Raw genomic sequence first — 72089 nt, 5'->3', positions numbered from 1 at the left:
TGACAAAGAATGTGACGCCATTCTTCTTGTTTGTTTGTTTTTTTATATTTTGTTTAGTACACCACATGGCTTTTCAATTCAAAATAACCAATACCGGTCCATTTCATCTTGCTAAGACCTAGGATATAAATCTTGATGCAGCCCATTTCTTTTTGGAGCATCTCCAATTTTCCTAGCTTTCTGTTTGTATATTTTGCCATCTTATTATCCGTTTGCAAATGTTTCTTCTTGTGTCCTGTCAGAAAACGAATGTCCCCAAAGCTTTACTTCATCCTTGTCTTTAAAGTCAAATCTACATTTAAGAACCAACTTGACCCTAGTCGTATTTTGAGTTATTTTCAGCCTGAGTGATTCATCTCCTGGTGCTATATCTGACAATATGCCAAGGTTATACATAAAGTTTCCTGGGGCTCATCCCTAAGAAGTAGGCCACCTTTACTTTCTCCCTACTCTGTTCTTAGTCTGGGAGCTCCACTGAAATCTGTTCACCATGGGCGACTCTGCTGTTTTATAAATACACGCGGCATAGATTTCCGTATCACAGCAGGCAAGTCACCAGTTTGACCAACTGACAGACAAAAGCCAGGTGGGTAATTATAACTTCTACTGAAAGTTCGTAAATGATATTAGCTTATATTTTAATTGGATATGTTTCCCCAAACCATAAATAAATTCTTAGTTAGGCAAACATGTTAATAAATTGGAACCAGTGGTGGTATTCAGCCTGTTCACACTGGTTCGGCAGAACAGATACCTAAGTTTTGGTAGAGTTTGGTGAGTCATTAAAATGGCATGTGCAATCAGGAAACTATTGTTACACACTCATCTCATAAAACATTTTATGCTTTTGCTTTTGATCCAATCCTACCGTTTCTTTAAAAAATATTTTTTGGGGGGCTCATACAGCTCTTATCACAATCCATCCATCCATCCATTGTGTCAAGCACATTTGTACATTTGTTGCCATCATCATTTTCAAAACATTTTCTTCCTACTCAAGCCCTTGGTATCAAACTGGTCATTTTTCCCCTTCCCTCCCTCCCAAACCCCTGATAATTTATAAATTATTATTATTTTTTTCATGTCTTACACTGACTGATGTCTCCCTTCACCCACTTTTCTGTTGTCCCACCCCTAGGGAGGTGACCAGTTCCCCCTTGCTCCCCCCACCTTCCCTCCACCCTCCTGGTATCGCTATTCTCATTGGTCCTGAGGAGTTTATCAGTCCTGGAGTCCCTGTGTTTCCAGCTCTTATCTGTACCAGTGTACATGCTCTGGTCTAGATGGATTTGTAAGGTAGAATTGGGGTCATGATAGTGGGTGGGGAGGAAGCATTAAAGAACTAGAGGAAAGTTGTATGTTTCATTGGTGCTACACTGCACCCTGACTGGCTCGACTCCTCCATGTGACCCTTCTGTAAGGGGATGTCTAATTGTCTACACATGGGCATTGGGTCTCCACTCCATACGCCCCCTCATTCACATCAATATGATTTTTTGTTCTGGGTCTTTGATACCTGATACCTGATTCCATCGACACCCCATGATCACACAGGTTGGTGTGCTTCTCCCATGTGGGCTTTATTGCTTCTGAGCTAGATGGTCACTTGGTTATCTTCAAGCCTTTAAGACACCAGATGCTGTATCTTTTGATAGCCAGGGACTATCAGCTTTCTTCACCATATTTGCTTATGCACCCATTTTTGTCTTCAGCGATCATGTCAGGAAGCTGAATATCACAGAATGTCAGGTTATTAGAACAATGTGTTCTTATGTTGAGGGAGTACTTGAGTAGAGCCCCAATGTCCATCTGCTACCTTGATACTTAACATATAAATATATGTACATAGATATATTTCCCTATCATTATATATATAAATATATTTCAATATGTACATGCCTGTATGTGAACCTCTATAAATGCCCTTTGCCTCCTAGTTCTTTCCTCTTTTTCCTTTTACTTTCCTCTTGCCCCACTATCATGCTCAGTCTTCATTTGATTTTCAGTAGTTACATTGCCCTTGATCAAGCCCTACCAGGCATCCTATGCCATCAATTTTAGATCACTTGTTGTTCCCTTGTCCCTCGGTTTAACACCCATGTCCTTTTTCCCTTGCCTCCCCCTCTCCAGTTCCATTCCACCCCCAGCCCCTCTCCCCGGAACCATCGACCCTGTTGTTTTCTCCTCTGTATTGTTTGTCCACCTGTCTGTATTGTTTGTCCACCTGTCTTATCCATGTGGACATGCAGACACGACAATAAGCACAAACATAAGACAGATCAAAACGAACCAACAAGAGCAAACAAACAAACAAAAAAACTCCAAAGAACAACAAAACCCCAACAACAAATAAAGAACAAGTAAAGCCTATAAATAGTTCCAGGGCTGTTTGTTGACCTTTAGGAATGTTTTCCAGTTGAGACTGATCAGGTGGCATACACTGGCCCCCACGCCTATTTGGTATTTGGTATTGCCTGGGGACATCATTGTTTTGCTCCCCTTGCTGCTCTGTTGTGTTTCACCCGAGTGTGGTGGGGTCAGATTGAACACAACTCCCACACTACGCCTCCAGTGTTGTCCCTATTAGTTCTCTGGGTCAGTGAGGGATGCCATGTCTCATGGTGGGGCCAGCCCTATGGTCCTCTCTGTGCATTGACTGTCCTGAGCAGGAATATCATCTGGGGGCTTGGTGAGTCAGGATGTGCTCCACTCTCCCTCCTCCTTCATTTGCTCCCGTGCGCTCTGACTAGACGTGCCCCTCTTTCTGAGCTGGAGCTTCAGTGCTGTCCTCTGAAGTGAATTTCTTCTGGGGAGGGGAGGGGGCATCAACATAGTTGGGATTGGGGCCAGCCGCACAGGCCTCTCTATTGGTTCCCTGCTTCATGCCAGTATGTTGCATTCACATCTTGGTGCAGTGGGTTGAAGTCATTTTTATTTCCTTGCATTTGTTACTTCAGTAAGCATACATACAACTCAAAGTGAAGAAGTGCCACTGAGTTTTGGCCACTGGGATTGTAAAGAGGAAAACACGGGTTTCATACTTAGACATAGGTACATAGACATAGTAATAAGTACTTAGACATAGACATACGTGTCTTCACCTAGCTATCCCATCACCTTGTGTGGATGGGAGCTGAGCAGGTAAGACGACAGGCACTTAGAACCAGGTCTCACCGTTCCTGCTTCTGTCTAGTCCTCAGTCGCCACCCTTCGCCCCTTGTGCCCCAAAGTGGACTTGAGGCTGCGGGAACACAGAGTTAAGCAGCACAGACATTAGCAAGCACAGCGTCTGCAAACAGAGAGAACTGTTCTATCCATCATATATTCACCCAACGAGGACGCACCAGGAGCACAGCGAGCAATCCGGGGTTCTGAAGGCAGGGGCATCAATCTTACTTAACCTACACCACAATGTCTCTGGTGCTCCTCAAAGCTAAGGATCTTAAGGTTGCAGGAACTTGGGTGAATTATCCCTTGTTTTTTATTTTGTTTCCTCAGCAGAACGAAGCGCCATCCATTAAAAATTGGGAGCTGAGGACAGCAGCGCCACGGGCACACCCTGGTGGCTTTGCAGACGGCACCCTGAGCTACCGCCGGGCCCTGGGCAGAGGCCTGCTAGCTCCAGGATATTCATTTCTTCTTCCACAGGGAGCTCACATCACCATGGGAACGGAGTGTTTGCTTTTTCGCTAAGTTTGATGCTTTTATTTGATATCACTCACCATATATATATAATTTTATTGGGGGCTCTTAACAGCTCTTGTAACAATCCATCCATCCATCGTGTCCAGCACATTTGTACTTATACTGATATTACTTACTCACCTCAACTGCTCAGCTGATCGTGGAATGCTCCATTGAATCCCAGAAACCACACCTGTGTTTTTGTTTGTTTTCTTTTCTCCTTTGGGGGGTGGTGGTGATGCTGTGGGAATCATTGACACACTATTGAGATATTGATAGAAAAGAGGAGAAACTGACTCTTTCCTCCCTCCCTCCCTGCTCCCTGCCTCCCTTCCTATTGTCCCTCCTCCTTTCCCTCACGATCCTCCTCCTCCTCCTCCCCCTCTTCCTCCTGTTCCTCCTCCTCCCTTAATACAATATCTATTTCTCATGCCAGAAACTAAGTGAAACCACTGAGTTAATCATGGCTGTAATAGAATGGGTCCCTTTTACCTCTAGGAAATATAAAAGGAGCCTCTCTCCTTCCACTGAGCGGACCCCCATGGAGGGACCTTGCTGCTATTCACAGGAAGGCAGGAAATGACATTATCACTTCAGGACTGTCATTTCCAGAGGGTTTCCCTGTGACCTGTAACACTGGGGAGAGAGGGACGGGGATCAGTATATATATATATATATATATATATTATATAGATATAATATATATATATATATATATATATATATATATATATATATATATATAGATACATATAGTGTAGAGGCTGTCCATAGTAGTGGTGAGGTGAAGATTTTAAACACAAACAGGTAAATTCAAACAAGTGAGATCCTCACGAGATCAGTCCTTGTGCATTTTTGTTTTGTCTTACTTTGCAGTTTACAGAGGGAACTTATTGTAAGCCCTGTCTCCCTCAGTACACTTTCAAAAGCTTCATTTAAAAATAGACCACGTATCGAATCTCCTAAATTATAACCCCAAAGTAGCCCACGAAGTAAGAATGTTTTAGACTTTGTAACTCGGTTCCTGACATCATTGCCGAGGGCAATAGCTAAACTGGGGCATCACCATCTTGGAACATGAGCGTTAGCTGTAGGCGATGGAGTAAAGTTCGGACTTCTCAGCTTAGTTTCTTTCATCCCTGAGAGCTCCCATGGGATTCATAGACCCCACGCTTAGCTGCGAGACGTGAGGAACATTTTTATTGGATGCTTTGGTCTGCGATCTGGCTGGACTCGGTTGTGCCGTGCCTCAGATAGGCAGACCCCCTACTGAGTTCTCAGTCAGCGAGTTTGTGCCCCGATGTTCAGCACACCCTTGTTAACAGGTTTCTTTACACCATGCGACTCGTTCTTTCGCTTCTGCGCTTCACCCAGTCTGCAGGAAGGTCCCTAATTTTATTGCAGGAAGGTCCCCTCAAACAGCAGAGCGATCCTCCGTGTTCTGCTTTAAAACTAGCAATAGGTCAAGAGTGAGGTGTTATTACAAACCCAAACCCACTGCCATTGAGGCAGTTGTGACTCATAGCAATCCTAAATGGTGTTTCCCAAGCTATAAATCTTTATAGGAGCAGACAGCCCCATCTTCCTCTCAAAGAGGGATTTCTGGATTTGAACTACGGACCTTGTCCTTAGCAGGCCAATTCTAACCCACAACACCACAGGGGCCCCGTAGGGTGATGCAGACCAGCCCAATAATGTGGAGTCCCTATTTTGCCATTTCTTATACGATCATCCCTCCCCCTGTGCTTTCCCACCGTAAACTATGGAGTGCTTCCCCAAGTTTTATCTCAGGGGGTTTAAGCGATCATTCGGATCATCAGACTTGATGACTGTGAAATTTCATCAAACTGTACTCAATCCTTGAACTCATATCTGGGTCCATTTTGCCAATCAGATAAAAACTTCCCAGGTTGTGTCCTAGAGGCACGAGTGGTTAACTTGATCTTATTGCGCCGCAAAAGATTTTGTGCTACAAATCATTTTTCATAAAAGCTATTTGTTACGTTAGGGCAACTCCAGGCAGACTCCTTGTTCAAACAGATTCAGGTGTGGATGAGGAGGCTCGCTCTGCTCTGCTGCTTTGGATGAAAGGGAAAATTCTTACCAGTCAGCCTTACAAGAATTGAAGAAGCGGAAAACGACCCAGAGGAAATTGGCATCTTGGTAGGCAAAGATGTTATATGTCTAATGAGCAGACCAACCGTGAAAAAGAAAAGGAAACAAAAGGAAGGAAAAATGAAACCGCTGGAAGAAATCCCTGATTGGGAGGCACGGGATTAATTTGTCTTCGATTACCACTCATCTTTTCTGGTTTGGGCTGTGTCCGCTTGGAGCCAAGAGCTTCCTTCCTGTTTCCTCTGTAGAGGTCAGCCACGCCACGCATGCCCACTCATGTCCACAGGAGCACAAACAGCCTTTGCATGGAAAGAGCACTAGGTGGTGCCCATTTTCTTCGCGGTGCAGGGCTGGCTTCCCCCAGTGAGTCTCTTCCAGGGAGGTTCATTAGACCCCAGCCCCTGGCAATCTGGTCCCACTCCTAACAGATGACCAGGTGCTCCGCGTCCCCTTTTGTGCTTGCCTGGAAGCATCCCGGGGCTCACTCGTTTTAGGGCAGAGCGTGGGTTTTGAGAGATGGGGTTTTCAAATGAGTGGGTATGCGTGGGGAGATGGTGACTAAAAGCTTCCAATGCCCCCGTTGAATATGGACCCTTGAGGAATCCAGGCGACAACCTGCCTGTCCGTGGGACGGGAGGTTCATCAAGGAAATAGCTGTGCCCAGTCCCGGATCATGCAGCTCACGGGCTAGTGTTCCCCCTCCACTTTCTCCGTGAATCAAGCGTTGGGACTAGGACAGGAACTAAAGGCAAATCCTTTATTTCCAAATTCCTTCTCCCCAGAAAGAATTCTGTGATAAATAGAAGGTTCCACGGAAGATTTTGCATGCCACCTCTGCCCCCGTCCCCTTACACGCACTGTTTGAAGAGGTGGCTTTGTAACACTTCGTTTATTCTTTAGAAAACGGAAAAACAAAATCTTGTTAGGCATGCTTAACAGATTGTTGCTTTGGGTGCAAGGAGTGCAGATAAGTGGTTCAGAAAATGCTCCCCCCACCCCACTCCGGGGAGGATAATTTTATTCGGAAACTCTTTCCATCAGATTGGTTTTAAAATATAGATGCTTTAAAAAGTTTTCGTCCCCCTGAAAGCCTGTGGCAGCAGTTGGGTATGATGGTGTTATTGCCACATGGAAGCTGTGTAGCGAGCTAGTAGAAACAGGGGGACAGCTTTTCTGTCCTTCGCCTTTTTCTGTGAAATTGGGCCAAATGGGGTGAATGTGCTAAGTATGCTTGTTTGACTCAAAAGAAGGCCAAGAGGTAGTTTTGGGAAAAGTCATGAAGTAGCCTCTTTTAGAAAAATCTCAACCCTGTTTGCTAGCCGGTGAACCATTCTCTAAAATAAAGGGAAAAGAAAAACTACTCGTAGTACAGGAGAAGTTAAATTCAGAAAAAAAAAAAGTGGGGTGGGGGGAACTTTATTATGAAACTGCCGTAGCTGCCCTGTCATATGTCATGACATGTGGCAGGTTGACTGCTCATTAATTCTATTTATATCAGTATGATAATCCACCCCACTGAGTACACATGTGTTAAAATATTCATAAATTATGTTTATTGTGAACAAATATACATTAAATGCCAAAAGAAGACCGTTATTTAAAGACAAAACTAGTCAACAATCAAACAAGCGTAGCCTTTTTACTGTCAGTCCAGTATTTTACATTTTATCAAATTCACATTAATTGCCTCTCCCTCCCATTGCCTCAGAGGGAATGTTCATTTCTCTTTTGTTTTTAAACTGTACGAAAGAAATAGCTTTCCCGGAAGGGAGTCGATTTGGAAAACAAAAGCTATTCTGCCTCTCCACGCCACTAACAACATGGACTGCAGCAGACCGTGTGTAGGGAAACGTATCTGACCTGGAAAATTGTTAAAGATATCATTTGAAACCCTAATACTGGCTTGAATTGAATTTGATGGCAGTTCGTGAAATGATAGACCAAGTTAAAGAAGTCAGACAATTTCTTGATAAAGTAGGCTGCCGATAACAATTTTGAGTTCATGCACGTTAAAAAAAGAACATGAATATAAAGGATGGTGAAACTAATACGCAATGTCGAGAACTGAAAACGATCATCAAAATATAGTGCCGCGGACTGCGTGTTAGGACTCGTTACTTCCCGATGAAGCAATCCTGACGCCTCTCCTCGGAAGGACTTCAGGAAGTTGAGAACGTCGGGAGTGATTATTCTTTTCACAAACGGTTACAGAACAAAGGTGAAAAGTTTGAAGTCCTTGTCCGAATCCAAACATGTCTCTAGTTACACTATATTGTTTAACTTACCCAATTCATCATATTCTGAATAAACGCCATGCAAGCACCTAGGAGTATTCATTATTAGGACCGCACTTCAGAGTTAACGACAAGAAAGGCCATAACAATGTGGACAATGTGTGGAAAAATCCTCCATTTGTAACCCTCTCTAGGAAACTGCTACCAATTTTCAAAATGTTAACTTACACCAACATGGACATTTTTTAAAAATCTGAGTCAAAATGACAAATGATAAGTAAGAGAAAATAGGGAATTCTGAATTTATTTCATTATTAAGAGAAAATAAGGAATTCTGTGTTTATTTCATTATTAATGTATGCTTATGTTAAAAAGAAGCAGGGCAGGATATAGTAATAACCATGAAATCATTTTTTTCACTTGCTTTTTTAAAGTAATCTGTAGGTTTGGTTATCAATACTAAGTAAATTATTCAAAATTTGGAAAGCTCCAAATTGACTCTATAGTATCACTTAGAATAGTAGACATTGGAAGGTATTATGATGCCTTTCAATGGGGACATGGTTAGAAAAACAGAAAGGATACAGCCATTGATGAAATATTATGTAGACAATGAAAATTAAATATAAGTAGCCACATGGAAAATGTGTGATAAAATAGTAAGTGATTGCTTAAGGGATACTGGGTTGTTAAGGGGGATGAAAAATTTGGAGACGGATTGTAGTGATAGTCACACCACATGACAAATGCAAATAATATCGCTGAATTGTATGTGTAAATGGGAATGTTTTTATATGAAGTACACAAACACACATATATATAACAAAATATATACACACAGTATTTTACTTATAATGTGCATAATGTACACAGGAAACCAATACATAAAGGGGCTGAATGATTTGCAAAAATTAAAAAGTATAATGTGCATGACATTTGCATAAAATACAGTATGTATATATACACATATATACACGTGTATGTGTATATGTATATTTGCCACAATGAAATCATTATGTGAAGAAATCAGGATAGAACAGTATAGTATGATTATAATAATGTTAACGCACAAGGAGATGTAAGAAAAAATGCTTATCATCATGCTAGGTATCAAAATGATTATTTTTTACTCTCTTTTCTAATGTTTACTATGCTGTCTTTATTAATATAATTTTTATTCATTTTAAAAATTGAAGCACATTATTTGAAAGAAACCAGTAGTCATTTTGTATTTTTCTTTTCATTTTATAAATGATGACCACAGATTTTGGGAGAGAACAATGAGACGATCCCATTTCTAAAAATTACTAATTTTGCCATTTCCCCCCCCCCCCCATGTGTAGATTTAGTAGTCAAACCCAGTTTGTCTTCCTGGAACCCTGGCACAGATACATTTATGAGTTAAAGTTCATTTTGGGGGGAAATGTGATTTTCCTGCTTATTCTTTCCAACTCCAAGTCATATTTTCACCTATCAGCTCTCAAACACCCTGAGCCGCCATTTCAGAAGAGAGAGAGACACAGAGACAGAGACGAAACCAAATCAAAACAAAACCGCCTATCAACCCCCCACAAAACCTTCTTATTAAGCTCTCTGCAAAGTCTGAGATCCACTTTCATGTGAATCTTGGCCCCTGTGCCGCCCGCTGTACAATCATTCTCATCTGAGATTTGAACATATTGGAGGGACCGAGCCTTCCTTTCTTTTATCCTGTCATCCTTCCCAACCCCAGAAGTGACGGGCATATGGCAGGCGCCCTCCCTGGATTCTCAAACAACAGGAGGGACCTGATTTCAATTCCTACATCCTGTCATCAGTGACTCCCGGGATAGTTTGTTCTTGCAAGGCTAAAGATGTGAGTCGAGTTCGCCATACGGACAGAGCTTAATGCGATGCCATTTTTTACCACTGGCGCCCTCAATCAGTTAATTAAACATGATATAAATCATGGCGTGTATTTGTAAAGTAAGATTAATATGGCCAAGTCAAAGTACACGAGAATCCTCCCGTCCTAGAAGTGTGAACCGCGGGAAGGAAGATTACACTCTGGAAACTCAATCCTTTTGAGCAGGCTTTGTTGATTTAATCCCTCAGACGGCTTTGTGCAACTGGAAACCTGGAGCTGTCATCTTTAGCCAAAATTTCAGCCATAACTTCCTCAGCTTTCACCCCATTATTGAAATCAGCATTCACAATACTCAACAGATCAAGCCTTTCAGCAGACCACAGGGCAGCCTTTTACCACCTGGGACCCCAGAAAAATAAAACATGTTTAATAAATATTGCATTTTGTTTTAACAGGAAGACTTTCCCCAGTCTCTCTCTCTCTCTCTCTCTCTCTCTCTCTCTCTCTCTCTCTCTCTCTCTCTCTCTCTCTCTCTCTCTTTCTCTTTCTCCCTCCCTCCTTTCCTGAGTAGCTAAGGGATACCCCCAGGCTGCACATTCCATCACTCTGGTCAGTTAGCTTTCTAGCCTTAATAAAAGAATTTCCCCCTTCATGTGCTAGGGAGCCTTGTTAAACGGGAGCAATTATAGAAACACAAGATAGGTGCTCCGAGAAGATCAAAGCTCACCTACAGACAGCTCTGTAGGAATTTGGAACGCTCTTTGAAAAGTGCTCAGTTTACAAAGTATAGAGGTATTAAACCTCAGGAATTAAAAAAAAAGAATCCTGGTTTCATAGAATGTTGAACGTCTGACAGTAGTTAATATGGGATCTCCCTCAGTCACTCTTTGTGTATTATTCCTAATATCTATTCACCACATACCTATAACAGCTCCAAAGGAGCCATTATGCTCAAAAAGCATGCGCACATGATGGATCCTTAATACCAAATACATTACCGACTCAGTAGGTACATTTTAACCTCAATATCCTAACTCGGGGGGGAAGGGTGGGAAAATGGCCTGTGCATTTCTCTAAGAAGAAAACACATGCAGTATGCCTGGGTCTTAAGTTTAGTGGCTCACTCCTGAGGTCCCTAGAGGCTTCCTTTTCCCACCTTGGAGAGAGAGGTGATGGCCTCACTCGTGTCTATCAGGTGTGTATCAGCACTTGGTCCCTGGGGATCCGAACAGTCCACCCAACTGCCATTTCCCATCGTAGCACCCAGTCTCGGGCATGGCAATGTTGCTTCAACCTCGATAGGTTGGATTGGTTTTATTCTTGAAACACACACACACACACACACACACACACACACACACACTTATAGACTCTATTTCAGAATAACCTTGGATTTCAGAATATCCTTGGCAATTGTGTGGACATGGGAACTTTGGGGTGACAAAAGGTATTAGGATTCATCTCTTTATTCCACTCTGCCAGCCAAATCCTTTCTTTTATGTGCGGTATCTTAATGGAGCCGAGCAGAGTTAGTGGGTTCAGCCTGGGAGCTTGAGTCCCATGCTTCAGCAGAGGAAAAGGAGTTATCGAAAAGGTTGCTCTTGCCAGGGACCTTTCAACGCCGATTTAGAGAAAACAAGTTAGAATTTGTGTCATTTAGGGTCTTTAGCGTAAAAAAAAAAAATGCAGCAATAAACACAAAACCCTCATTTTATCTGAGTCTATCTGTTTCTAATGGAACATTTCAGGAATGATAAAAGTCAGAGCTGATACTTTTCTGTTTATTAAAAAATCATTTTAGCAGGGACTCTTACACCTCTTACAACAATCCATACATCAATTGTATCAAGCTTATTGGTACATATGTTGCCATCATCATTTTCTAGATATTTACTTTCTATTGGGCCCTTGGCATCAGCTCCTCTTTTTCCCCACCCCCACCTCGTGACCCCTTGATAAATTATAAATTATTATTAGTTTCATATCTTCCACCAACTGCTCTCTCCCTTCCCCCACAGTTTCTGTTGTTCCAGCCCTGGAGGTGGGGTGGGGGTGTGTGATTATGTGTCGCTCATTGGAATCAGTGCCCCCTCCTCCCATCATCTCCCCACTTTCCCCCTACGCTTCTGGTATCACTATTCTCATTACTGTTCCTGGATTCCATGTGCCATGAGCTCCTATTTCTTATCTGTACCTGTGCACATGCTCTGGTCTAGCCCACAGTGAAAGGCAGGACTAGGGTCATGATAGTGGGGGGTGAGGAAGCTTCAAGGAACCAGAGGAATATTGTGTGTTTCATGGGTGCTTTGCTGCGCCCTGGCTGACTCATCCCTCCCCTGTGAACCCTCTGTGGGGGGATGTCCCATTGTCTACAGATGTTCTTTGAGTCTCTGCTCAGACCCCCCTCATTCTCAACAGTGTTTTTGTTTCTTTGGTTGGTTTGGGTTTTCTGATACCTGTTAACTAGTCTTGAGGACACCTCATGATTACACAGGCTGGTGTGCTTCTTCCATGTGGGCGTGTTGCTTTTCTGCTAGATGACCATTTGTTTAATTTCAAGTTTTTAAGATCCCAGATGCTATACCTTTTGAGAGCCAGGCACCATCAGCTATCTTCACCATATTTGCTTATGTACCCATTTTGTCTCCAGTGATTGTGCCGTGAGGGTGAGCATCACAGAATTCTAGTCTGTTATTTATTTTTTTAATTCTAATTTGTTATTAAAAAAGTGTCGAGGGAGAGTATGAGCGGAAGCCTGAAGTCTGTGTACTTCCTCAGAGTTTAAGCATATAGGTGTGCACATATGTATATACACTTATTCATAAAAATAGAGATATTGGCCTCAGTACATATATTTATATGGCAATACACTGAGCTGATACTTTTTAACTGGCTATTATGTCCCATATTCTATATCAAATATGTCACATGGAGTATCACTTAACCTTCATGATACAGTTAAGGTAGATATTATTGTTATTATTATTTTACAGACAAGGACACAATGACTGAGGGACACAATGACTGAGGGGTTAAGTAATTACCAAAGGTCACACAGTCAGAAAGAAGTGTAGAAGTAACACGAACCTGGGCTACCAGACTCCAGTAGTCTAGCTCTTGTAGCCCTGAGATGATTGGCTTTACTATTTCCTTTGTGTGGCGATCTAACGCTTCTCTTTTATGACTTCTTTTTATTTAGCAGTAGACTTGGGAGGATCCTAATCTTTAAAGGTAAAACTTACAGAAATTTCCCCCATGTTTAACATACTGTGTTTACTTTGGGTGGTAAATGGGTCACATCCCTGGTAATTTTTCTGTTCCCCATAATATGCTTTGGAAGTGGACAACACCAAAAGTTACCTGAAATAGTTTTATGACAGTGTTTTCTTTTTGCCTCTGAGCCACAACTTTATAATTTACTTAAGAAAACCAATGTCATTGTTGAAAATGAAAACATTCCATTATCTTGTTTTCCTTTCCTTTATCTAAAGCGTTTCCTTTGATCAGCTCAAGATGGTGACGTCTTACCCAGGTTGGGAGGTCATCGTTCCACATTTGAAAGTAAGAGGTGGCACGTTAAATAGTCCTGGTGGCACAGTGATTCCACATTAGACTTCTAACTGCAATGTCAGCAGTTTGAGACCACCAGCTGCTCCTTGAGAGAAAGACCAGGGTCTCTTCTACCTTAAAGAGTTACAGTCTCAGAAACTCACCGCGAGACATTCTTTCTTCTTGGTCCTACAGAGTCAGCAGCACACACACAGCAGTGAGGGTGGTTTTGCCGCCCCCTCCTTTTTTTTTTTGGTATGGGCCAAGTTGAGTCAGATGGGCCTGAATCTGTATTTTGGAGCCAGCAATGTTTAGCTCTGAAGTCTTGGGTAACTGATGTCAACTCCTGTGGTTTCAGACAAGCCTAATGCAAATGAGAGGAGTAATGCCCATCACGCAGCGTTATTCTGAGCACCCAGTGAATGACGTGTATATTACACCTGACAGAATTCCTACCCATGGTGGTTCAATAAACACCACTTCCTCTCTCCTCCCCTTGACCTTATTTATGATCTATCTGGCTTAAAAGAGTCTCCATTTCTCCATTGGAAGCACACAAGAACTGCTCTCAGAGTCTGGGTCGTTATTGGACAAGAATTCTGAGGCCTTAAGCGAGGGTAACGCACATCACTCTGAAGCCACTTCTCTCAGGCTTATGGTTTGAGTTCAGGGACCCTCACTTTCCTTCTTTTCAGATGGATGCTTGGGTGTTGACTATCAAGGGGGCCCTTTACGTGGGAGGGCATAGCACATTTCCAGCTTTCTGATGATGAACTCGGTGGGGGTTAAGAAGTGCCTGTAGATCTTTTGTGGGTTGTCAGACTCATTTGAACAAATGTCTCCACACACTGCTTGGCAAAGACATCTGCTGTCATTGTCCTTTGGGAGTTCTACCGGGGTCTCTAAAACAGGCTACGTCCTCTTCAGGCCATGAAGACCTGGCCTGCAAGTCCAACTAATTTCCACTTTCTCACTGTATGAAATACATATTAATAATCATTCAATCAATCCATGTGCCACCTTTGATAATCAGCAAGTTTCTTTCACGGTATGGAGACACAGTTGACATTTGACCGAAATTCAAGACTTTTTGAGGAGCCATTTTTCTTTGATCTAGCTGAGCATATGTCTATAGAAACATATATGCATACCAACAGCCTCTTAAAAGAGAGACTGCTAATGCCAGAGAATGTTGATTTTGTCCCTTGACATTTTTCCTGTCTTTGCTTTCTTCACTTTTCGTAATCTTTCGTTGTCTGCATGTAATACTCTCATTGTCTTTAGAAGCATTCAGCATGTGGAATAGCTGCATGGTAAGGCTCTTTAAAGATATTATTTCAGTGAACTATGAAAACTCAGCTGTCACAGAATAATGCATAGAGATAAGTCTGCTTTTACCCTCTTACCCAAAGATTCACCTACCTTTCCAGAGTCCACATGTGTGGAAACACCTGGCACGTGGTCAGAACGTTTGCTTTTCTCCTAAAGTTTCTAGATTTAGCAAAGAAACATGCACAAAAATATAAGATGCCTAGTTAAAATAGAACTTTGGGTAAATGATCGCTTTTTTTTCAGTCTCAATATGTCTCATACAGCATTTGAGACATAGATGTACTTAAAATAAGGATTCTTTATTTATCTGAAATTCAGTGCCACGGAGCAGCCTGTATTTGATCTAGCAACTCTAGTTCCTCGACCTCTTTGGTGAACAAAGCAACAACTTCAGTGTTGTCCCCATCACTTTGGGGATGCACTAGCATGCCCATGGAGGGAAGAATCCAGAGTGGTGATCTTGCTTTTTCATCCACTCTTGGGAGACTTTGACTAGAGGTTGAGGACTAAATCAGGAGAGATGGCATGGATGCTCTGGCAGGAATGTGAATGCCAAAGGGTCATTGAGTCACCGATTGCAATTACATTTTTCAAAATATGTTTTCTTGGTTATCCTTTAAGGCAAACCTGAAAATAAACTACACATATGGATGTCCGCTCCTAATATATTCACTGGCCATCAGCAAATATTTAATTAGTTCCTACTATGTGTGGAATAAGTGCGGAAGGTGAGGCTACCTGCTCTCGTAAAGCTATGAAGTCCTGGGACCCCTGCTGGGGTCACGATGAGTCAGAATCGATTCGACGGCAGTGTGGGGCAAGAAGCCCTGGTGGTACAGCGGCTACAGTGCTCAGCTGTTAACCAAAAGGTGGGCGATGTAAACCCAGCAGGGGGAAAGACATGGAAATCTACTTCTGTCAAGATTTACAGCCTGGGAAACATTCTGGGGAAATCCTTCGCTGTCCTTGAGAAATCAGTAGCCATTGGAATTGACTTGACCACCATGGGAACAGGACCTGTGAGGCACTGGGGGGCAGTGATATTCATATTTTGATATTTATGATACACTTATGCTCAGGCCCTGAGGGTATGTTTGTGTGTGGATATTAATGGTGATCACTTTGAATAGCAATAGTTGCAGATACCTAATTGTACTTTTTTGCCTTCCAATCAAACAGCATAATGGACATCCTCTGTACTCCTGAGAATTAATGGGGTATATTTTATTGGAAGTCCTTTGCCTCTTAAAGCATAGCTATATACTTTGGAGATAATATTATATCAATACCTGCATTTTTATATCCATAGCTGCTTTTTGAAAGGCCTGTATCTCCCCATAGCACTAAGTTAAATCTTCATCCATTCTATAATTTTATCAACCAGAAGGTCAAAATATTGTTTGAGCACGTCACTTTTTCTGCCAGGCATCAAAATGACTCCTAGCAATTGCCTATCTTAATTTTTAAGTCATTTTTTTCCGTTTTGAGGTTATGGAGACTTACACGTGTTTGATTGGATTCAGTCTAGTAGGCTGTGCAACATTTACTACGCCTTGTATTTTTTTTCATTATAATAAAAAGCCTCGTAAATCACTACTACTTAGAATTATATTGAAAATACTTGTGATACTTTTATATACAGTGAGTTTAATGCCAGGATGTGAAAGCAAATTGATTGTCGGCAATTCTGTGCTTGAGCACCCCGGAGTAAAAAGAATTACACCAGTGACCGTGGGGACCTCACGGTCTCGGGAAGGCTGGTTTGGAGCTCAGACATTCACCGGCAATGGAAGGAGGAAGTGCTTGCTCCTTCTGCTCTGAATTGGCATGAACATGTTTGAATTCAGAGACATGCTTTTTGAAGGGGTGGGAGAGAAAGCTCAAGGGGAGCTTATGTTTATTGCTCTTTCACTTAGTAAAATGAACAGCAAGAAAATATGTGATTGGGTTTGTTTTTTTTTTTTTGGTTTGATTTTGTTTTGTTTTGCAACAGGCATTGTGAGAGTCGCTTATGCAGAAAACGCACCATCTCAAAGAGGTGTTGGTGTGGAAGTGCTGGTGAGATCAGCAGCTAAAACCCTGACAAACGGTTTACCTCTTGCTTTGAGTGAGATGCACAGGGGGCTTCTGGAAGAGCTCTTTGAGGAAACAGACCTAGGTGAGCTGCAAGCAGCTGCTGCGTTTAGGCATGAACTTAGCTAGTCATGTGAGCTGTAGGGAGAGTGAGTTGATAATTTGGGAAAGTGTGTTAGTCTGGGTAATTTAGAGAAACAAATCCAAAGAAACTCAAGGATAAGAGAGAGTTTTATATAAAGGTTAAGTGCGCATCAAGAAAACATCCCAACCCAGTGCTGCCCAAGCCCAAAAGTCCAACATTAACCCATTAACCCATATACCCAACACCAATCCACAAAGTCCCCCTCCATCTCACAAAACAGAGGCAATGATACCAACTTCAGGAGGAAAGCCGAATCAGTGAATGTGTAAGCATCTCAGCACTGGCATGGGTCTCCACACGGCTGTTCCAGCACCCAGGGCTGCATCAGGGTAGGTCCATGTGGCTTCTCCTTGGGGATGTCTTACATGAAGTCAGCCTTGCAAGCTGAAACAGGGAACTGCTAAGGCAGCTGCACCCTGGTCCCACCATCACAAAGCAAGAGACCCAAGAACTCGAAAGGTAAGGCTCACTGAGCCATTTATCCCACATGTGTTTATCGGCCGGGTTGGCACAATAAACTAACTCAGGAAGAGTCCTAGGTCCAGTTTAAAACAGTCAAAGAGTTACTCTGGATTCTTCTTACCTGGTTCTGCAAGATGGCATGTTCAAGAAATCGAAAGTGTCTTGGCTTTTCAATGAGAGGAAAAATCAAAAGTGCCGAATTTGATTTTAGAAGGCAGCCTAGTTGCTGGCTAGTTGCTTTCTCTCATCCCTGAGCTAGCTTTGGTTGGGAAAAATATGAGAGCATAGAGATGATGATGAGAAATAAAGGAATCGAGTAAGTGTGTTGACATGAGTCATTAGTAGCTGGGGAGGCCAAAAGGTCTATTGTTCCAAGTGGAAATCAGGCTTCCAATATGCACTTCTGATGCAATTTCTATGAAGGCTGTGCCTTCAACCAGCTACAGAGGAAACAGCATAACACAGCAGCTACAGACCTTCCTGGACCCAAGGAGTCTTACAACCTATGCCTTTGAAGAAGGTCCTTCTGAGACCTTACCTCTGTGTTCTCCTACACTTGCTGGCACAACTGTCATGTCACTTGTGTTAGGCTGGATTGGCTGGAGAAACAAATTCATTGACACTCATATATGTGTAAGAAAGAGCTGTATATCAGGAGTAATTGGATTCCAGAAAACATCCTAGCCCGGTGCATATCAGGTCCGTAAGTCCAATGCTAGTCCATAAATCCATCTTTAGACTCATGCAGTCAGCCACAAACAATGATGCAAATGCTGGAAGATCACAGGCTGGTGGGTGAAAATCCTTGTGGATACGATGGCAGTGGACACATCCCCAGCACTCCCCCCGGTATCCAGCAGGTATCTGAGTGGCTTGCCAGCAGGAAGGTGGTACAGAGAGACAGGAAGTTCCAGGATCCTCCTTATGCGAAGACCACTACCCACCAGGTGGTATCGTCAGTTTGTGATCTAATTGACAGGCTAGAAAGACTTAACCCATATCTTCTTATGGGAGCCATGTTGGCACACAAAAAACCTAACTATGACATTACTAGACACCTCAGGCTGCAATGATCAACTTCTGTTCAATGAAGCAGTCCCTCAGAGAGGCGTAGAGTACCTGCTTGCTAAGCTCAGTTTTGTCACTTAATAGCCATGCCACTTCAAGCCAGTTATAAAGCCTCACTGTGCCTCAGTTGCTTCAGCTGTAGAATGGTGAAGGGAAGTTCATACCTACAGAGTCCTTGGCTACCAAGGACATAGGCTCTGAAACTTGCATAAATAAGGTTGTGCATGGTTCTTGCAGACATACGTTCTCAGACAATCAAAGAGTGTGGACATGGATAGGTGACAAGAACGCTTCTCAGCTGTGTTTAGTTGTACCTGACAACAGTGAGGTGCAGGCCTTCAACCAAGGCACAGAATCATCGGTGGCCTTGTGTAGGGGTCTTACGCAGATATTGTTCACAGGTGGACCCTCAGAGATCATGAGCCTCAGAGAAGTGAACACTGTTGCCAATTACTGAAAGGGGCAGGGTTAACTTCCACATCACTTTCATGTCTCGTTTAGTGGCTGGTTCCATGCTTCCATGCTAATATTGAGTCTATGTTACAAGCAGGCTGAAGTCTATCTTTATGGCCAACGGAAAACTATCCTTTCTAGGACATTTCCAGATTGAATCTCTATGCTTATCATCCATGAGCCATGAAAGCTGCTTGGCAAAAAGAGTCCATTAACAATCGGCATTGTTTAGTCTCCTCCAAAGAAAAAGAGTAGAAAAAGCAAGGGCCTTCTTCCACAAGATGGATAACCACAGTGTTTGCAACAGTGGCCTCAAACATACTAACAATGTCATGATGGCAGAGGACCAGCCGGGGTTTCCTGGTGCTGCACATAGGGTAGCTTTGACTTGGAACCGAATCAACAACCAACAAACCCAAACCAAACTCACTGCCATCAAGTCAATTCCAACTCATAGAGAGATGGTGCACCTGACAAGTTCTCTCTAGATGATGATGCCAACCATCACACTGCTGGTGGGTTACTAGCCATGCTAGACTTTTACAAAGAGAATTATTCAGATGTTTAACGCAATGCCGAAACTTGCCATCGATTCTTTTATTCAGGGGACAGGAGTGGTGACTTTGTCTCAAGCACACCTGGTGAATTCCCCGAGGGTTCTGCCTCTTCTGTGGCCTTTCTGCCTCTCACTGTATTTCAGGGAAGGTCCTGAACAATTTGACTTGTCCCCAATCACTTAAGCTTTTCTTACATGATGCAGTCGAACCACAGAAGGGTTAATGGCATGCTCCATTTTGATAAACTGGAGCTAGTAAATATCCAGGGTCTCTTGCTCCCCTTTTATGAATATTGCTCAACCTGGACCTCTGCTCTTTTAGGCCAGAGCTGAGTACGCTTCCACATGCTGGCTTGCCATCTGCACTGTAGACTAATGCAACATCTTGTTGTCTGGTCTTCCCAAGAATGCATTGTATAGATTGCAGTTCATTTAGAATGCAGCTGCCAGGGTCGTGACTCACACAGAGATTAATCATTACGCCTGGGTTAGCTTCATTACTTTGACTACCCATTACATCTTGCCGAGATTATAAAATGTTGCTTTTAACTTACAAGGCCCACACCAGCACCCATTTACCTCCAAGACATGCATTTATACTGTTTTCTTTGGAATTATCAAGTCACTGCAAATTGCTCGTATTCCCGAAAGCTTTGACTTCAAAAAGCAAGCCATGCAGAAGCTCTCTCGCCGCTTTCTGCAAGCTGATTGAGCAGTGTGTCTTGGAAAGGAAAGATAGCATGCATTATATTGTAGACCGCATGCGATTTTGCAGGACATGCGTTAGATGACTGCTGCAGACATTTTAACCAAGTGGCTTTTTTAAAACAATAAAGCCATTGCTTTTAAAAAAAAGCATCCTGCAATTGTAGAGTTCCTGAGTAAAGTGTGGCCACATTGGTAGTATTTTCTGTGGGATTATTTTGTCTCATTCGCTGTGGTGATTCCTGGTGATCTTCCAACAGCTAGTCAGTCCATTCTGGTTCATAATGACCTTATAGGACAGGATAGAACTCATCCTTTGGGCTTCCAAGGCTGGGAATCCCTATGGGGACTGAATGTCACCTTTTGCCATAAAGCAGGTGGCGGATTCCAACTTCTCACCTTGTTAGGCAGCCCTACCTGTGACCCATTACTCTGTCAGATGACTGTATATGTCGCCCACCAAGGTCTTCCTCTTAAGAAGGTTTTTTTTTTTAATCATGATGTATCCTTAATGACAATTTCTTTGGAAGATCTTGAATCTCCAAGATAAAACTCCAGTTCACTGCTGTAGAGTCAATTCTGATCCTGTAGGACTGGGTGGAACTACTTCTGTGGCTTTCCAAAACGATAACTCTTTACAGGAGTAGAAAGCCCCATCTTTCTCCCAAGCACTAGCTCAAACAAGAGCAAAATGCAAAACACCTCACTTCTATGGACTCAATTCCCACGCAGAGTGCCCTTGTAGGGAAAGGTCTGCCACGGTGGGTTTCCAAGACTCTGACCCCTAATGGGAGTAGAAAGTCTCATCTTTTGCCCCGAAAAGGAGCTGGCGCTTTCAAACTACTGGCCTTGCTGTTTGCAGTCCATTTGTAACCACTACACCATCAGGGCTCCCAGTGAGGAGTGGCTGGTGTTACTTACACATGTCTAATGGGAATGTTGATAACACTGCCCATGACCTTGATGAAAACCATGATGCTGGATAACAATTACAATCCCAAAGCCCACCCATTGCCATCAAGCTGAATCTGACTCATGATGAACCTATGTGTCATACAGTAGAGCTGAGCTCCACAGGCTTTCCTTCCATGTTATCTCTCCAGGCCTTTCTTCTGCAGCGCTGAGTGGGTTTGGCTAGCCAACCTATGGCTTAGTAGTCCAGTGCCAACTGTTTAAGCCAACACCCTCTAAAAACTACAAGTCTGTAAGTGAGGAAATGAAAATACCAAGGGGTTACGTGATTTGCAAGACTACATGACTCCTAAGTGCAGAGATGTGATGGATGTGGTGCGGCTCTGGAGCGCCGTGTATCTCACAAATGTGTCCATCTGGCAACCACTTTTTAGCCTTAGCTTCCACTCACCTGAGCCCTTCTCACTTCCTGCCCACCGTGTGACTCAGCCGACGGGCTCTATATAGTTGGCCAGTATTGCCTCTGTGTCTGAGGGACGTGGGCTTACTTAATCTTGGGACCCGGAGCTGAGAGGTGCCTAGAACTGTGTGGCCTTGTAGCTTGGCTGTTGGCCCGTAGCATACCCTCCAGGCTTCACCTCCTTCTGAGACTTAGATCCATGCTATCTCTTTCATGAACCACTTGGTGCTTTCTTCCACCGGAATTCCTCTCTCCCTCTGTTTCCCCGAAGCATCACTTAGTCACTTTGTTTGAACCACAGACACCATATCCTGTCTGGACAGGGCCGTCTCTCACTGTCACATCTCTCCCTCCAGGGAACGGCAAGGGCTCCGGCTGCAACCGCACTTCATCCTCACCAGTGCTTTGGTTTAGTGACATTAAAACATTTGTTTAAATTTGAAAAACTGCCAAGAAGCTTACCGACTGTCTAGATCATTAGAATGAAATGATTGACTTACCAACTTACTGAACAGGGCCACAGATGTGTTATGAAGAGGCTTCAAAAATTGGAAAAGGGAATCAAAAGAATGGAATTTTTACCTGAACTTTTTGTAGTCCCTTCTATTTAAGAACTTAGATGATCACTTTATCAGATAAATGTATTTGAAAACTAGCCGCAAAACTGAGTTTCATGTATTCCGCATTTCAATATGGATAAGACTAACAGTCGTGTTGCCGATACTAATAGCCATAATGCATTTGGCACAAGAGCCTCAGTGACACAGTGGGTACTACCAGCTGCTCCTTGGGAGCAAGAGGAGCTTTCTACTCCCCTAAAGAGCTACAGTCTAGGAGCCCCCCGCGGCGGTTCCAGCCTGTCCTGGGGGTTGTCTTGAGTGGGAATGGATTTCACACCAGGGAGAAAGAAATGAGAGCGTGCCAGCACTGTAAATCAACTATCTCATTTGATTCTAAAACCAGTGTGTGCTGTCAGAATCATGAAATCTCCATTTTACAGAGCGGGGGGGGGGGAAGCTGAGGCTTAGCCCTGACTCCCACCAAGATGCAATGAACCATCTGGATCTCGTGGCATTTTCATTGGGTGGAGACTCAGAAAGTAGCCTTGGTGGTGCTGTTGAGCAAGCATTGGACTCCTACCTGTTAGGTCAGCAGTTCAAATCTGACAGTTATCCTGCAGGGGAAAGATGAGCTCCTGGAAAGATGTACAGCTGCAGAAACTGCCCATAGGGTGTCCTAGAATTAGAGCTGACTTGTTGGCAGTGGTTGGCTTGGGGTTGGGTTTGAGTCTCTAAAGTTGGGCATTCTGGTCGTGGGTCCTCACTGATATATTTAACTTTTTGTTGGTCCTTCTGCTTTGTTAGAGCTCTCACTCATCCTCTATGCAGAGGAAAGGGACTGGGCCAGGACGTGCCCAAGATCGCTTCTTGTGAGAGAGTCTCTGAGTCTCCCAAGAAGCTCAAAACCCCTTCTCTGGCGTTTACCAAGAGTTACATATGGCACATGTCAAGAGCTGTGAACATTTTATTTAATCCATTGTGTTTATTTTCTTCAACATAAAGGTGAAATATTTTTACATTTTCCCAATGCATTTCTCAGTAATAACATAGCCAGTAAAAATATTTTTGTTCATGTAGAGCAGGGCTATTATATTTTAGTCAAAGAAAAAGCGTACTTTATATACCAGTAGAGGGGGAGCCTCATTTTTTTATTAAGAAAGAGCCTGAAATATAGCAATTATTATACTGCCCTTTCCCTAATTTGACTTAAATTAGTGACTTTAAGTTATCAAAGGTTATGAAATATACACTGTGTGCACATAAGAGACAAAAATATTGCTTGCTAGTACCTACGTTTATGACATTAATCTATCTCTCAGTGATCTAATATAAAATAAACCATTTGAAAGCAATTTCATTGAAATACTTTCAGAAATGTTGAAATGAAAATATTAATCTTTTGAAAGTGTCACGTTGGATGCTTTTTTATCTCAGGAAGATGGAAGGAGTCCTGAGAACACGGAAAGAGGCAAAGAGATGCGAAAGCCAGAGGTAAAAATGTCAGCCAGTAGCCCAGAGTGCTCCTCCTTCTTGGCTCCTTCATTTCCTCCTTCTCTGTCTCTTCCTCGTCTTCCCTTCTCCCTCTTCTCCATATTTATCACAGAGAGCCTGCACTCACCTAGGCATGTGGCCAGGCCAAAGCATGTTGCTGTTAGGTGCTGTCAAGTCGGTTCCGATCCACGAGTCAGTTCTGACTCTTTTACAACAGGATGACGTACTGCCGGGTCCCGTGCCATTCTCACAATGGTGGATACGTTTGAGCTCAATGTGACAGGCACTGTGTCAGTCCATCTCCTTGAGGATCTTCCTCTCTTTCTCTCTCTTTTTTTTTTTTTTTGGTACACAGGTGGAATGAACAGGATGCTCTCCTGTGGAGTCTAGGTCCTTGACGCTTCCCATCGAGGTGAACTGTAGGCCCTTCTGGGAACCTCACTTTATCAGACCCATTCTTTTCCTGCTCTTGTACAGTAATTAGATTTCCATCGATACATTTTCTTTATAGTGAAGCCTCCCTAAGCAAAAAGACAACAAACAAACGGGCACCACAGAGTCTGGTTTTTAAAATATTAAAATATGCTAAACATATGTGATTAAAGTTATTTTGGAAGAGGAAAAAAAAAGAGAGAACCTTTAGCATGGTTGTGGTTGGCGGCGTTTTAGTTGCCTTGACAGCGACTCTGACTCTGGGGTCCTAGTGACCTTATGTATCGCAGCATGGGCGTAGACTTATGAGCTTTATCACGGTTTGATGCTGGAGAAAATGACTTCCTCTCTCTGTTCCTCAGCTCCTAGATGAAGAAGGTAATAATAGCATCTAGCCCAAGGCATGTTGTGTTAGATAAAAGAACACACATAAAACATTTCAGCCGGTAAGTGCTAAAGAATGATCAGGAAGTCCCATGTTCTAGAAACTCAGAAACTCCATCAACCATGCTACGATGTAAATGTCAGTTAACGTCTGTGGGGAAGCTGGCTTGTTGTTCTTTGTTTGGTCCAGTGTGTAAGTACAAGAAGTGATAGCCTACTCTAGAGCAAGATGGAGTACAGTAATTCTTCCTAGATGGCCGTCCTTAGAACACTAATTGCGCCTGGCTCTCAACTAGACATAAAGATGAGCGAGTTAGTTAGTTTATTGTGCCAACATGACCGATAAACACATGTGGGGTTAATTGAAGGGTGGAGGGATAAATGGCTCAGCGAGTCTCGCCTTTCGAGTTCTCGGGTCTCTTGCTTTGTGGTGGTCACACCAGGGTGCAACTGCCTTAGCAGTTTCCTGCTTCAGCTTGCAAGGCTCACTTCCTGAAAGACATCCCCAAGGAGAAGCCACATGGCCCTACCCCAATGCAGCCCTGGGTGCTGGAGCAGCCGTCTGGAGCCCCCTGCCAGCACTGAGATGCTTACACGTTCACTCATTCGACTTTCCTCCTGCAGTCAGCATTATTGCATGTGTTTTATGAGATGGAGGAGGACTTTGTGGATTGGTGTTGGACATATGGGTTAATGTTGGACTTGTGGGCTTGAGCAGCACTGGGTTGAGATATTTTCTTGATGTGCACTTAACCTTTACATAAAACTCTCTCTTAAACATGATTTTCTGTGGATTTGTTTCTCTAAAGTACCCAGACTAACACAACTAGAAACCATGCATAGCCGGCCATTTTCCCATGAGCACAGGGTGTACCTGGCTGTCACTGACAGCATTTCACGAGCAGGGGTGTGTGTGTGGGGGAACCAAGTCTCTTTTCCAACTAAGCTAATGCCTGCCCAACTGCCAGGTCCACAGTATCAGGGGTGTACTTGGCAGAAATGACATGACCTTGACATTTTGTAGCCTTCACACTGGAATTTGATTCAGCATCAAGGTTTTTAACAGGCTGAAAGTGATTCGTCAGTTCATTTTTGCCCCTAGATGAGCAGTCCCCCGTTTCCTTGGAAACTCAGACCTGAGCATATGTAGCCCAGAATGTGCACCCCTCATGGTTTCAATGGAACAAATACTGGATGTGTCTCTCCCAAGAGATTCAGTGTGTTGCCTAAAAACGAAGAGCCAAGAATTGGAGAAAATGGCCCTATTAAGATCATATGCGACAGAAATGACTGGATCTCACAAGGCACAGTCATTCCAAATAAGAGAGATAGACATTCTCATCATCTGTCCCTTGTTTGGTTCGCAATCTCCTTTATTTGCATGATTTCATTTTTCTGAATAGAAAAGTTGAGTGTCCTCCTTGAAATGACTCTTTACATATATTTAGGATGTCAAATGGTCACATCATTTCCTCCCAGAAGAGCTTTATGAACTAAAAAGAAGCATTAAGTCCTAGCTTTGCATATAGTGCCTTGTCCAGAGGCCTGGATACATTGTGAAAGCTCTGGGATATCTGTGACCTGCATGAGGTGCTGCGGGGCTTTTAAAAGGAAGTCTTAAAGGTGGGAGAGCCTTCAGTGGGGCGAGGAGACAGGCTAGCCCTGATCTTACTCTCCCTGTCCTTCCTAAAGGCTCTGACCGCTGCTTCCACCCTGCGGTGGGAAGCCCATCAGGTGCTGGCTCTGACAGTTTTGCAGAGAACAAGTACAAATGCCCACTCCTGTCTCACAATGACAACGGCGTCTTTGAGTCTGGAACATGCCCAAGCCTCCTTATACCTTTTGTGAAATTTTTATGTTTTTTTCCCCCCTTTTCACCTAGCAAATAAAGAAGTTAATACTCAGGAAAGTACGGACAATTTATCAAAACCTCATCATTCATAAATAATGAGATCAGATGTTGAACACAAGACTATCTGATTTCAAAATCTACTTTCTTTAGTCTGATAAAGCCGGATCCAACAGTGGGGTTTCTCTTTAGCTAGTATGTTGGTTGACAGAAAGTAACATACATAATTCACGGCTTTCATTTTTCTGCTGCCTTTTAGTTGAGTTGGTTCCAACTGGTAGTGGCAGGATGTGTGTCAGTAGATGTGTGGCCCATGGGATTTTCACAGGCTTGTTTTTTTTCATAAGTGGATCACCAGGTCTTCCTTATATCTGAGGGGACACAAATTCTACTCTTTCACTTAGCAGTCACCTACGTTCATTGGTGCACTATGAAGGGACTGTTGTTGGTAATTATGTGTTGTTGGTACAGATGAGTGGATTCTCACTCATAGTGGTCCCATGTGACAGAATAAGATTGTCCCAGAAGGTTGACTGAGCCTGGCTCTGCTCCAATATAACTTTATTTATAAAACCATGCAGTGGTACATCCAGATTTATAATTTTGCCAAACTCTGCCCTAGATTAAGCACCCTGAGATTCTAAAAGTGTCATAGTTATTTCCTTACCTGGTGACTGAGCAAAAAGGCAGAACTTGAAAATATATCGTCACCTAATAGCCTTTTTCTCTTGATATTACAATGACGTTTTTTCATCTCTCTATAAAAATACCACATTGTCAATTTGTGGTTTCAAAAAAGACAGACATTACAATAGTAAGTGTGTTGGCAAGTCACTTCCAACAGTAAAAAAATAATAAATGTAGAGGAAAGAAAAAAAAACTCTCTCAGTACAGCTCTGAGAAATTAACTAGGGACATCCAACGAGTGGAAATATTCTGAGGATTTCGTTGACATACAGCCTGTGCTGCACATGATGACCGTGGCTAAAAATTATTTGTGAAATAAGTGCGACTGACTTAAAAGGAAATTGCCATTCTATACTTTCGATTTTAAAATTAAAAATTCTATGAACTGATTTTGCTTCACGGGAATAATGGTCCAAAGTGTTGAATACCTCTGCCTAATTACCCAGACACAGCGGTGACAGCTAAGGAACAGTGAGAGTTTATTTTATGGAGTACATGGAAAATGGGAATTTTTTTTTAAGTTTCTGACAGGGGAGAGGGACATGGAAATTCTGCTTTAAATGAGGAGCTTGTCATTTCATTGTCCTAATTGCTTGATACATCCCTTGGTCCACACAGTGTGAGTTAGAATCCCCAGAGTTCTGCTGTGGGACATCATCCTTAGCTTTCAGTAAGACTCCTGTAAACCACCTTTGTTCCTCTTTTGACAGAAACAAAGTTTAGCACTGACTTGTTCATGATTTTGAGACTATCTAATACATGAAGAATATATTGAGTGGCACAGTGGGTTAACTGGGCTGCTAACTGCAAGGATGGAAGTTCAAATCCATAAACTGCTCCTCAAGGGAAAGATGAGGCTATTTGTTCCTATAAAGATTTCCAGTTTCAGAAACACTATGTAGTGTTGCTTTGAGTTAGAATCAACTCCATGGTAATGGGGAAGAGTTTTACTTTGGCCAGAAGAACTGAAAAAAAAAAAATGTCTTGCCAGAAGCACAGCCACAAGGCTTCTTAAAAGTGAGGGTGGCCAAGTCTTACACACTATTATTAATGTTGAAGTGATTTTAATGTATTGTTGCTATTGCTGTAGCTGTAGTTGCTGTAGTTAGGTGCCATCGATATATCCCAGCTCATCATCATCCTATGTGCAACCGAATGAAACACCGTCCAGTCCTGGGCCATCCTCACACCTGTTGTTATGTTTGAGCCCATTCTTACACCGCTGTGTAAATCTATCTCCTGGACATCTTCCTCTTCTACTTTATAAAGCATAGTGTCCTTTTTCAGTGACTGGTCTCTCCGTAGTTCAAAGCACATGAGACAAAATCTTGACATCCTCGATTCTAAGGGCTGTAGTACATTCTGGCTGTACTTCTTCCAGAACGGATATGTGGGTTCTTCTGGCAGTACGTGCTATTTAAAATATTCTTCACAAGACCCATAATTCTTGAAACATTTTAATCATTTCATTGGGAGTTCTTACAGATAGAATAAAGTTCCATAATTCAATCACATCAAGAAGTCTTGTACAATTGCTACCACAATCCAATTCCAAACATTTTCTTTCTTCTTGAACTCCTTGATATCATCTCCCTTTTATCTCCCCTCCCCCTCCCCACTCTGCCCCAGGAGCCCTTACTCATTCATTACTGTGTTTGCTTATTTGTTTACTTTATGCTGCATCTCACACCATCCACTATATCCATTCACATACAATTCCGTTGCTCACGCCTCTCGAATAAGGTTATACAGTCATCATATCTATCAGCTCCCCGCACTCCACTTCCTGTTCCCTCAGGGAACCATTACTCCTGTTACTGTTTCTGAGGGTTATCTCTCTTGGCTTGCATAAATTGAACCATCTTAATTATTCAAATGAACATATGCAAGTCTATCAGGGTTAATGAGATAAACACATAAAACCATAGTAGTGAGGGGAGGGAATATGACAGAACTAGAGAACCATAATTCGAATGCATCAGTTCTTCTGTGCTTTTCCCTCCTCGTTGTCCACATGCACAGGAAGTGATGGAATGTACCATGGCTTGGGTCACGCCTCCTGCCATCCACAAAGTGACATCCCTGCTCTTCAACACTTTCCAGGAGTCTTGTGCAGCAGATTTGCCAACTGTAATATGGTATCTTATTTCTTGACTACTGCTTCCATGTACAGTAATTTTGAATTCACGCAAAATGAAATCATTGACCATTTCATTCTCTTCTCTGTTGATTTTGTTGATTATTGGTCCAGTGTTGAGGATTTTTGTTTTCTTTTCACCAAGTTGAAATCTATACTGAAGGCTGAAGCCCGTCCTCTTCAAGTGCTTCAAGCAGGTGCTTCAAGGCCTCCTTGCTTTCAGCAAGCAAGGTTGTGTCACCTGCATATTGAAGGTTGTTCTTAAGCCTTCCTCAAATCTTGATGCCATCCTCTTCATCATAAGCTCCAGTTTCTCAAACAATTTGCTAAGCATAGGGATTGAATAAGCACGGTGAAAGAATACAATCCTTTTGTGATGAGTGTTGCATGAGTCCCAAATAAAATGATTAAAAAATAAATAACATAAAATCTATTGCACAATACAATAAAAAAAGAAAGCAAGAATGCAATGCTGATATACAACTTTCCTGATTTAAAACCATGTAAGATTCTGTCTTCTAAAGATTGCTTCCTAGTTCACATACCGGTCCCACATGCTCTTAATGAAGTGCTCTGGAATTCCAAATATTCTCCACGTTTTCTATAGTTTGTAATGGTCCACACAGTTGAATGCCTTTGAATACTCTATAAAATAGAAATAGACATCTATCTGGGATTCTCTGGTATCAACAATAATTTCCCTGATGCCATATGTGCCACTGAATCCGATCGGAATTTCTGGCCATTCCCTGTTGATGTACTTTTGTTGAGTTTCCCTCACTCAAATATTACTTGCAGATAATATTAATAGTATTGTTGGATCATTTCTGTCCTATTTTTCTTCTGGTGTGGGCACAAATTTGGACCTCTTCCAGTCAGTTGGCCAGGTGGATGGCTTCCAAATTCCTTGGCATTGACAAGTTAAAAGCTTCCAGGACTTTGTAAGTTTGTTGAAATTATTCAGCTGGTATTCCAACAATTCCTGGAGACTTATTTTTCACCAATTCCTTCCATAAAGATTGGACTTCTTCCTTGAGCACCCTTCGTTCTTGCTCGGATGCAGCTGTAGAAATGGCTGAATGGTGACCAGTTCTTTTGGTGTGCGACCCTGTTCCTTCCATCTTCTTTTGGTGCTTCCAGTATGGTTCAATATTTTGCCAATTAAAAAATAAATATACTGTTTTTTAAGGCAAAACACAATTAATCTAATTAAATTAAGAAGGAAAAAGAAATAGTCAAATTTCTCCTAAGTGCTCTCATTCAATCAAAATAGTTGATGAGGTCGCTGGGTCTTGAAGGTCCAGATTTCCACACTCTGCAGAGTTCCGCTAAGGAATCCTGGTGTCCCTATTGGGTAGGCGTTGGACTGCTAATGGCAAAATTCATCGTACAAGCCCATAGCCACTCTCTGGGGGAAAGATAAGGCTGTCTTTCCATAAAGACAGTTTCCACAAAGACTCACAACTCAGGAAACCCCATAGAGGGTCACTGTCGTTCAGAAGGGTCTCTATGAAAGTGTGTTTCGGTTAGGGAAAGTTCCCACTAGCTGGGATTTCTGGGGCTGTGCAGTGCCATTAGGAAATCTTCCAGGCAAATCAGGTACTTTTTTCTTAACTGAGTGAGCTGAGATGTTGCCTCCTGACGTTCTCACTAAACCAAAATCCCACTGCCATCAAGCCAATTGCTCCTTACACTGTCCAGGCTCCTTGACACTCTGGCCACAGGAACTTAATAGCTCAGTCCTTGAGTACAGAGGCTACTTTGAAAACTGTTTATCGCAAAGCACTTTATTTCATGATTCTGCATGTGCAAAATTCCTCGGATCTGCTTCTGAATGAAGGTAAAGCCAAGCTGACAGCCTCAGGTGGGCGAGGCTCTGCAAAACTCCCGCTTTTCTTTTATTCTTTTCTGCTAATCTTTTAAGTGCAATGAATCTGGAACTATTCAAATCATGATGCTCTGTCTGAAAACTGGCTTTATTGAAAAGCCCGAGCTGAATGATATGCTATGACCTCCACAAGACTCAGGGAGTACTATAATTTGATGTGAAGTGACCCAACTTCCCAGATGGACTGAATGTGCTCATTTCCTGGTCCTTAGGAGATCAATGTCTCATAACTTCTACTGTTCAGATGGCTTTGGATAGAGAATCTTTAGTGTGTGCAAAGGCAGTTTATATTTCATTCTTAAGATAGAAAGAGGAATAAATCCAGAATCTTCTTTTAAGCCTATGGTTTGTAAAGCCAGCAAAACCCTGGTAGCCTCAAATTTATTTCTATGAGTAGTTTGCTTTGTTATGTCATCTTAAGCCCAAAAAATCTATTTCTGAGCTCATCATCATTTTTCTTCAACTATCCATGGGTGGAGAAAGTCTGACCTCAGGGCAGTATAAGGCCAAAGGAATCTTCAATCCCAGGTAACATCACACACCTCCCCAAAGAGAGGCAGGTCCAGCCATCACCTTAAGGGTGAGCTAATTAAAAATTTGGCCATTATGACCCTGCAGTGATGTGATCAATATCCAAATGGCCCTTGGCAGACAAGCAGTTCTCTAACCCTGAATCAGTCCTCACTAGTCGAACAATGATCGTGTCTCAGCTGATGCCATTTCATGCCTAGTCGTCACATGCTCTGTCCCTGTTGCTGTCGTTAGATGCCCTCAGCCAATCCGGACCCACAGCCATCGTCTGTACAAGAGAAAGGACCACCCAGTCCTGTGCTAGCTACTCAGTTGTTTGGATTGTGCCATAGCCAAGGCCAAGGCCAACCTACTTCCCTGGGCGTCTTCCTCCTACTCACTGGTCCTCTACTTTCCAGCCCCTCTTGATAACATGTTCAAAGCATATGAGACCAAGTCACACCATCCTCGATTCTACGAAGCCTTCTTGGTGTACGTCCTCTAAACTTTGGATACATTATTGTATGTATCTATGATAATATTTCAGAGTTTCTCCACACTACCAGCTTCTCTATGTCAATAGCAGCTTTTCTGCTACTAGTTAAAAATTTAAACACACACCAGTATTCTTCTCCATTTCCATATTGCTAATAGATTGGTTTTCTGTACACACTAGTTCCCCTCTTTCTGGACCTGGAAATAGCCGTGCTAGTGATTGAATTCCACATTGTAGATCAATACTGAATAATAATTAATACTACTCAATTAATAAAGTATACACATACATATGTGTTTATTTTGGCTTGAAAGAGAAATTTCAACATATTCTTGCTTAAATATGAATGCCTTCACACCCACACTCACACACACATGCATGTGCACACAGATTCTTTTTAGAAGCTTTTCCCAAACTACCCACATCTTTTTAGCTCACCTCACTACTTGGGATCAACTATTCAGAATTAACAATTCATAAACCCCAAAGTTTATATAACAACAAACTCTGGTTTTTCTCTTGGTTTTTTGTCCATTATAAAAGTGCTACCAGCTTCATTGAGCATTTGCTTTGAGCTAATTATTGTGCTAAGTTGCTAGATCTCTTTTTTCAGGGTCGTCTTTATAACAAACCTCTTTGAAACAGAATTTATATGATTGTCATTTTTATAATGAAGAAACTAGAGAATAAGGCTGAGGTTGTTGAAGTACATATATTTAGTTAAATGCTATGGCCAGTATTTATACCTTGATCAATTAAATATAAAAACTCAAACTCCAGTCTCCCTTTTAAATTTAACCTCCTTAAACTTGTGACATTATAAAATCAAGATGAGAATGATTCTTTAGAATACCTATATGTGTGTTCTATCCATATCCACACATAAAAATCATATGTATATATATATACATATATATAAAGAAAATCCTCTAGGTCATTGAAAATTCAGCATAGAATTTTAATGGTCACTAACATGCTTTCCACATTGCCACACAAGAATCTGCAATGAAAGCCATTAAATAGTATGCAATTTGTAAGCCTTTCATTAAATAATGATTCTCAGCTGGATTTCTGAAAAGGGAATATTAATGCAACCATATGTAACTAGCATTGCAAGAAATTAGCGTTGCTGATTTAGATTTGAATCAATCATTTTAAACTATGCATCAGACTCTTTGCTGTGCATTTCTGTCTTAGGCAACTTAGCACAAATTGTGGGCTGAGGATAAGCTGTGCTCAGAGTATAATTCTTGCGAAATACTATGAGAATGGCAAGTTTCTTTGGTTTCACAAAGAACTATCCAATCCTTAAGGCAGAAAGATAAAACGATTCTGCTCAAAGTCCATTGGCTAATTCCTATTCTCTAACATGCATGCTCTTGGGCATGAGATCATGTGATAAATTAAGTTTCAGATACCATCCCAAGTTTGTCTCCTGTGTATGAGAATTGGAATGACTTAGGGTGTGTGTGTGGGTGTTAAAATCATCAAAGACCATATCTAGTTGCCAAGCCTGAAAATGCTGTGAGGCTGGGTTTTCTTGGAAACTGTTTTCAGGCCAGTTTTTCAGCATTTTCTCCAAGATTGAAGCATTGAAGTGTGGCCCTTATCCGTGTTTATTTTATTAGTCACAAGATGCTGTTTTAATAACAGAGATTAAGCTATCACCTAGTGACAATCAGTTTTAGCTCAAAGAGATCAGGTGAGCAAAGGAAGCAAAAAAAGTCTAAATTGGGCTAGATGCGACACGTCTTCCATCTCCTGGGAGAAACAAAGCTAAGTAGTTTGGCCTTGGTCAGACATAAACGTTTGCAGCTAGTTCGATGTCTATATGTCCACTATAGACCAGCCTCTGCAGTAGTTCCCTTTCTCTTCATTGCCTTCATTCTATAAGGGCACCTACCTTCCTCCCTTCTCGTACAAGGAGCCAGGGCATGTAGCCACCATACCCCGCAGAGAAATGGATTTGGCTGCTTCCTTCCTCATGCTGTTATTAAACCTACTTTCCTATTTCCGACGTTTCTGTATATCAGTTGTTAAACATGAGATAGTGGCGGTCAATGGCAGACTCCTCAATTTATATATCCGAGATATTGGTTTGACTCCTGGTCAAGGCACCTCAAGTCCAAACACCACTTATTTGTCATTGTGGGTTTACCTGTGGCTATAATGCAGGCAGGTGTCAGTGTGCTGCCCAGGCTAAGAAGGCCTCTGAAGAAAGGCTTGGGGACTACTTCAGGAAACTCATTCCATGAAAACTGCATGGATCACCCTGGCTACCATGCCCTGTGCGTGGGATCACTATGCATCAAGGTCCAACTTGACAGCAACTAACACCAGCAACCGGTGGTGCAGTGGTTATGGGTTGGGCTGCACACTGCATAGTCGGCAGTTCAAACCCAACAACAGCTTCAGAAGGAAGACTGGGCTTTCTACTTCTGTGAACAGTTACAGTCTGGAAACCCATGAGGGGGTGCTATGAGTCAGCATTGCCTTAATGGCAGGGACTTGTGAGACTTTCGAACACCAGCAAAAACAATAGGCGGAGGTAGAACCTTGGTCAGTACGACTTCATGGGCTGTGTTGTATTGTGTGTGATTGCATCATATGAATAAGCACATAAAATTTATTTGATCAGTTCATGGCTTCCCAGGTGGCATCAGTCTGATTCACCCGTTAATAAGTTACCATCACCCTTCTACCGAATGTGCCTGGCAGTTATGGGGAAAAGCTGCATGGTCTTGATTTCATTACGGAGTACTGACCACTGTTTGAATGAAACAAACCGAGTCAGGCAAAGGTAGAGCATGAGGGATACCAGAAATCAATGGAGCCCAATTCTTCCACTAAAAAAAAGGTTCAAATGCAAACATTGATAAGACACCTTCCACAGTTTCAAGTGTATCCTCTAGACCAGCATGAAGCCATAGCCAGAGAACCAGCCTGGTCAAATGGCCAGCGCCTCAACATAAAGTAACACAATCAAAATACAGGCTCAAGAACAGACTGATTTGTACCTGGCTGCTTGTTGGCGAACCTTCGACCAGGGGCCAGGTGGCTTCAGACCCATTCGAGCATCAGATTCAATCTGAGGAAGGTGATACAAGGACTGTCAGATCCAGGTTTTACAAATGTAATACATGTAGGTTTTCTAAGGCGATTGTTTAGTCAAAATCCATCCAGCGGCAGCGTTCAAATGATGCTGCTGTTCCTGAGCATCTTCATTGCATAACTGCAGCCGTCCCACAGGTGTGTGACTATCTTCACATTTAAAGAACCACCACCAAATTCCAAACAAACTCAAGCACTTTTAGGACCTGTGCTTGATCCATTCTTGTCAGCCTTTCTTAACAGAGGTTCCTCAGCTGATTCAGAAAATCACTTGAGTAACCATTTTATCAGTTTCCTGAAGAATGATTCAACCTAATAATGCACTGGATGCCCCCACGAGCGGCTAATCGATTACTTCAAGTGGATGCCTAGGGACAGTAGGCTTACTTGTTGTGTGGAACTCCTTGGGGACATTTTACTAGGCTGTGAATACTTACATATATCTATGATCCTGAAAAATCATCCATGAACGCATTTTTTTCTCATCGTGGTCACCATGACCCTGCCTAGCTCAACACCTTGCGATCAAATGGTAAATAAGAGTTTGATTAAAACTACATATGTGACCTTGGCTGTCAGAGTACAGAAAACATCTCTTTTGCAAGAAAGGTAGAAATAGTGTCAATTCCTCTCCCAGGTCATCATTTTATTTTTTGCTAGAATTTGTTATTACCCAACATAGAATCTGGTTTTATTCATTTCCGCCAGCCCCCAACTGGCTTCCAAGAGAATCTGAAGTTTTTTCTTTATGCCCCTCTGTGTTGTTCATTATTTTTCTTGGCATATAAAATAAGCTCCCTGGTATGTAATGAACCCAAATTAAAGGCTTTACAAAAAATGCACAAAGAACATGCTCCCTGTACATTTCAGGGGAGATGGTTGGCAGGTAAAGCCACTCCTTCCCCTCAGGTGCCTCAGAAGAAAGGTCTGACTGTTTGCTCTGAGAAGAAGAAAACCATTGAATCCTCCTGAGCACCATTCTTCTCTGACACACATGAGGCCCCAGGAGTTGAAGGTGACTTGATAGCATCTGACTTTTTGGATTTGTGCATATGAAAACCACTTTACTTGCATCTACCGATATGTCCTGTTTCTAGGAGCTTTGCTTCTTGACTAGGCTCTGAGCCTTACCTTTGAAAACCAGAAGAGTATTGCAGTGTCTTCTGATATAAAACTAAATTGTGCTCCCATCCCATTTGATACTTTCTGTAGCCACATCTGAAAGTGGCTTCTTCCAGAATTCCACTCACAAGCAGAGCCTGAGACAAAGTCGAGTGTTCACATACATTTTGGGAGAGGAGAGTAATTCCAGCCTGAAGATGGAACTGGAGAGAGCAAATCAATTCTGAGACACCACATTGATAGGGCCGCCAAGGTGCCTAACAGGCTTGAGCCTGCTGGGGCTATGTGAGGTGCTGTCCAGACCTGTTTCCGAATTGTCTGGGGAACGAAAGGGAAAGACTTTATTCTCCAGCTTCTGGCCATAAAAGAATTGACTTCTGGCATTCTGGGATTTGCATGTGTGAGTGCCAAGTTCGTGCTATTGTGTCAGAGGGCACAAACAAGAGAGCCGAGGGGAGAGCTGTCAGGCTGTGTAGGAATGACGTCACAATGATCATAGGCTACCAGGTGGGCCGTGGGCTTGTGTGGTGGTTGTTAAACACAATGTTCAAACACTGAGCAGGGGCCCAGAAGTCCTGGGATTGCCATCTCAGCTCTGCATCATTCCTGTTGCATGACTTTGGATTGGTTCTTTTACTTCCCTGCATATATGAGGGGGTACTCCCCCCCCAAAATCTGAATTGTGCTGGGCAGAACAGAGCTTTTGTAGGCGAGCATCAAGCCACTCACTCTGAGTTGGTGCACACAGTGGCATCCCCTGGTAAGGTTCTCTCTAGTCACAGTGAATTTTTTGGTAAAAGCAATTTTGCTCAAACCTCATATTGTGTGTGTGTGTGTGTGTGTGTGTGTGTGATGGCCAATTTAAGAGAACAGCATGTGGCTGTGAAATTTTGTTTCCTGCTCAGGGAAAAAGTTCACAGAAACTGTTGTGATGTAGAACACAGCTTACAGTGACAGTGCTGTGAGGAAAACATGTGTACAAGCGGTTTTCTCATTTCTAAAAGCTTACATGCCGATTGATGACAAGTCTCATTCTGAACGTTTGTCAACTTCCTAAATGGAAGAAAACATCGACTCGGTGCACTTGGAGTTTGTTCCACCAGGTCAGACTGTTCATCTGACTTTGCAGTTAGAGGTTCTGAAGAGATGGTGTAACAGTGTGTGGCAATCAAAAGCCTGATTTGTGGCAGATGGGGGACTGGTTTTGCCACCGCGACAGTGTGCCAGTTTGGAGCACAGACAGCATGCTTCTCTTGCCCCACACACCTCAGTTAGCTGACCTCGCTCCTTGTGACTTCTTTTTGTTTCTGCAAATGAAGAGGAACATGAAAGTACAGCAATTTGATGACATAGAAGAGGGAGGTGCTGTCAGCTATCCAAACAGATGAGTTTGAAAAATGTTTCCAAGAATGGAATCACAGGTTTGACAAATATATTAAGTGTAGTGAAGAGTACTTTGAAGGCGATAACTTGTTTGTTAAAAAAAAGTTAAATACATAGCTTTGAAAAATAAAATTCCGTGTGTTTTTTTTTGGGGGGGGGCGGGGAGGAAGGGGCGTCTCCCCTCAGAAATCAGTAATGTGTGAAACTGAGGATTGTGGAAGTTGGGAGACAGGTGAACACACGGCAGAGGGTTCCAGTACATCATGGAGTCCTCCAATGCAGTAGTTATTGTTTTAAAATACTGACAGCTAAGTGACCATCCAAATTTACGTCAACAAATAATAAATCATTGCTGCCAAGAAGAGGCAACCAGACGTCCTTGGAATTAACTAGAGGCTGCTCCTTATGGTGGAAGCTAGGATCCTGCATTTGCCGTTGCCCAGCTGTAGCGGTATGTTGAAGGGAAGGTGTCTCACTTCTTGAGGAAGGTCTTGAAAGAGTGGATATAAAGGTCTCCCAAACATGAAGACATGCTTCGGAGACGGAGACACCAAAACACCGAATGACTGGGTAGGTTTGGGGCTACAGAGGAGTCACTGGATGGGCACACTCTTGGCTATTAACGGAAAGGTTGGAGGTTGCAGATTAGAGTCCATCCATAGGCAACTCAGAAAAATAGTTCCAATGATCGACTTCCCCAAACATCATCCATTCAAGCACTGTGGAGCTCAGTTCCGTTCTGATCCACATGGGCAGAAAAGAATGCAAATCTACTGGGTAACTGGCACTGGCTTGGAAGTGTCGGGAAAGGAAAGTTGAGCTGCACTATGGTAATGGTTTTCCCTAGAGAGAAAGTTTGGGTTTTTTTTCTTTTTCTTTCAGAAAGTCAACCACCACCCAAGCCTGGAGGCTTTCCATTTAGGAACAACGGTGGTTGTGAACACCCTCTCACAGGCCCTTGTGAAAATCGAAGCAATGGAGACAAGACATTTTGGCTAAAGTATCTGATTGAGTTTGGAAAGATAGTTGATCCTTCCAGGAAGTAATAAATTCAATGAAGCTGTCACTTAAATTTGTCTGGACATGTCGGGAAGCAACGGCCATCAAGATAAACTCAGGCAAATCCAGATTTGTTGCTCCAAATGCTATCACAAGACACAAGCAGAGCTGCTGGTCCGAAGTGAGGAAGAGACATCAAATATTACAGGAAACTCTCTCTTGTAGAAAATTCAGGGGAAAGTACAATGAAGAGAAGCGCTACATTTTCTTAAGAATTGATATGTGTTAAAAATAATGAGAATTCTGCCTAATTGCTTTTCTTTCAGCAACTGAGAGGACCAACATTCTGGACTTCCATGGCATATAAATGTAAAACAAAATCATAATAATGAAAAAGAATTAATTTTGGTAGCTATATTTAGACTTGCTCAAAATTATGTTCTTTATAAAAGAGGGCAGTTAACATGGTTTTCAGTGACTTGAAGCAGCAAGGTACATGTGGTCGTTTCCATCACAAGTTGCGAACACTGTGCTAGAGGGTGACTCTGAGGTTATTCTGGAGTCAATTGAGTTATTTGGCATTGACCTGGGCTAGTTAGTTATTTCTGCAATTCTTTATTTCTCTAATTTCTGTCCTTGATTTAAGGAGGACTATATGACATGAGTGAGCATATTTTAGCACTATATAGTTATAAGACATGTTTAACATTTCAAGACCCTCTCCTAGCCATTAATTTCATGTTGATCTGTGATGATATTTCCATGTAAGTCATCTGTGTGTGTCTGTATATGTGCTCACGCACATGTGCAGTGGGACACCTCCCTGGATGAACATACACACAGAGAAAACCAGGAGGTCACTGCATCTTCAAGGTGTTGTTTCAGTGGCATCTAACAAACTCCTTTGCTGAGCATGGTGTTCTTTTACAATCATTAACGCTCAGAATGCCAACGTAAGTGATCCATTGTTCCAACTCACATGCCATCATTGTCAGTTTCAGCCTAAGTGATTGAAACTCATAGCTACTCCATGTCATAGACTAGTATTGCCCCATAAAGTTCTCCGAGTTGTGATTTTTATGGAAGCAGACTGCACTACATCTTTCTCCCATGGAACCGCTGGGTGGGTTTGAACTATCAACCTGTAGATTAACCACCAATCACTTAACTATTGAGCCATCGGGGCTTCTTTGGCACAAATGTTAGTCCTCTGTAATTTCCCTGAAGTGACACCTAAAGCTACATCCCACTTTGCCTGCCTCTGATTTCGTTTACCAAAATGTTTAGTTTGGGGGAGGTGAGAAGCTGGGGGGCGCACAGTTACTACTGAAGGATGGAAGGTGGAAAAGAACACAGGAAGCCATGCAAGACCCACTCTGCCTACACGGAATCTCTGCGTAACTCTCATAGAAAGCAGTTAGAAACTATCAAAATGCTGTCATGGACAAATGCCACGAGGAATCCTACTCTTAGAAACATGGCAATATGGAGCAGAAGGAATTCCCCAGAGGCTGGCAGAGTGCCAGGAAAGGAAGCCTTTCTGGTTCTCAAAAACTTGAGAGAGGGATCTGAGGTGGGGGGCTCTCCTTTATTGGTCGAAACCTATGGTCTTTCGTGCTACTGAATTTGGCAGAAGAAACTATGGCAGCGTTCCAGGCAAGGTCAAGGTATGGACCTGCTGACCTGCCAACTCAAGAGCTGAGCATCTTTGGAACATTGAATGTGAAACAGGTTAAGGTCAGTCAGTGCCTCCCAAGCACCAAACGAGTTTTCTACAGCCAACAACAGTCCCGGGACCTGTGAGACATCTGCCAAGGAGGCAAGGGCAAAACAGTACTGGGGGAAAAAATCTTCCAGGAGGTTGCACTGTTGCAATGAGGGGAAATGGAGCGGAGACCTTGAGAAATCCTAGGTCAGCTGTCGAAAATTGTGATGCTGACAAACTTTCCAGTACATCTGAGCATAGTTTGTGTAAATTAACAGCACCAATAACAATTTTCAGGGTATATGTATGTTTTTTAGGATATCATTATATTATTCACTAAGTATCTTGCTGTTTTTGTGTGTTTAGTCAATTAAGTCTCACAAGCACCTAAATGATAGAATAGAATGGGACTATATGTTTTCTAGGCTATAATCTTTGTGAGAGCAAATGATCGTATCTTTTCTCACATGGTGAGTGACATGAGTTCGAGCTAGTAGTTGAGTGCTTAACCATTGTACCACCAGGGCTCTTTCACAGGTGCCTTCATGGATGGGACTTCTTTCATATCATTGGCCTGGGAAAAAATTCTAATGACTTCCCAGAGAAAGTTCTAAAGCTTCCCCATTCTTCTTAATGTATAGAAATACAAAATCAAACTTACATAAAAATGATAGCATGATTATGTGAAATTAGTTGAGAAAACTCCTGTTTTGGGTGAGAAAAGGTAGTTTGGGTAGTTAACCAATCGACAGATCCAAATAAGACATTTTTATTCAAACTACCTAAATCAGCCAAAACAATACAGCTGAAACACAGGAAACTCCCAGTTCTTCAGAGTTCGTGATTCTGAGCACTAGACCGCTTTTTGTAAGGTGACGTTTTGCAGTCCTCGTGTGGACTCCAAGCAAAAGAAGAAATGGGGGGACATTCTGAGAAGCTCTGTTGATGAAGAACACGGGCTCTGTATCTGTCAGAGGGCTGGCTGGAACGTATGGTGGCGGGTGGCAATAGAAAGCTATTTGAGATGTCACATCACACAGAATAATGGTGACTTTTTAAGAAGGTGTGAATGGAAACGAAAAGACTGCAGCTCTGAAGTTTCAAGACAAGTTCTGGAATATAAATAATCAAACTATCATTTGCCTTCAGCTTGAGTCTTAATTCTAAACAGCTTACACATTTTTAAGTCAGAATTACAGGAAAAACATTGATAGCTAAATAAACAGAGTGAGTACATGATTAATGGTTTAAAATAGTAAACACTTCACATTTGTGGCGTTCCTGTAACAGATTGGTCTGGGAAACCTTGTTTTCATTCCTGCTTCGCAATCTGTGCTTTGTTTATTTATTCTCTTTATATCGAATTCCTCTCTTCTAATTTACCTTTGGTCTTAATTTACTGTAGGGGACAAAGTGAAAAGGTCTAAAGTACATGCAAATTCCAAAAACAATTAGAAAATTTAAGACTGAGCAGTAATCAACCCTCAGAATATAACTGCCTTTTTCCGCCAGGATGAATTATGGGTCATAAAAAGATACCATTTGTAGCTATTTTCTTTAGACTTTTAAAGACTCATAAAGCTGAATTTTAATTTCTCACAAGGAAATAAAGTTGCCCAGTCAAATTTGGAGGCGACAGAAAGGTAGTGTCTTTTTTTTGGCTTATAATCTTGGGAGTGAAGTAAAAACACACGGAGCGTGAAGGGGCTCTGAAGGTGAATATCCCCACACAGACCCCACGGCCCTGACTGAGATGCACACATGCTGTGTGATGTTGGCTGTTGAACAGAATTCCACCACCGACTCATTAAAAAAAACGACAATGGGAGAGACCTATCCTTTCTGTGGTTCTTAAAGATTAAAAAAACAATAAGGTATAGACATTATTCAGAGAAAGCTTGAATCAATTCCAACTGGAGATATGAATCTACTGCTTAGATGAAGAAAAAAGGTCTTGTGTTAAAATCCTCCGTGGCCGTGTCTGGGTTGATCCATCCATAATGCCGAGCCTGCTCCTTTTCAGAGATTGGTCTTGTCTACAGATATGAATGCTCTTGTCAAATGGTTGGAGCATGACCGAGGTTACTAAACATGAATGCTCTTGTCAAATGGTTGGAGCATGACCGAGGTTACTAAAATTATACACAAAGGCAGAAATTTAGATCCTTTCCATGGACTGAGATGGGCCTTCAAAAAGAGACAACTCCCCTTCAAGAGTGCATTCTCTACTGTAAAAATGGTCCAGGTACATACACTCTGTGCATCTCGCTGATGCTTCATATGCTTTCCCGGGGACTAGCAATGTCCTCTTGAGCTAGTTATCATCTCTGTGGTCAATGTTTTACTTTGGGGAGTCCATTTGGAACATGTTGTTTTACGATCTAGTGTTTCATCGTTTTCCTATTTAGGGTTTTCAATTAGTTTTATATAATGGAAGTGAGTCAGTTTTAGTGGTAAGAATTTAGCAAACAGTAAAAGCACCCTCTTTGGTGAGGGCAGTACCCACCAAGGAGCATTTGGGAACAGCCTTCTCTCCTGGATGAGGAGTCTTTGTTATGCATCCAAACAGGGTTTCGGGAACCATTTACAGTGGAAATATGAGGAAAATTAATTCCTAACTGCAATGTGTTGAATCTGGGACCATAGCCCCGAGTCCTCCAAGGGTATAGTTGTCCTTCCATGTTTCCATCTTCAGAAAAACCTGGAGTGTGACATTAACAAATTTTTCCATTCAACATTTAAATGATATTATTCCTGATAGTGTGTTAAGACAACCTGAGAAGTCACTTGAAATGCATGCCTTTGAAAACCCAGCACTTGGGAAAAGTCAGTATTTCAAGTAATTGCTCTGAAAGGTATTCCTACCCTTCCTCTCCGCCATCCCCTTTTTATGGGCATTTATTGAGCCCCTATTTTCAGCAAGCATTCTGGGGACTGCAAGCATGAATGATTTCCTGAGGGATTTATAGTAGGGTGAGGAGCACAGATATGCAATGATTGATCTCTAATACCAGGCAGAATGAAATGAAATCAAGGTTATGATGCTGGTATAAATAATGAGCTGTGGGCAGGTTTCCTACTCATCTAGGAAACATTTTCTAGGAAAGCACATTTGGAAGGACGTGTAGGATCGCAAGAGGTTGAAAAGAGACAAAAAGGCACGTCGATCAAGTCGGGGGGCTGGGGAAGCAAAGCAGCACAGTTGAGATGTAAACAGGGAAAGGGGACATGGTTGAAGACAACTCAAAGTGTGGTTTTGGAACACATTGTTGAAGGTCAGATATTCGCTTAACTTTTATCTAGTGGCTGCTATGTACAAAGCACCACTCCCCACACTCAACACATATAAACTCATCCAATTATCATAACCATCTTAAGAAGTCAGTGGAAATATTACCCCATCTTTCAGGCAACACAATTTAGACACTAAGAGGTTAATCAATTGCCTAATGACACACACCCGGCAAGTGCCAATGCTAAGATCCCTGCCCACGCCCTCGGGATCCAGATCAGTATTAGGAAGCCCATGTAAAAGTTTGCATCTTGGGCAGCCTGTAGGGGGCTAATAGTCTAACGAGGTGCCTGGTGGTACAAAGGCTAAAGCACTTGGCTGATACTTGATAGAGTGGCAGTAGATCCCATTTAGAGGCATTTGGGAAGACAGGTCTGGTGATCTGCTCCCAGGAAATCAGCCATGGAAAATCCCCTGGAGTCATTCTACTATGGCACATTTTGGCTCATTATGAGTTGGAATCAACTCAACAGAATCTGATTAGGTAAACTGGGCAGTAGGAAGATCATCCTGGTAGCAGATTTTTTTTAAATGGGAGTTAATACATATATAACATCTTCCTTAGTTCAATCACATCTAGGAGTATTGTAAAATTGCTACCAAAATCAGCTCCCAAACATTTTTTTTCCTCGCTGGACTCCTTGACATCATCTCTTTTATATCATCTCCCCCTGCCGCCGCCGCCACCACCACCACCACCATTGTACCCACCTCCAGAAAGCCTGACTCGACTTGCTGTCCCTACAGGTCCATTAGTCCTAGGTTTCATATACTGAAAAACAGAAAAGCCTATAACACCAATTCAGGAGGGTGACACCCAATGATATAATTTGTGAGATTAACCCAGTATGAGCAAACAAACAAACAAAGATACAGAAAATGTTGAGAATCAGATCAGGCCCAGCGTGCATCAGAGGGGACGCAACTGACATGGTTTTAACTATTCAATGCAGGTGTAATTAATAAGGATTTTGAGATATATTAAAGTGGAAGAGGGCTTTTATTTGTTGAAGCATATCACATTTAAAAAGGAACCCTAATGCTGCTGGTGGGAAAGCATTGGACTGCTAACTATAAGGTTGATAGTTCAAATCAACTAGATGCTCTACGGGAGAACAATGAGGCTGTACACTCCTATAAAAGTGTAAAAAGGCCTAGAAATCCTACACAGGGTTACAGTGAGTCAGAAAAGGACTCAGGTGCCATGGTTTGGTGATATTACATTTAACAAGGTGTACTGGTGGTGCTACCTAGTCAGTGTTTGTCTCCCAACTGCAAGGTTAGCAGTTCAAATCCCCTAGCCACTCTGCAGAGCCCTGGGAGTGTAGTAGTTATATGCTGGGATACAATGCACATGGTTGGCAGTTCAAAACCGCCAGCAGTTCCACAGGAGACAGATTAGGCAGGCTTTCTATTCCTGCAAACAGTTAAGAATCTCAGAAACCCACAAGGTGTCATTTTGAGCCAGCATTGACTGAAAGGCAGAGAGAGTCACTCTGCAGAAGAAAGTTCAGGCTATCTTCCCTCATAGATATTTACAGCCTCAACCTTCTATAGAGTTTCTATGAGTTGGAATCAACTTGATAGCAATGGTTTTATTTTTTTTTAAGTTATTACTTTAAGACAATTTGCTAGAGATTTTTTGGGTGTATAGTCTAAAGTTCCCAGCTTTTGCCTGTGTCAGAGGAGATCATGACATAAAACCTATTATCCTAAAAGAGAGCAAGCTTATTGATTGGATAGCAACTGGTAGGCTCACTTACATGCTTACCCTTAGTCACCCTTCCGGTCTAGAACTGAAAACCCCACTGCTTCATTCTCGGCGAAACAATAGACAGGCCTAGAAGGGGAACAGGCAAGGTCGTGTCATCTGCCTATCACATAACTGCGCTACCTGGATGCAAGAGGACTTGAAGTACTAGCTGATGAAAGTCAAAGACTACAGACTTCAGTATGAATTGCTACTCAATGTAAATAAAATCCAAATCCTCAGAACTAGACCGATAGGCAACATTATTATAAATGATTGACGTTGTGAAGAATTTCATTTTACTTGGATCTACTATCAATGTTCATGGAAATATCAGTCGAGAAATCAAAGGACATCTTGCACTGGGCAAATCTGCTGCACAAAGGACATCTTGCACTGGGCAAATCTGCTTGCACTTTAAAATCATTTTGAAGACTTAAGGAGCCCTGGAGCCTTAGTGGGTTATGCATTGTGCAGTTAATTGACAGGTCAGCAATTCAGAGGTCAGCAGTTCAAAGCCACCAGTCACTGCACTGGAGAAAGACGGGGCCTTCTACTCCCATATGGATTTACACTCTTGGAAACCCAAGGGGACTGTTCCACACTGCCATGTTGTTTCTCTATGAGTTGGAATTGACTTGATGGCGGTGAGTTTTTGTTGGTGTTGTGGGGTTTTCTTGAGGATTGAGGTGGAGCTGACCAGAACCACGGCATTTTCAATCAGCCTATGCATGTGAAAGCTGATTTTATATATGTATATGTAGCACAAACAAACATGCATACATTGTACTTGCATATGCTCTTTTATACACATACAGATGTGTACACACATCTCTGTAGCTACACACATATTTGGGGCTGTTGTTAAAGAATTATAGATGTGATAGTGTTAACCAAAGCTGTTCCTTTTTTGAGATGTAGTCAATTAATATGACTCTTCTAGCCATTATTCCTTATATGACATATTATAATTCTGAACTCTATGGATGAGAAGATAATCCCATTTTAGAGGATGTTATCTTCTACACTAATGGACAGGATTACAGTGGGATTAGGAGAGACCAATCCCTGGAAAAAGACATCATGCTTGGTAAAAGTAGAGAGGCAGGTAAAGCAAGATGAACTGACACAGTGGCTGCATCAATGGGCTCAATTATAAGAACAATTATGAGAACGGCACAGAATCAGGCAGTGTTTCATTCTATTGTACATTTGGTCCTTTTGCTTTTTTGTTCATAGAGTCATTATGAATTGGAACCGACTCAGCAGCATGTACCAGAACTTGATGATGACCTCCAGCGACTTATTTTGGCAAGCTAGGTTTGCTGACCTACATAGCGTAAGCTGAGTACCTTTGAGGTGATGCTGATGGCAGAGTAGAGTGCCCCATGGACATTCATTGGCAGTGCTAAAAGACCTTTGTAACGTTGCCCAAGCAAAGCAAAGGCGAGGCCAAGGGACTGAAGGCTGGACTGCGGCCTCCCTGCAAGTGTGACATATTGGAAGCTGTCCTGACCAAAGAGCTGCATTTCTTATCCTCAATTAGATCTTGGTAACTTCACTAATAAGCCCACAGTCGTGTCTGTGGGTTCTGTATGGCAACGGATTATTGAAACCAGAAGAGAAATAGAAAGTACTATGAGAGGAACAGATGTTGTCAGAATGGGTAAAGAGAGTTGGAAGGCGTGGGGCATAGCTGGGAATTGGCATTGAGCTAATGTGCAGTTTGATTCTCCTCTAAGTGAACTCACAGGAGGCCAGATCCCATTATTACAACAGCCATCTCTTCCAGTATCTTGCTCCCTTTTGACTCTGATCACATATTGCAAACATACGATGACCAGGGACACGAATATATTTCTCTGCATTCTTTGGGTACGTAACAACATGCAGATGCGTCCATCATATTTTAATGCCCCACACCTGATTCCTTACAGTACCATCAATAGTCTCAGCATATGCCTTTTAATTATAAACCACGTGACAAGACATCAGCCAAGATCTCTGTCCACTGCAGTGCTGAAGGCAGAAACAAAATCTTTTCCCTTCAAATCTTTCTCTTCAAGTGGCCATCATTTGGTAGGGAGGCTTGGGGTTTTGTTTGCTTGTCCTTGAAATGACAAAGCACCTCCTCCTCTCATCTCTGTCGTATTTACTTCTCTCTCCCAAGCCCCGCAAGACTCGGTCCTCTGTCCTGGCCCAAAAGGCCAAGACGTGAATTTACTGCACTTCCACTATTCCTTGATGTGCTCCCAGGTGAGCTCCCAGGCTCTGTGTTCATACTTCTAAAGCAAGCAAACTTTAAGCTAATTGCATGCTAGCATATTCTCCCTTGCTGAATTTTGGCAGGTTGCTTCTGTAAATTATGAAAAATAAATGTGAAATATGCAGATGTCTTTTGTTGGAAGCAGATGTTTAGTCCGTCTTGCCAGAATCCAATCAGCTGTTCCCCTAGAGGCCTTCCCCCAAGAATATTATGCTATCGCCTTTTGGAAGCATGAAGGGGTGGTCAGGGCAGCATTTCACAAGGCTGTTGAAGAAACTTCTGGACATAAAGGTCTTTGTTGAAGAGAATTTAAATAGAAATAGTACGACCCCCAGGAACCAGATTGTGCTGGTAAAATCTGGATGTTGAAGGCTTTTTCGATGGTGGTGAGAGAGCGGTGGGTTTAGTGGTGTCCCGGTCTTCTCTGGCATCCTTCCCTTCGATTCTGCCAGCTTTAGAGTTGATTGCAGTTCTTTGGGCTGGGGCAGCCACAAAATTGCCGCTATTGTTGCTCACCCTCTGGCCCAGTCTCTCTCCATGCAGAAATCTTACCTTAGAAGAGCCTGTGATTCAAGTGTAAGTGGAGATCTGACAACTATGCTGCTAGATGATTGAATTTTACAGCATAATTCAATGAAAAGATCTCTTGATTGCTTTATAGATAGGTTACTGGGAAATAAAAATGCTTAGGAGCAAAGAAATTGATATAAAGATGAACAGATTCATTAATTTCATCCTATTGGGCTCTAGTTTTACTGTGAAATTTGGACAAACAAGACTTAGTGAGAGTAAGATGCTCTATATTTTCTATTATATATTATAGGGAACCCTGATGGCTTAATGGTTATCAACTGGGCTGCTACGTGTAAAGTCTGTGGTTGGAAACCACCTGCCACTCTTCGGGGATAGAAGAGGCTTTCTACTCCCTTAAAGAGTTACTGTCTGTCCAGACTACACGGGAACAAACTAAGAGGGTGGGGTGGGGGCATGAGAAAGAGAGAGAAAGAGAGAAAGAACCTCATCATGGCCCACCAAGCTCCAGGGACCCCATCCCTGCTCAGAGCAGCCAATGCACAAAGAGGACCGTAGAACCGGCCCCACCATGAGACATGACGTTCCTTCCCAGACCCGTAGTGCTGAGGAGGACAGCACTGGAGACACTGTGGGGAAAGTGTGCCCGGTCTGCCCCATGCACAGCGGGATGAAACACGAAGGGAGCACAACAGGGCAGCAAGGGGTTCAAAGGAACCACATATGTTTGTTTTTCGTTTTCTTCTCCTATTTTTCCCCACCCTATGTCTACCTATATAAGAGACAGGACAACAATCCCAAGGAGAAAATAGTGGGACCAGAGGTTTCCCGGCAGAAATGAGAGAGGAAGGGGCTCAGGGATAAGGGAAAAAGAAGAGATCGAAAAGTGATGGTGAGGAGGGCGTATCATGCCTGATGGGGTTTGATCAAGTGCAGTGTATCTCAGTGGAATGACTGAGAGCCAAATGGAGGGTGAACATGATAGTGGGACAGGAGGAAGATGAAAGGAAATAGAGGAAAGAAGTAGGAGGCAGAAGCTATCTATAGAAGCATACCTGTTGGTTTATTTATATGTAAGCATATTAACTTACAGTGAAAGGGATAGTGGCCAATGTATATATATTCATATATTAAGTATTAAGATAGCAGATGGACTTTGGGTCTCTACTCAAGACCTCCCTTAACACAAGAACACTTTGTTCTAATAACCTGGCACTCCTTGATATTCAACTTCCTGCTATGATCATTGCAGACAAAATGGGTGCATTAATAAATGTGGTGAAGAAAGTGGATGGTGCCCAGCTATCAAAAGATGTAGCATCTGGAGTCTTAAAGGCTTGAGGTTAAACAAATAGCCATCTATCAGGGAAGCAAATAAGCCCACATGGAAGAAGAACACCAGTCTATGTGATCATGAGGTATCGATAGGATCAGGTATCAGGTATCAAAAGATGCAAAACAACAATTATATCGATGTGAATGAGGGGGGTTGGAGTAGAGACCCAAAGCCCATCAGTAGACAATTTGATATGCCTCCACAGAAAGGTAATAAAGAAGGGACAATTCAACCAAGGTGCAGTATAGCACCAATGAATCACAAATCATTCCTCTAGTTTTTGAATGTTTCCTCTCCACCACTACCATGACTTAGTTCTACCTTACAAATCCAGCTAAGCTGAAGTACACATAGTAGTACAGATATGATTGCTAGACACATGGAATTCAGGACAGATAGGGTAGGGAAATGGTGGGAGCTTGGAGGTGGGGATGGGAGAGAAAGAGATACCTATCGCAAAGTTGGATATATAGCCCCCTTCCCCAGGGGTACCGAAAGACAATGGAGGCAACGGACAGTGCAAGACATGAAATTACCATAATATACAATTGATCAAGGATCGCAAGTGTGGGAGGGTGGGGAGGGAGGGGGTAAAAAGAGGAGCTGATTCCAAGGGCTCAAGTAGGAAAAATTGTTTTGTAAATGTTGATGGCAACATATGTACAAGTATGCTTAACACTATTGAATGATGGATTGTTACAAGATTTGTAAGAACTACCCAAAAAATGATTAATTAAAAAAAAGAGAGTTACAGTCCCAGAAACTCACCAAAATAATTCTACCTTGTCCTATAAGGTTACTATGAGTCAGCACCCACGATGGCAGTGAATTTGGTGTTTATTATATATTATACACACAATAACTTTTCAGGCTTCATTTGTAAAGGGTATACATTATCACACTTGTCAATCAGCTCCTCTTTATGGCCAGGGTGTTAAAAAATAGAAACTTCTTGTAGGATTCTCTAGGGTCCCTGTGAAGTCTTGGGGTAGTACACATCATTAACGCTCTCAATAGCTACCCAGGAGTCAGAGTGACTCAGAAGAAAAGTGTAGCAATCGACTTCTTTAGAAAGTACCCAGCCATTGAAATCCAATGGGCACATTTCTACTCTGACAGATATGGCACCCCCATGAGTCAGGGTCTACTTGATGACAACTGGTTTATAGTCCATGGAGGAAACACTGTAAAACTGGTCAAAGTCAAGATTGAATGTGTTGGGTGTCTTAAATGACCAGAGTAGCTAAGGACCCAAAAGGTGGTCATTTAACTCTAGACTTTACTGAGCACTCATTGGCAAATTGGAGCAAATTAAGTGTCCTCTCAGCTTCGGTTTTTCTCATCTATGACAATACCTATGTACCGGAGTTATCTGATGATTCAGGTCCATAGAACCATGCCTGACGTATAGCAAAAGCTCAACCATCAAAAGTTAATTTTGTATTTTACCAATTTGCTTCCTAAAAGTGATACATTTTCCACCAGTATTTACTTTATGGTGTAAGTGTATTTGCTTTCTTGTAGCACATTTCTTTTTCTAGTAGCCCAAACCCAAACCAAACACACTGCGGTCAAATCTATTCTGATTATTGGGCAGAGTATAACTCTTTCACAGGATTTTCTAGGCTGTACATCTTGAAACTTCTCTCACACCTTTCAACTTGTATTAATAGTGAATCAGAGGAGGGCATTGCCAACACGCCCAACTACATCATGGATATCATATGTGAAACACAACTGTCCTTCATCTTTCTGTCTTTGAATAACTTTATGTTTCTTTGGGGTTTTTTAACATGAGCTTTATCTCCAAAAAAATATTTCTTCTAAGTATTTTCAGAACTCCTTGGTATAGCTTTGATCAAAAAATTCCATGTTCTTGTAAGCGTCTATGTACAGCAATTCTATGTGTGACGTGTAATTCATATTTACTTATAGCAACAACGATGTGCCAGGCTCCCAAAATATCAACTGCAAATTAGACAGATCAAGACCCTTCTCTGATGGAGTTTTCCTTCGAGTGGGGTAAATGCCTTCCGGCGCTACTTGAAGTCACTATTCATGATTCCAGATTGCTGGATTGTGGTCGCATTTCAACAACGGCATTATAGAGAAGATGCGGATTTCGTTTTTGTGATCTTAGAATTCCTATGCCTTCTAGAAACCTGTTTCTTGTGTGAGGAAGACCAGTATAACAGGGTAAAAAATGAACATTTTGGTCAAGTGATAGATACTTTTGTCCTACACACTCAGCTGCTGACCCGAAGGTCACCTTTATACACATGTACTCCTGTAAAGACTGACAGTCTGGAAAACTCAGAGTCAGTTTTACTCGGTTCTGCTGGGACTCTAGGAGTGGGAATTGACTCAATGGCAGTGAGTTTGATTTGGTGTTAGAATATCAAGTAAAATTAATCATTCAATTTAGCGATCTATACACACAGCCTTACTGAACGATGAGCCACCTAAATTAATTGAACATGAGGAAAAGATGAGTTAAAATGAGGTGGGGATAGCTATGGCCTGTGGCCTCAGAGATATTAATATTTTATTGAGGACATAACATCTACAAATTGTAAATAATAATAATTCACAGTCTTAAAACAGTGTTTTTACACAATGGATGGATAACAGTGATGATCTCCTACTGCTGTTTACAGATTAAGAGCAATAAGTATGCAAGAATGGTATAGACCTGGAAAGGTATGTAATCATTAAGTGACATATCATCAACTCCATGAAGCAAGTAGATAGGTTTTCTTATTTCTCTTAGACACAAAAAGAACTATGTCAGACCAACCAAACGTTCCCAAGCCCTTCTAGATAATCAACTACAGAGTTTAAATGTGAGATTCGTTCTTCTGACTCCAAATTGAACCCAATTTCACCATACTTCTCTACCTCTCAAGTGATTTATGAATGATTAGGAAACTACATAACAATAAAGCAATAGTAATGAAGTTAATTCACCAATCATATGTCAATTTATTCTACTGCGTCGGCTTGCATATTGCTTTCATCCTGGAAGCTCTGCTACTTGTCTTTCAAATACCATCAGGAAGACTCACGGTGAGTGAGTTTTAGTAGTAATTTCACTGCTGAGAGGTTAGTCATTGGAAACCTTATAACAATACAATGTTGTCTCATATATTGCTGGGACACCAGCCCTGTAGGTTGGAAGTCATTCAAAATATGACTAAGGAAGAGCTGCCTCCTCAAAGCTCAAAGTTGACCTTAATGACATGGATGGACTAAAACCTTCAGGACCTTCACTGACTGGTGTATCACGATTCAAAAGGAGAAGAAACAGTTGCAGGTATCCATTAAAAATTGTGACATGGAATGTGTGAAGTATGAATCTAGAAGCGGAAGCTGTCAAATAAATGAAGGAGCAAGCATGAAGGTCTATAGCCTAGGACCTTGTGCACTGAAACGGATCAGAATAGGTCATTTTGCATCAGACAGTCCTATGGTTTATTATGTCAAGAATGACATAGTAAGACGGAAGGCAGTCCAAGCTGCACTGAAGACTCCAGGAATGGATGGGATGCCTTTGGAGATGTTTAAAAAGACTGATGCAGAGCTGGAAGGTCTGTGCTGAGAGATCGGGAAGATAGCTACTGAGTCAACCAACTGGAAGAGACCCGTATCTGTGCCTATTCTCCTAAAGAAAAATGACAGTAGCATCCAGGCATTATCTAACAATATCTTTAATATCACAGGTAGGCAAATTTTTGCTGAAGATAATTTTAAAATGTTTGCAGCAATATATTAACAAGAAGCTGCCAGAAATTCAAGTCAGAGTCAGAAGAGGATGCGGCATGAGGAATATCATTATCGATGTCAGATGAATCTTGACTGAGAGCAGAGAATACAAAAAAAATGTTTATTTGTGTTTGACTGACAATAAGAATGCATTCAATTGTGTGGATTATAATGAATTATGAATAACATTCCCTAGAATGGAAATTCCAGAACTCTTAATTATGTTTATGCAGAACTTGTACACCAACCATGAGGAACAGAGCGAGGATATAATTCCTAGTCTAAAATCAAGAAATACGTGTATCCAGCTTGTACCCTTTTACCATAATTAAGCGTATTCAATCTTTATGATGGCTAATCCAAAAAGTTGGACCATGTGGAGGAGTGTGGCATCAGGATTGTAGGAAGGGTCATTAACAATTTGAGATATGCAGATGACACAACCTTCCTTGCACAAAACGAGGGGGAATTGAAACACTGGTGAAAATAAAGGCTTCAATGTGGATCACAATTCGATGGAAAAACATAAAATTCACAACAACTGGATCAATAGACAAGAGAAAATATTGAAGTTGTGAAGGATTCCATTTTGCTTGGATCCGCAATCAACTCTAGGGAAGCAGTGATCAAAATATCAAAATAGGGGTGCTCTGACTCATTCAGTAACAATCTGCTATACTAGGCTGATGTAAAGTGTTCAAGAGTAAAGACTTCCCCTTGAGTATCACGGTGTCTCATATTCAAGTGAAAGCTGGATAACGAACAATGCATTGATCCATTTGAGTTACGATGTTAGCGAAGAATATCAAAAGTACCATGGACTGCCAGAAGAACCAACAAGCATGTCTTGAGGGCAGTACAGCCAGAATGCTCCTGCAAAGAGGAGATGGTGACCGAATTCGGTCTCATGTCCTTTGAACATATCATCAGTACAGACCCCTTCCTGGAAAAGGACGTCGGGCTTGGTAAAGCAGAGGGATAGAGGGGAAGAGGGAGATTCAGAACAGCATGGTTGGCATAGTGACAGAGACAATAGGCTCAGGCAGAGTAACAATTAGGAGGATGGCACAGCAATGGATTACATTTGGTTGTGTTGTGACTTAGGGTCACTATGAGTCAAAGCTGACAAGATCGCATCTAATAACAACAGCAATGAAATAAATACTTGCCGCAAAACTATTCAACAAAGAGAAAGAAGTCAAGCATCCTTAACCAGCCAGGCTTCCTGGGAAAGTTTATAGGTTTTGAAGATGAAATGAGATTATTCTACATATTGTATTGTATTTAGTCTACTCCTTCTAATTCCTCTCTAAGCTTCTGGCATCCTTTCAAACTAAGGTTTATGATTTTCTAAATGATATTTCCAACTCTGAAGGTGTTTGTCCCTTCTTCCAGCATTCATTCCTACATTTAGGACCTGTGTTCACATTCCAATGAGGATTAGCCATGCTCCAGAAGTAGTCTCAGATGAAAGAAAGACAGAAGCTGAGTGCTCAGGACATGTCAACCGCTCACCCCATCCCCGATTCTGGAGAGGATTCCAAATAGTTACCCAGATATAAAAGATATCATATACCATTACTAATCACTGGAGAAATTCAACTTTTTGACTTCCTGGACACATTTTATTGTATTTCTTTCCTAAGAAAAACAGCAACTTCTAAGAGAGAACAAATAATATAAATAATAATAATAGATTGGTTCTTCATAGATCCCCATGTAGCATTGAATGGAATATATTTTAAATATATCACTGAAGCATTTATCTATATTTAAAAGCCTCATCAAAGAATATTATTTTTTAAAAAGCAGCCTCATAAAGATGTATGAATATATAGACCTGTGATTATTCAAAAAAATTGTACAAATCAAAATAAATTTGCCAGAGCAATTTAAAATAATTAACCTTTGACAAACCTCCCTCTCTGGTAATGGAATAGTAACTATATGAATAAAAGATAAGTCGTGACATTCAATGAATTACAATATTCATCCCATAAATTACTTGATATAATAGCTCCTTAGTCTACATTTTTATAACACTAAAATGTCCCAAACACTGAAGAAGCCATTCATTTCCCGAAGGTGATTTGCAGATAGGTGGGGTGATTTCTTTTGTATGCCTCAGTTATCCTTTAATTAAGTCCTCCTTATTATTTGCCTCTCAAAATATACCTACTCTTCTCCTGTCAGCCATTTCTGCAGTGCAGACACCTGGAAGAAGTGGGAATTGAGCTCACCACCCTGAGTAGCTCATAGACAAGAGCAAATTAAGTATTCTCCTGATTTGTACACTGTAGCGGTTAGGGACCCAGCATTTCCCTCTGGCTGTTGTCACATTCCGGACTGGTGGCCCAGTTGAAGCACAGACAGGGCCCTTTGGACAAGCTGCTGCCCTGGTCTCATGCTTCCATTTCCTGTAGACAAGTCATTGGCACCCATCTCCTTGACCAGACTAAACTAAAGTCATCCTGACCCCATCAAGAAGATCAGAGACCAGGGAGAAGCTTCAGAAGGACTCATTTCTAGAGATTTTTTTTGTCCAAAATATGTTGTGACGCTAGAAACAGGATGGGAATCTATGGCCAAAGCATGTCACCTGAGACACTGGATGTTTCCCCAGGATACCCATTTTGCCCAATATGTATATGATTTGCTAATCATCGAGGATGGCCAATTTGTTTCTTCCTTAAAAGTGTTTGGTAGAGCAATGTGGACAAAATGGACCAGGAAGGCAACACCAGGTTCCACAGCAGTGTGCACACCTCCCCAGTGTCTCCTAACGCTTGTATACCACACCCGACTCTGTCTAGTGAACACACCATTTACAGCGTTCTCATCCATGACCTTTAACTCATCATCTAGCTTCAGTTACACAGTGAAAACAGACCCAGCCATTGAACATTTACTATGTGTTTGCGATGGAATTGTGGTCCTTTCCCCCCATTCCCAACTTATTTGACGGGTTTCTGACCATATGTACTGTGAATGTAATCCTATTTAGAAATCGGATCTTTGTATTTATGCTAATTGGGCCTCATGCACGTAGGGTGTGGCCTCAGTAGCATCGCTTCTATGTTGTTATAAAAGGCAGGTGAGAACCTGAAGGCATGCAACCAAAGGGGAAAAATAGACTCTGAAGATTGTCGAGAAGGAACTCCGTAAGGAAAAAAACCACATGTCTGAGAATGTGCTTTGGACTGTTAGCTTCCAGGAACGTGAAAACTTAAATTCCTATTCTTAGCGATTATCCTCTGACTGTACTTGAGTGACAGCGGGACTAGGAAGCTAAGATGCTCCGTTGGATATTGGGTTAGACCCTAGAAACACATTATCTTATTAACTCTTTCCCTAATTTAGGAGGGAGTTTTTACAAGAATCCATCGAAAAGTATCAGTACTGGGACTTGCTAATGTAACACTGCGCTTTTTATCAGCTGGGACGTGCTTCCCCAGAAATAATCCGCCCTCTGGTTCTCCAAACTCAGAGATCTTAGTAGAGGGATTATCTCTGCTTCTTAACGCTGTTAGCAAGGCCTAGGTAGAAGAGGAGGTGATGGCAGGCATGCAGCTCCGTGGGCAACCCTTTCATGCTCGAGTCACCGAGACAGGGTCGAGGACTTCTGCTCTCTCCCGCCCTTCCCCAAGGTGGCGCAGCAAACAGGGTGTACCTCCCGCTGCTGTGCCACCAGATGGACAAGGTATGGATTTGAACACGAATGCTTCCTGTTGTTAGGTCCTATGGTAGAATTTGTGTCCGATGTATATGCAACGATGCTTGCATGAAAATAGAGAGAGAACTAATTCTCAGCCAGAGCAATTGCTCCTTGGCTCGAGGGGGCTTAATAGAATCTGGTCTCTACAGTTGGCTGTCTGTATTATTGTTATTTTTGCCATGAAGCCATCCGAGTGACTTTGTTTTGTGTTGTCCTTTCCTTCTCACACTCTCTTTCTTTCAGTAGCAACAGGCCACCGTTTCTGAGACAGGGAACTAGGACTTGTGGACTTTGTAGCCAATCCGATGATCATCGAAGGACTTGGAAACTGGTGGAGAAAGGATTACCTACAAATCTATGCATTATAAATGATTTCAAGGGCCGTTTAAGAAACAATGCTCCTGCCTAATGGCATCTTTTACAGGTGAGAAAGGTGGAGCTGAGGGTCCTTAAAGACTTTGCCCAACTTTGTACACCAAGTTCACAACCAAGGTGATAGTCTGACCCTTCTTTTGCTTAGTTCACCATTCATTTAAAAATATTGCACAGTTGCTATAAAGCAGGGATTGAGCTAGTTAAATTTGCTCATTATTTTGAATTTAGTTTAATAAGGAGGAAAATTAAGTATCTGAAACCATGAAGAAAGATTCTGCTTCCTTTGTCATCTGTTGTCATTTGCCCTTGCCCTTAGTGTTTGGAGTTTCCATACTTTCTTCTGATCATCCACAGAACTTTGCACTCATCTAGAGTTGTTTCTGTTTGGGGTAGGTGCTGTCGAATCGGTAGGTGCTGACTCACAATGACCCTGCATACAGCAGAAGGAAGCGATAGCCAGTTCTAAGCCATCCTCACAATTGTTGTAAAGTTCAGCCCATTGTTGCAGCCACAGTGTTAATTTAATCGGATAGGACCTCTTTTTCTCTCCACTTTACCAAACATGCCTCTAAGAAGCGTTCTGTCCTTACTTCTTCCAAGACAGATCGGTCGATTCTTTTGGCAGACCATGGTATTGTCAATATTCTTCACCATAGTCCAAATATGCCCTTGGGTCTTTCTTATTCAATGTCACAAATTCATGCTTGGCAACAGATCAATACAATGGAATACAGGTGGGATGACAGTAGCAGGAATGAGACCATGAACGGGGCCCATTCGTTACGCTAGACAGAAGCTTGCAAGAGTGGCCCAAGGCCTTCTGACCATGGCAGTCAGGCAAGAGAGATGACCACTTCCTCCATCCACCACCAGCAGTACGCCCCCTGCTGACTGGAGAGAGGTGGAGAAATCCACTTTCCAATGCACTCTGCCTGAGGACAAGACTGTTCATATCCAGGTCAATGGCCAGAAGGACTTCCATGAAGCCTTATGCCACACGGGGACTCTGCAAATTGATTGTTGGCTTTCGCTGTCATTCATAGCTTTCTGCAAAGCAGGTGCTCAGAATTTAAGCTCTAACGTGAGAGAGAACTGAAACATGAACAGTTTTATGACAAAATACTCTTGTATGATATAATGAAAACAAATCTTGCCAAATATGCTTTTATTAAACGTTTAATCACTGCTGTGACTATTCAGTTCTATTTTATTGGGTTTTTTTTTCAAAGCTCACTAATGCTCAATGAATTAGTCAAAGTAACCAGCAGAAAGTTTTCACCTCTGCATTTATTTTTGCTTGTAAAAGCTCAGAAAGGTCAGGGGGCAGGTGAATTTTGCCTGGCTTAGCCTTTGATCTAGGTCTCAGTGATTAGATATGCAAATGTGAAAGGGACCTGGGAAACCCACCTAAGTTCTCCTTTGCCTTTAAAACATTTCCTGAAATCCAGTCATGTGAGGAGTAAGCCTGAGTCATGACTGAACCTCTGTGCACTTGTGTTGCACAAGTTAAATGACTCTCAGGATCTTGTCCAGTTTCAAAGGTCTGTGCTGCTTCCACAATGTATACATATATGATTATTGGAAACCCAGGTACCTGTGAAATGTATTCTGTGCAAACACCAAGATTTTTCCAGACTCACAAATGAATTCCACTTAAAGTTTCTCTAAAATGGTGACAGATGTGAACGTGAGCATTATCGAATGCTTAGTTTTACATTTGCACTCAGTTTGTTGTTTCAAAGGAGGCAGCTTTATAAAATAAATATACATTCCTCCTTGGTTGGAATTCCCCTGGTTTTACAGTGGGTTTAATTAGTTTCAGCACCGTACATATTCCTGGGTACACTTTGCAGTGAGAGGTGAAGCAGTATTGAGTTAAGGGAGGTCCTGTTTTTTTATTTCTATAATATTACAACAGTCATGCCTCTATTAGGAACCCTGATGGCATAGTGGTTATGCATTGGACTATGAGCTGCAAGGTCAGCAGTTCAAAACCACTAGCCAATTCTCAGAAGAAAGGCGGGCTTTTTACTCCATAAACAATTACAATCTCAGAAAATCACCGGGGCAATTTCTACCCTGTCCTATAGGGTCCCTATGAGTTGACATCAATTCGACGGCAGGGGGAATGAATACCTTCGTTCCTGTAAGCCACAGCAATGTAGGCCCTGAGGTAGAAGAGGCACAGTTCCTCAGAACTACAGGGATAACATCCTGACTAAATTTACTAAATGTCATCTGGGAAATGCCCTGAAGGGAAGGCACCTTTATTGGTTATATTGTTCATTTACCCAAAAGGTGAGTCGTTTTTAGCTTTACTCCACACCCTAGCTGTGCTACCTTTGCTTTCTTGGACTTGTAAGGCAAGTGAATCTGTTGAGAGAGAGTATTCAGGGATGTGGCATCCATGTTCAAGGAGGGCTTAGTGAAATTGAGTTTATATAAAACAAAGTCAATGTATTCAATCGAAGATTGAAATACAAGCACTGTGGGTTTTGGAATACTCCGATGAGCCTTGCCCTGGGCATACTTTCACCGAGGGCAGTCTGCATGAGAAGCCAACGATATCCAGCAGGTTGCTGCATGAGTTTGGAATTTCAGCAAGCATCATGTATCTGGCTGGACTTGCACACCTGGACTTCTGAACGCCACTGGACCACAACAGAGCATGCGCTATCTCAAACAGAAATGGACGTGTGCGTAGCCTGGTACCTCAACCCCCTCCCCCTCCAGACAGCAATTCAATGTTGGGAATGACACTACCTATCTTTCAGGGCTGCTGAGAAGGTAGAAGATAATGCCCATCTGATGTCTGGCACCTTATTAAATGCTCATCAAATCAGAGTTAGTTCAGCCATTGGGATTGACCTTTTGTTCCTGACCAATACTCTCCTTTATTTCTGAAAGCTACTCACATTTTCTTTCTTTTTCTCTTGCATGGGCAATACTAATCCTAATGTATTCACATGTGTTGCAGAGCTTTGAAAAATCCAGAGCAAGCACACGTACATACAAACTAACAACAGTAATCCCACCTGGTTGAAATAAGGCCATCAGTGGTATTCTGTTAATTCCTCTTCCCCCAAAGGTGGTTCAGTTTAAAATGCAGTTTTCCCCATCGTGGGAGACAGAACTTGGTTATTTGATGCCAGGGAAGGGGACCAAATCTTCCCTTCACCTTTTCTATGGGACTTGACCTAGTTCCTCTGCCCCATATATTAGTTTTTCATGATTCAATTCTGTATTCTCCATCTCTGGCTGATGGAGAAAAAAACAACAATCATATGTAAAATCTTCGGATTGGGTATTCGGATCACTAAACCAAGAGGTAAATAGCAGGTCAGAAATACTCTTGGGGGTCTGCAGGGAGGGCTAGTGGTATTGCTGTTTGTAGTATGAGTCGGAGCCTTCTTTACTTGGGATTCCAGGTCTACAGGATAGGGAGGAAGTGGGGTAGGAGAGGTGGGGAACGGAAAAGAGGACAAGGGAGGTGTTTAGCTTTCATTTGCAAGCGTGATACCCGCTGCTTTGTTTATCGATTTGATGCTATTCATACAGTCTTTGCAATATTAATTTTTAATTTATGATGCTCATTAGGAGACACTTAAACCAGAACAATTATCATTTATCTTGATATATTATTTACTAGGATTGACTGTCATGGTTAGGGGTCCATGATTAGTGAGAGGGGGGATCCAGATTAACTTCTAAAAGGTGCTGGGGTAAAAGGGTAGGAGCATAGGAGGCAGTTGTCAAAACCCAAGATCCAAAGTTCTGATGCCGAAGCAAAAGCCACACAATTCCTAATCAAGACTCAGGAGGCTCCCTCCAAGACAAGCCTGGAACAGTACTTAATGAACCTGCAGGATCATATTAATGAGACTCTCTGTTAGGCCACCAGCTCATCAATTATTCATCCAGCTGTGTTCCTGATACTTTGCTATCTTCCTCCTCTTTCTGCCTCGGTGTAATGACTTTTTTTTTAACCCTGCAGTTCCTTACCTGGATTTTAAACAAAGCTTTCGGTTCTACACTTGTTGTTTAATTTCCTTCTGTTCAAACACCGTCTCTTCTCACCACCCAAGCAATGTCCACACTGTGATAGAAGTCTGGCACCAACTGAGTCTAACTTCTGAGCGGCTCAAGGAATCAGCTTCTGATGCCCCACTTCGTGCCTCCCTAAGACTCTGGGCCTGTCTGTTTTTGCACTCATTGCAATGAGTTATAATGATCGATTTGTGTGCGTTCCGAAAGAGCAGTGCTCAGTGGTACTTTGTGGTTTCAGTTCATAACATAATACCTGGTCTATAAGACACTTTAGCACAGGGAATACACAGGCTATCAGAAATAGGGAAGGACACAAACACAGAGAAGGCACAGATTGGCAAATGGGATATACTGGAGATAAAACACCTGTGTACATTGAAAGAATTCACTAAGAGCATAATAAGAGAGTCCACAAACTGGGAAAACATCTTTAGCAATGACACATCAGACAAAGGCCTTATTACTAAAATCTATAATACTCTGCTAGATTTCAAAAAGAAAAAAACTAATTGCCCACTTGAGAGGTGGGCAAAGGACTTAAACAGAAGTTTCACAGGGGCAGAAATCCGAATGGCCAACAAACATGAGAAAATGTTTCTGATCTTTAGCCATAAAAGAAATGTACATTAAAACAACAATGAGGTACCACCTGACACCCTCAAAGGTAGCCCAATTCAAAAAAAATCAGAAAGCAACAAGTGTTGGAGGGGCTGTGGGGAGACAGGAACTCTCATTCACTGCTGGTGAACTTGTAAGTAGGTACGACCACTATGGAAATCGATCTGGCGATATCTAAAACAGATGGAAATCGAGTTACCATAGGACCCAGCAATTCCTCTACTGGGCATAAACCCAGAAGAGGCAAGAAACAAACCAAGGCCAGACATCTGTGCTCCAATGTTCATTGCGGCACAGTTTACAATTGCAAGGAGCTGGAAGCAACCCAAATTTCCATCAACTGATGATTGGATTAAAAAACTGTTGCATATACATACAATGGAGTACTATACATCGCTAAAAAGCAGTGATGAATGTATGAAGCACATAGTGGCATGGGAAGAAGTGGAGGAAATCATGCTAAGCGAAGTAAGTCAGGCACAAAAAGACAAGTACAACATGAGCCCGCTGAGGTAAGCATTAAAAAAATGCAAAAGGGGCATAGGGAAAAAGCTACTATATACATTCTTGGGGTGAGGACTGTGTAGTATGGCAGGGACCATATCAAATGCAGGGATGCACATGGTAGACAACTGGGGAGGAGGTTTGGCAAGGGGGAAAAAAAGGATGAAAATAAGGAAGAAATGGGTAACGGGGGCATGGAGCGCTAACCCACCCAAGGGGAGGGTATTGTTTATATCTCCACAGGGAAAGAGGGACCAGACTTCAACCCAGTGCCCCAAGGTGTGAATGTAACATTCAGGCATGGAGTAGGGAACCAGTGGAGAGGTGTGGGGGACTGGCCCCAGTACCAAGTACTCCATGGACACCTGCCCCTCCCCCTCAGAAGAATTTATTTCAAAGGACTGCATGGAATCTGCTGTTCCTGGAGAGAGACATATCTGATCGGAGCACACGGGAGCAGATGAAGGGGGAGTAGGAGAGAATAGAGCACATCCTGACCCATCAGGCCTTGAGGGCAATGACCTCAATTAGAGCAGCCAGTTCACAGAAAGGACCACATTGCCAGCCCCACTATGAGACATGATGCCCCTCACTGACCCATGGCTCTGTGGGGGACAGCACCAGAGACACAGTGTGGGAATTAAGCCCGATCTGATCCCGCCACACCAAAGCAAAGCACTGGCAGAGTGAAGCAGAACAGCAAAGGAATGGAGCGGCAAGGTCCCAGAGAATGCTGAAGGTGGACTTTGGGGCCAGGGTATGGTGCCTCAACAGACTGGACTGGAAAACGCTCCTAAGGGCCAACAAATGATCCTTGAACTAACTACAAGCTTTTCTTTCTTGTTGTGCTTTGTTTTGTTCTTTGTCAGTGTTTTTTTGCTGTTGTTTTGTTGTGTATTGTGGCTTGGTTTTGCTCTGTCTTGTTTTTGTGCATGTTATTATCTCTGCAGGTCTGTTTAAATAAGATAGGCTGGATGAACAATCTGTAGGAGAAAGCAATGGGGCTGACAGTTCCGGGGAGGCATGGGATAGGGGGAGGTGGGGGGGAGGAAGGAAGTGGTATTAACAAACCCAGGGACAAGGGAACAACAAGTGATCCAGCTTGGTGGTGAGGTGGGTGTGGGAGGCCTGGTAGGGCATGATCAAGGTAATGTAATCAAGAGGAACTGCTGAAACCCAGGTGAGGCCTGAGCATGATAGTGGGACAGGAGGAAAGTCAAGGAAAATAGAGGAAAGATTTGGGAGGCATAGGGCATTTATAGAGGTCTAGGTAAAGACATGTACATATGCAAATATATTTATGTATGAGGAAGGGGGAAATAGACCTATGTGCTTATATTTATAGGTTTAGTATTAAGGTAGCAGAAGGACATTGGGTCTCCACTCCAGTACTCCCTCAATGCAAGAATACTTTCTTCTATTAAATTGACAAGCTATGATGCTCACTTTCCCAACACAACTGCTGAAGACAAAGTGGATGAATAAGCAAATGTGGTGAAGAAAGCTGATGGTGCCCAGCTATCAAAAGATATAGCATCTGGGGTCTTAATAGCTTAAGGGTAAACAAGCGGCCATCTAGCTCAGAAGCAACAAAGCCCACATGGAAGAACACACCAGCCTGTGTGACCACAAGGTGCCAAGTGGATCAATTATCAGGCATCAAAAAACAAGAAAACATATCATTGGGTGTATACCTCCATGATATGATCTCTGAGGACAAATGGGTGCATAAGCAAATGTGGTGAAGAAAGCTGATGGTGTCTGGCTATCAAAAGGTATAACGTCTGGGGTCTTAAAGGCATGAAGGTAAACAAGCGACCATCTAGCTCAGAAGCAACAAAGATCACATGAAAAAAGCACATCAGCCTGTGCAATCATGAGGTGTTGAAGGGATCAGGTATAAGGCATCATCAGAACAAAAAAATGTTACCATAGTGAATGAGGGGGGAAGTGCAGAGTGGAGACCTAAAGCCCATTTGTCGGCCACTGAAGATGCCCTTGCAGAGGTGTCTCAGAAGGGAGACAAGCCAGACAGGGTGTGATGTAGCAATGATGAAAAATACCACTTTCCTCTAATTCCTAAATGCTTCCACCGTCCCCACCGCCCCACTATCATGATCTGAATTCTACCTTGCAAGTCTGGCTAGACCAGAGGATGTACACTGGTACAGATGGGAACTGGAAACACAGGGAATCCAGGGTGGATGATCCTCTCAGGGCCAGTGGTGTGAGTGGAAATACTGGGAGGGTACAGGGAGAGTGGGTTGGAAAGAGGGAACTGATTACAAGGATCTACATGTGACCTCCTCCCTGGGGAACGGACAACAGAAAAGGGGGTGAAGGGAGATGTCGGACAGGGCAAGATATGACAAAATAATAATTTATAAATTATCAAGGGCTCATGAGAGAAGGGGGAGCAGGGAGGGAGGGGGAAAAAAGAGGACCTGATGCAAAGGGCTTAAGTGGAGGACAAATGTTTTGAGAATGATGCAGGCAATGAATGTACAGATGTGCTTTACACAATTGATGTATATATGGATTGTGATAAGAGTTGTATGAGCCCCCAATAAAATGATTTTAAAAAAGACACTCAGTGAATGACTGAATTAATAAATGATTGAGTGAATTCAAGTAAATATTAAGTCATGCCTAATATTAAGTCCTGCGTCTGTACAGTAGGAGTCCTGGTGGTACAGTGGTTACTAATTGGGCAGTGAGTCACATGGTCAGCAGTTCAAAACATCAGCAACTTTGAGGGAGAAAGACTAGTCTTTCTGCTTCCTTAAATGGTTACAGTCTTGGAGACTCACAGGGGGTCTCTGTGAGTCAGCGTTGACTCGAAGGCAGTTAATTGAGTTGAGTGTATCTACAGCTGAAAGATTATTAGGCTAGACCACTGGCTATATGTATTAAAAGTGCATAAGGAAAATGACACAAAAGGAAAAGTTTCACTTACCCATCTAGGCAGCAATCTCCTATTCCTATGTTTATTTAAATTATTTTTATTTTTACAGAAATGACTTCTTAAAAGTAGATGTGATCATTGGTACAAAGTTGCATTTTATAGAAATGAGAAGAGGGTTTGAATGATCTCTTCAGATGAAGATCAGTGAGCTTTCCAGTGAGTCAGAAGACAAGTTGGGACTTTACACTCCAAATGTCATCCAAATCACTTGCACACAGCTTATAGAGAAACTGAGGAAGGCCATTTCCCTGGGCAAAGGGGGTGCTGGGGCTATGCTACTGACTGCATAGTATTGGATTATATTTCTATTATGAATAAGAAAAAGAGCGATAAAAGGAACCTTCATTTTTTCTTGCTAAGTTAGTGATGGACAGGAGCAATGGAACTATCAGAAACACACATGGACAACAAAAGATACAAGCAATGATGTGGATGTATGGAAATGCCTCGATATTCAACCCTCTGGCCATATCCGTGGATATGGTTAAGAGTCCTGGTGGTGTAGTGACTATGAGCTGGGTTGAGATCTGCATGGTCAGCACTTCAAAACCACCAGCAGCTCTGTGGGAGAAAGACTAGGTTTTTTACTCCTGTAAACAGTTCGGTCTTAGAAACCCACAGGGGGCCACTATGAGGCAGCAGTGACTCAATGGCAGTGAGTTGGGTTTTGGTGAATGGCCCCATCCTGGTTAAACAAACAAGCAAACAAACAAACAAACTGCAAAACTGCAGAGTTGATCATGGCTTCCTGTGCTCCACAACATTCCCAACAGCTAATTGGTGGGCAGTCGATCACCAGGCCTTTTTCCCAAAGGTACCTCTGTTGTTATTGTTAGGTGCCACAGAGTCGGTGCTGGTTATTGTTGATCCTCTGTAAACAGAGCAAAACCAGCCCAGTCCTGCGCCATCCTCACAGTTGTTTCTGTGCCTGAGCCGCTGCCTGCAGCCACCGTGTCAACCCGTCTCATGGAAGGCCTTCCTCTTCCACTTTACTAAGCATGGTCTCCTTCTGCAAGTATTGAGCTCTCCTGGAAACATGTCCAAAGTGTGTAGGATGAAGTCTTTCCGTCTTTGTCTCTAAGGAGCCACTCTGTCTGTACTTCTTCCAAGATGGAGTGATTTGTGGTTTTAGCAGTCAATGGTCTTTTCAATATTCGTTGCCAGCCCCATCATTCAAGTGCAACTTTCACATGCACTTGAGGCAGTGGGAAAATACCATGCGCATCCTATTCCTCAAAGAAACCTTGCTGTTCAGCACTTTAAGGAGGTCTTGTGCTGCAAGTTTACCCAATGCAATGCATCTTGTGATCTCTTGACTGCTGATTCCATGGCCATTGGTTGCGGACCCAAGCAAGACAAAATCCTTGACAACTTCATTTTTCTCTGTCCATTTATCATTATCTACCAATTGGTCCACCTGTGAAGATTTCGGTCTTCTTTACATTGAGTTTTAATCCATACTGAAGGCTAGAGTCCTTCATCTCCATCAGCAAATGCTTCAAGTCCTCCTCATTTTCAGCAGGCAAGGTTGTGTTATCTGCATATTAACAAGTTAATAAGCCTTCCTCCAATCTCGATGCTTTTTTCTTCTTCACATATTCAAGCTTCTGTGAGTGCTTGCTCTGCATACAGACTGAATAAGCATTAAAGGAGGATGTAACCTTGACACACACCTTTCCCAACTTTGAACCATGAAGTAGTCCCATCTTCTCTCAACATAACCACCTCTTGATCATCCATGTACAGGTTCTGCAAGAGCTCAACAAAATGTTCTAGAATTCCCATTCATTTTAAGGCTACCATCGTTTCCTATTATCCACACAGTGGAATGCCTTTGCACAGTCAATAAAACACAAATAAACACTTTTTCTAGTATTCTCTGCTTTCAACCAGGATCAGTCTAACATCAGCAATGATATTCCTTGTCCTAAGTCCTCTTCTGAATCCAGAGTGAACCTCAGGCATCTCCCTGTTGATCAACTGAAGCAACTATTAGATAATTCTCAGAAAAAATTTATTTGTATGTGATATTAGTGATCTTGTTTTATAATTTTCGTATTCTGTTAGATTAACTTTCTTTGCAATATGGATCTCTTCCAATCAATTGACCCAGTAGCTGTCTTCCAAATTTTTTGGCGTAAACAAGTAAGTGCTTTCAGTGCTTCATTAGCTTGCTAATTTCATTTGGTATTGGGGAAAATTAAAACAAGTCCACAAGAGACAAAATATGGCCTTGAATCTACCTATCTAAATTTTGAGAACATTTCAAGAAGAGATTTGACACAGTGAACACTAATAGCAGAAAACTTGATGACCTGTGGGAGAACTTCGACAACATCATTGATGAAGGAAACAAAAGGTCATCAAAAAGATAAGAAAAAACCGAGAAAAGGTCATATTGAATCTCAGAAGAGACTCTAAAATTTACTCTTGATTGTAAAGTAGCTAAAGCAAATGGAAGAAAGGAAAAATTCAAAGGCTACGTCGAAAACAAAAGGCAAATATCATAATGAAACGTGAAAGGAACAAGAGGTAGAGAGTCACAAAGGAAGGACGGTCTCAGCAAATCTGAAACGTGCAGAACCCAAGAAAACCTTCAAGCCTCAAGGTGCAGTATTGAAAGATCCTACGGACAAATCATTGAACGACACGGGCAGCATCAAAAGAAGATGGAAAGAATACTAAGAGTCACTTTACCAAAAACAACTAGTCCATATTCTAACCTTTTAGAAGGTAGCATATGAGCAAGAACCAAAGGTGATAAAGGAGAATTGAAAGCTACACTGAAAGCATTATCAAAAGCCAGGCTCCAGGAATTGATGGAACACCAATTGAAATGTTTCATGGAAGCAGTAGTCAAGAGATCAAAAGACCTTCTAAAGTGTTGAATAGCAAGGAGGTTACATTGAGGACTAAGATGTGTCTGACCCAAGTCGTGGTATTTTCCATTACCTCATATGCCTGTGGACTTTGGGCAAGGAATGAGGAAGACCAAAGAATTGATGCACTGGAATTTTTCTGCTGGCAAATAATATTGGAAGTACCATGGACTACTAAAAGGACAAACCCATCTGTCTTGGAAGAAATATGGCCAGAGTGTTCCTTAGAGGCAAGGACGGAAAGGCTTTGTCCTATATCCTGGCCCTGTTGCCAGGAGAGAACAATCCTGGGAGAAGGAGATGACAAAGAAGAGGAAGACCCTCATGAGATGGATTGGTACCATAGTTCCAGCAACGGGTTCAAGCATAGGAACACCAATGAGAATGGCACAGGACTGACCAGTGTTTTGTTCTGCGGTGCATATAAGGTAGAACTGACATGATGACACCTGACAACAATTCTTGAAGCCGTGTTTTTGGATAATGTTTCCCCTACAACTTGATCTTTTTCCTTCAGTACCCTTGGCTCTTACTTATATGCTATCTCTTGAAATGGTTGAATATTGACTAATATTTTGGGGGGATACAGTGATGACTCTGAATATTCTTTCCATCTTCTTTTGCTACTTAATGGCATTATTCCATATTTTGTCCATAGAAACTTTTAATATTCAGCTTGAGGCTTGATTTTTTTCATGAGTTCTTTTAGTTTAAGATATGCTGAGTTTGTTCTTCTTTTTGGTTTTCTAACTTTTGGTCATTTAACATTTCATTATAATTTTTAATTTTGTCTTCTCAGTCTGCCCTTTGAAATTTTATAATCAGTTCTTTTCTTTCAGTTGCCTTAGCTACTCTCCAATAAAGAGCAAGTCACAGGCTCTTCTGTCTTCTTTTTTTCATCTTTTCTTTCTTTCCTGTCTCTTAATCACCTTTCATTTTCTTTATGAATGATGTTGACATCTTCTTGCTCTTCCCACAGTTCATCTGGTCTTCGGTCATTAGTGTTCGATGTAGCAAATCTTTTCTTGAGATGTTCTTGAAATTCAGGTGGGATATGCTCAAGGTCACATTTTGACCCTCATGGACATGGTTTACTCTTCTTCAACTTCAACCTGAACTTTACATATGAGCAATTGATAGTCTGTTCCACAGTAGGCCCCTTCCTTGGTTTTAACTGTGGATATTGAGTTTCCCTGTTGTCTTTTCCCACAGATGTTGTCAGTTTGATTTCTGTGTATTCCATCTATAGAAGGTCATGGATACAGTTTCCATTTGTGTTTTTGGAAAAAATGTATTTGGGATGAAGAAGTCATTGGCCTCCCAAAATTCTATCATGAGATTTCCAGCTTCATTTCTACTACCACGACCATATTCTCTATTCCTTCCTCTTTGTTCAGATCTTTGCATTCCAAGCACCAGTAATTGTTGATGCATTTTAACTGCATGTTTGATCAATTTCAGACTGATGATATGGTAGAATTCTTCAATTTCTTCATCATGGCTTTAGTGGTTAGTACATAAATTTTAATAATCATTAAATTGACCCGATTTATTTGTATTCCAGAAGGTATTATCCTACCACACGCAGTGTCATACTTCAAGATATGTCTTGAAATGTCTTTTAAAAATTATGAATGGCACACCATTCTTACATCTGTCGTTCTCAGCATGATAAAGCACATGACTATCTGATTCACAATGGCCCATACCAGTCCATGCCAGCTCACTACCTCCCAAAATCTCAATCTTTGTGAATTCCATGTCAATTTTGACTACTTCCAGTTTTCCAAGGTTCATACGTTGTACATTCTAAGTTCCCATGATTAATGGATGTTTGCCACTGTTCCAAGGGCTTTGCTCCCACAGACTTCACTCCATCCACATTATTATAGTCAATTCTACTTTGAGAAGACACCTCTTCCTCAGTCATGTTTTCAATGCCTTCTGATCTGAGGGTATTCTGATTCAACTCATGAGGTGCTCTGTCTTTAAAACTGTTTTAATTATATCCATGAGGTTTTCAGTGCCTATTTCCTCATGAATAGGCAGCCTATTTCTTCTTCATAGTCTGTTCTTAGTCTGGAAGCCCTGCTGAAACCTGTGCACTTTGGTTGACCCAGCTGGTATTTTAAATGCCAGTTACATCACGTTCAACATCAGCAACACACAAGCCAATACGGTAAGACAGACTGATAGACAAGTGGCAGTCCTGTTCTATCATGGCCCGTTAGTATTCAGTTTATCTTTACAAGATAAGGCAACTGAATTAGACTACTGCTCTTTGATGCAGTGAGGTATGGATTGGCTCAGAACCTTTCTCTCAGTAGTGAATACTGATTCTAGCATTGCCATTCTCAAGGAGAGCGTGGCCAATGCCCCAGCTTGTTGGAAGCTAGGAATCCTTTCTGCATAACCTCTGAGGTCTGTACTTCACATCTTGCACTAACCACCTGTAGTTAAACAGAATACAACCTTTCTTGGAGTTTGGAGATATTATTGGTAACAGGTCTCCTATTATCTATCTTGGACCTCTTTACCAAAGCTAAGTAGGTTCTTTAGAAAACTACAAATCAGGAAATGAGTTAGATACTCAAAGGGATTTTTACAGAAGGGGCCTTGGTGATCATTGAGTTCGGTGCTCTCATGTAATGAATGAGAAATCCAAAGCCCAGAGAAACAGCCTGTTCTTGGCACTCACTGAAGCTTCCATCCCGAGTCGGGTGTTCTGCCATGGTACCACTAGCACCATCCTGGGCCCAAGAGGTAGATGTTCACATAAGACCATGTAGAACATTGCACGTTTGGGTTAAGTATAAAATTTTATTAGATGCCACCCTTCTTATAGCACTTTAATTTAACATCAGTTAGCATCTATTAAGATTTAAGGGATTTCACCCCATTTCAAAGTCAACCCTTCTAGCAGCTTTGCTTCTCAGTAATTATGGCATGGGTCATTTTCACCTTCTACTCTCTAATCGTTTTTCCATTTTACCAATAAAAATGTAAGCCAGGAAAAGTACTAAAATTTCTCTGGGACTTAAAAATATACCAGCAGGACTTGAGGAGAACAAAGATGGTTAACAAAAGCCATAATATCTCTACCCTATTACGGGGTTTGATCAGGTGCAATGGCTCCAAGAGGAATTACCTAAAGCTGAATGGAGGGTGAGCATGATAGTGGGACAGGAGGAAGGTGAAAGAAAATAGAGGAAAGAAGTAGGAGGCAAAAGCTACTTATAGAGGCATATCTATAGGCATGTATATATGTAAATATATTACTATATAATGGAAGGGACAGAGGCCAGTATACATATATTGGTACGTTAAGTATTAAGAGAGCAGATGGACTTTTGCCTCTACTCATGACTTCCTGCCCTAAACACAAGAACTCTGTTTTCTAATAACCTGGCAATCTTTGATACTCACCTTCCTGAAGACACTGAAGACAAAAGGGGTACACTTCAATCACTGAAGACAACAGGGATACATAAAGCATATGTGGTGAAGAAAACGGATGGTGCCTGGCTATCAAAAGCTATAGCATCAGGTCTTAAAGCTTTGAAGTTAAACAAGCAGCCATCTAGCAGGGAAGCAAATAAGCTCAGGTAGAAGAAGCATACCAGCCTGTGTGATCAAAAGGTATCTACGGGATCAGGTATCAAAAGATCCCAAAGAAACAATTATATTGATGTAAACGGAGG

This window comes from Tenrec ecaudatus, chromosome 17 (assembly GCF_050624435.1).
Source record: "Tenrec ecaudatus isolate mTenEca1 chromosome 17, mTenEca1.hap1, whole genome shotgun sequence".
In the NCBI taxonomy this organism is placed as follows: Eukaryota; Metazoa; Chordata; class Mammalia; order Afrosoricida; family Tenrecidae; genus Tenrec; species Tenrec ecaudatus.
This window is presented reverse-complemented; position numbering follows the sequence as displayed.